The sequence below is a fragment of the Falco peregrinus genome, chromosome 7 (genome assembly GCF_023634155.1).
Source record: "Falco peregrinus isolate bFalPer1 chromosome 7, bFalPer1.pri, whole genome shotgun sequence".
Lineage (NCBI taxonomy): Eukaryota > Metazoa > Chordata > Aves > Falconiformes > Falconidae > Falco > Falco peregrinus.
Genome location: NC_073727.1, coordinates 54,315,758 through 54,387,846, shown reverse-complemented (window position 1 = coordinate 54,387,846; position 72,089 = coordinate 54,315,758). Strand labels below are relative to the sequence as shown.

General features: G+C 38.9%; 1 protein-coding gene across 2 annotated transcripts; it reads left to right on the top strand.

The window, feature by feature from the left end:
- Positions 1 to 23,660: 23,660 nt before the first annotated feature.
- THBS2 (thrombospondin 2) lies at positions 23,661 to 58,059 on the top strand. Of its 2 annotated transcripts, none has more exons than XM_055811095.1 (22): positions 23,661 to 23,717; positions 25,150 to 25,224; positions 26,063 to 26,619; positions 28,164 to 28,248; positions 32,673 to 32,866; positions 33,701 to 33,841; positions 34,085 to 34,181; positions 35,374 to 35,544; positions 36,392 to 36,568; positions 37,786 to 37,959; positions 38,409 to 38,536; positions 38,640 to 38,792; positions 39,835 to 40,053; positions 43,628 to 43,735; positions 45,506 to 45,665; positions 47,085 to 47,203; positions 47,788 to 48,022; positions 51,131 to 51,358; positions 51,827 to 52,098; positions 53,027 to 53,124; positions 55,371 to 55,510; positions 56,186 to 58,059. In XM_055811095.1, exons 2-22 carry the CDS (start codon positions 25,155 to 25,157, stop codon positions 56,191 to 56,193), a joined length of 3,534 nt encoding a protein of 1,177 aa, XP_055667070.1. In that variant the 5' UTR covers positions 23,661 to 23,717; positions 25,150 to 25,154; the 3' UTR covers positions 56,194 to 58,059. The 2 variants fall into 2 exon arrangements, with proteins under 2 accessions (XP_055667070.1, XP_055667069.1); XM_055811094.1 differs by lacking the exon at positions 23,661 to 23,717 and adding an exon at positions 23,841 to 23,955.
- The last annotated feature ends 14,030 nt before the right edge of the window (positions 58,060 to 72,089 follow it).

The window sequence follows — 72,089 nt, the reverse complement described above, 5'->3', positions numbered from 1 at the left end:
ATAAATTAATTAAACAGGAAAACAAATGGTAGTTCAGTGTTGGAGCCTGTGTTGTAATATTAATCCTAAACTACAGTGGAAATGAGTGAGATCTCATTTCTTATGAGTTTCCAAAAAGCCTTCCTAAGCTCTACCTCCTAGGTGGTAAGCAATTGGTGCTCCAAAGCTTAGCTGTGTCACTCCACATTCCCTTTAGAATTCATGATTCTTGAGCTTTCTGGCCACTGATAAGCTGCCTCTAGGGTTTCTATTTAATAAATACTGAGACCACAGGATGCAAAGTAATAACCTGGTATGGGTTCATTTTTCTGATTCAAATGAATCAAAAAACTTTCAGTCTGTTAACTTTATCCTTCCAAGTTTAACATTGAATCAACCATTGCCCATCTAAATTGTTCAAGTTTTATGCCAAAACAAATATCATTTGTCTCCCGCAGCTGGCACACTGTTGGCTTAAAAGCATAAAGCTGGCATGCAATCTATATCCCATGACCTGAGTGTTTGAGCTGAAATAGTGTGCCCAGGATTGATTTTTCATTGAATATATATGTCTCAGTGATCTGACAGTACACAGATCTGGAGTGACTTGAAAGCCACAGATACTTCTGATGGCTGCCTAGCTGCTTTTTTTTTTTTCTTCTTTGTTTCAGAAAACTGTCACTTTAGGTTTGAAAGATAAGCTGTAGTTTAATTTATGGAGTTGGATTAACTATATAGGAAGTTTCACATTGACTTCATGTGTTCACTGTCTCCTACACAAACCAACCCAGTGATTAGTGATAGCTCTGTGATTCTGCTTGAACTTGCAGGAACATCTGGCCTTTTACAGTTTTCTGATAGAAGGCAGTCATTTTTGCCTTGGTGTACGGTAACATAACGTGTTATTGTAATGACTTAATTACCCACAAAGCAAAGTGATGGGCTGACACAATAGCTATAAAACATTTGGAGACTGGGACACGTCTGGGGAAAGGATCAAACAAGAGTTTGTTTTCCTTTTCTTTCTTTTCTTGAAAATGCTCATCATAAATAAGACTCAGAAGACCTTAAGCATGAGAAATTTTAATCTGCTATTTCAATTACTAAGTATATAAAGAGGCTAGGGGATGAGATAATTATGTCACTGACTGAATATAGCAGATCTCTTTTTTCAATCTGTACGTAAAAAGACAAGGGATATGTCTAATGACATCATTGCTGTTAGCTTGCAGAATATGAGAATTAATTTCAGGTACATTTGCTTGCAGAATATGAGAATTAAATTTCAGGTGCTATAAATGTAATACACAGTACAGCATGAACACGCTTCACCTTGAGGCTTGATAAAGCAATAGTGAAAGTAAACAAAAAAACTTCAGTCAGATGCCTTTAATCTTCTTTTTGTTTTTACCAATTCTCTTTTTTAACGCTACTGTTTAAAAGCAGTGAAGAACCCATGATGTAGCTTATGTCTTTTAACTTGTAACAGTAGAATAGCACCATCAACTTTGGAAATTATTTGGCATCCAATGTTATAAACATTGCTTGCATTCCTAGCTGTACTAAAATGCATGGCAGTTTGGCAGTTCTTTTATTAACTTTAGTTGGGCCAGTTTCTGCCCTCTTTTTATTTATTTTATACATATAAGGAAACTTATGCACCAACACACTGAATAGTGTCACAAAGAAAAAGACACATAGAACAAGGGATTTTCTTAGAACTTTAACTTTTCCTTTAAGTAAATGGTAGTGACCTATGGCTGTGTGTGCTCCTGTACCTGCCCAAATGTATCTGTCTGTATATGTTTTTTGTATGTTTTGCCAATCTGCATTTTTTGTAGTCCTTGACCACAATAGCAATTGACACTGGGAGGCTGTAACTGACTCAGCAGGTGCACAGCTGATGGGACAACGATGGATGCATGAACGAATAGAGCTGGCAGGTCTCTGCCTACCTTGCTGTAGCAACAACTTGAGAGGTTGGAGGTGAGGAAATACCTATTTAAAAAGAATTTTCTCCAGTCAGACTCTGCTTTTTAGTTGTGGGAAGACATGAAATGTGTTTAGAAATTACACAGATATTTGTCCTTTCCCCTAGAAAATGTTAACCCTCAAGTAAACGGATCACAGTTAAAAATACACACTTCTAAGTGAACCACAGGGTTTTGACAGTAATTATGATTTTGCTGTTAAAGCTGCTTTAGCTAAGTGCTTGGGCACATGTTAAATTTCATGCACATGTGTAGCCTGTTGAAAACAATAAATTTAGTCAGGTTATTATTTATTGGCTTATGTGCTGTCCTGAAGTGGAATATAAGATGGGAGAAAAAAAAAAAAAAAGAAAAAAAAAGGAACCAAAAAAAAGGAAATCTAGTGTAATTAAACTAACAGAAATTCATCACTCAAAGTTACTGTAGTCTATCATGTCACTTAAATACAAACTTCATAGCCAAAAGCATGAAATATTGTTTGTCCTGGGGCATCTGTACTCCACGTATTGCTAGCATGCAGCTCTCGGGTGGAGCATGACATATTAAAGAGTGGTTTAGGAAGAGAGGAAAAAAAGGAAAAAGGTCCATTACAAAGCTGAAAAAGGATGGAGAGAGTTGTTCTCCAGAGCTCTGCTCTGAATAACAAAATTGTATATACACAAAGGCACACAGTACTGCACAGTACAGCAAAGTGAAAAACAGCTGGTGATCCTCCTTTCTGTAATTAAATACTACAAAATGAAAAGTACTACAGAAATTTATGAATAGATCTTCAGCAAGAAAGAAAGAATAAACTACTTTCTGGGTTCTCTGTTTGCTGCCATATCTTCTTCTCTGGAAGACAAGTGGACTGGAAAGGTGTGGGATCTCAGGCTTGTCTGTAGGGTATAGGGGGTGAAAAACCCATGGCATTCAAGCACCATAGGTATTCTGGAATAGTTACACCAAAAAAAAAAATGCCTTTAACCTGGATATAGATAGATTTTATAAGCAGCATAGAGCTATAGGAATAACAAAATTCATCAAGCTTTCACCTGGTTTTATAGGGAGCAGAAGTGTGTTATTGGTGATGGTAGCATGTTCCCATTTTACAGTTTATTTAAAAGCAGGGCTTGGAGACCTCTGCTGTGGATGATGCAGGCTCCGTCTGAATTGTCAATGCTTTGAGAGAGGAATGGGGAGTTCTCAGCCACCACTCTGAGATGCTTCTCTGTTTTGTACCTTTGCCTTTCTCGCCTGTCACTGTGCTTGGCTATAGATGGGGAGAGAGGCAGCTATGTGGCAGTGTGAAATTTTATCACAGCACTGCTCACCCCACTGGCCTTCACTTCCAGTGGTGTGTCCCTTCTGCAAACTCACAGTGAGGGGATGAGGAGGTTCCTGAATGCAGCTTACAGTAGAGTAAAAAAACCAACAAAACCAAACACAAAAATCAACTTGGATTTTAAAGCAATTCCGCTACTTAGATGTATGTGATTTAGGAAATCAGTTTGCCCTCTGGAGAGTCTCAGAGATTAGGTTTCTCTTCCAAACCCAGTGCTGACTGCAGGGCAGCTTGCAGAGAAGACACATTCCTTCTCTAGGAAAACTCAGTAGCTTTAATAGGCAGCCAGAGTTGGACAAAGCAAAAGCAGGTGCTCTGTGCTGGAGGAAAGAGGTGGGGGGAGATGATGATTTATGTTTAGAAAGGTTAAATGTTTTTTTTCCAGACTTAGGAATGTTCTTTTTTTATTATTTTTAGTAAAAGATTTCTGAGGGAAAAAATCCTGTGGTTTCAAGAGGATTTTTTCCCCAAGACATATTACAGTTGTGCAAGAAATCTTTATTTTGTCTCTGTAAAATTTAGTTCTCAAAACTGGAAATACTTGTTTTTAATTTCTTCACTTTACTCACTTTATGACACCATTCGTGTTCCCCCTATTTCTTGGTAGACACATGACAGAAGCCACAGGCACTGTACTGCTGACTTGGCCATTCTAGCAACATGTAGTGGCCCTGATCTATATGGGTATTTGATCTGTGTGGCTATTGCTGTGAAAAGCTGCATTTAATTACTTTTTTCCCCTCAAGCATAAGGACTTTATTTTTATTTTTTAAAAAACAATAACAAATCCCATAAGTGGACCTCAATTCATTTGTATTTATTTTATCTTTTACTATATATACATCCATACATACACAAAACCTCTCTCCCTCCCACTCCGCCTCATTTTCAGGCTAGGCTAACATATTAAAGAAAAATAATTTATAAAAAACTAAGCACTTTATAAAAACATTCACTTACCCTCTGCATAGCTGCCACTCAGTATAATCTAGCATAGTTGTGGGGGAGAGTCCTGCATCCCTTTTAAGTGTTTTTATTTATTCTATTGAGTTGTTTTATTTCTTGATCCATATAAAACCCAGACGTCCTCAGAAAGAGCTACTGCCCTCTGCTTCCCACTGAAACAGCTATTTTCTATTCCCTCATGAACTGCTGAAGAAGAGGAACAGCAGGAAGATAAGAATCTATCTCCTCTCTTCCCCAAAGTCTCAGGAACTGGATCTCTTAATTCAGCAAAGAAAAAAACAAACTAGGAAGTTACATACATCTGTAAAGAAACCAAAGTTGGCATATAATGACCATTTCTTTTGCTTGAAAGATTCTTGGTTCTAGAGACATTTCCTATTGTGACAGTAAAGACTTTGTCCATCTGTCTGTCATACCTAGAATGGGAGGACCTCTGCAAGTCCACCCTTCTACATCTATGTAGAAAAATGGATCCGTTTTGGGTTTTTTTTGTGTGTGTCCTTTTCCACTGAAATTTATAAAAATTGCTGCTACCATGTAATTACTGAAATACCAGGCTAGACTCTTCACCAAGTAGGTCAGATCTTCTGTAGCATAGTAATGTTGCTAGCACCATGCTGAGAAACTCTTCTTTGCTGAAAATTCCTAAAAAAAGATATGGTTATTTATTTCACTGTGTTACATTGAATGTTCTTTCTTTATTTTATCAGTGTTTGGTGCTTGTATCTTATTTGGATTATATGGTCAGACTGTACGGCAAATGGCCACTGAGGAGACTGGCTTCTGTTGAGAGTCAGGTCTCTGAAATAACATGATTTCAGCTATGTGCTTATCTGACTGAGCCAGTAAGAGACAGGCAGCCTTATTCCATTCAACAAAAATCCGTGTGGAAAGAATGGGGTTTATTACTTCCTTTCCAAGTCTACATAAATGAAGTCTTCACTTCCTTACATGGCATTTCTCATACTATGAGGTTATAGTACATACCAACTTGACTCAGGTAGAACATCACTGCCATACAAAAATGACATTGCTTTTCCAGAAGGTCAGAAAAATATGTTTCTTGAGTAATGCACAGCAAAAGAAATGTCTCTATAGCAGTTATTTTATTGATGGGTTTTTTCCACTTCTAGTGGCTTGCTTTTTCTCTCCTCTCTTCACTTTTCTTTCTCCAGCTCCTCAGCCTTTCCTTTTCCACTCATCTTTTTGGATTTCTGCTGTAGCTCATGACTTTAGGGAAACATCACAAGCTCTTTGTGCTAAATTAAATCTTCACAGAGTGCTCCATGGTTTTTGTGCTGCAAATATTGCAATTATATAAAGAGGAAGCTTCTATAATTCACCTTCCCTCTCAGTCACCATCATCACTACTGAGGAATCCCAGTCCCAGCCTTTCCGGCTGGTTGGGAAGGAAACTTCTAGGTCACAACCAGATGAATCACAGGACTGCAGCAACCAGAACAGCTTCTTCAGGAAAGCAAAAAGGAAATTTCTGTTACTAGTGAAGAACGACATATTTTGTCCTGTTTGTGAAAACAGTTCCTCTTTTGTCTCTGCACCTTCTGCTTATTTTGATCCTTCCTTCTCTCCTGCATATTCCTCTCCCTTTGCAATTTTCTGAAAATCGTTCTAAGTTTTCCACGTGTTTCTTTAATTCTTCCTCAAATAACAGTCCCAATCCATAATGTTTTCCTTTGTTACATTTGGAAAAGATAGGATTTGGGTGTAAATCACATGCAGGGCAATGTGGCAACTATAGATAGAAGAACCCAGAGCAACTGAAGGAAGAAAAATGGAGGAAAGTATTGCAATGATCTTTTCACTAGTGCATAGACAGGGGAGGTACTTAAGGGGCTGCTAGTTTCTTAATGTACTTCCCACAGCTCTGGGTATCCTTTAAAATTATTCCACGCACAAAACTTGAGCAGAGTAAACAGCCGGAAAGAAAGAGGTAACTGTATCCAGTATCAGAGAAAGCTACTGCACTTACACTAGGCCCTGCACCTACAGCATGCCGGTTCATATATCAGTAACAACTAGTTCCTGTTCGTGTCGTGTCTCAATATTCACCACCTAAGTGCATGTCAACATTATGGGTTCAATGTCATTTCAGTGCCTGATCCAAAAGGAGAGCAAAATGGGGTTTGGACATCTTAAACCTTCAGCCTTTTCAAAAGCCAGGAAACGTTTTAAATGACCAAACTACCCTTGAATCTGAACAGGGAACTGAAAAAAATTGCCTTCTGAAGACCATGCTTGTGGGCTAACTCTCGAAATATGCTCAGAGGGATGTGCTGAGCAAATATTTAGATCATTCTAAGTCAAATATGGAGATACAATAATGCCTTAATTGAAACTACATACTGCTTTGTAAGAAACAAGTCTGTGTTTTTTTTCCTGAAATGCAAATTAGGTCCATTCCTTAGTTGCAGTAAACCAACACAGCCTTGACATAGTCACAAGAGAAAAGCCAAATGAAATTATACTGCAGATCTGAAAGAGGAAGATTCACTTTCTCCTAGATGTCTGCAAATTCAGTGACTTGAACAAAAAATGCTTGCATGCATTTATTGTAATTTTACAACCAAATGTAGCACTTGAATGTGCAAATGCCCCGTTTGATGTGTAACTTAGTGTGGATAGTTTTAGCTGAGCTCATCCTGAGTGCAAATTGTGCTGTTTCTCTATACTCTTCAGGTCTTCTAGTAGATGGCAGTCACATATCTTGCATTTGCTGTAGCAGGGAACATTTCTTCTGTTGCCAGCTTCAGAGAACACAGGTATATTTTTCTTATGAACTACTTTCTTTTTTCTTGGAAAGGGTATCCAGGGTTTAGATATAATCAGTCACTCCTTAATTGATTTCAAATGTTGAGATTCCACATAACATGAATTGAACCACTGAACTGTACTTCACCCACTACTGATTTTCTATATAGTCCTGTATTTTGTCATCCCTAAGGCTGTGGGATGCAGTACTGATGTGATACTGCACTCCTGGCATAGCAGTGTGCACTGAAGTGAAACACATTGTGTGGGTCATGTAAAGCGGAAGCTTTTATTTCCTTTGGAGACGGTGACATCTGGAAACCCTGCCTCTCACATTACTGTGAGAAGGATCTTGCCTGGGTAGAGCTGAGAAGCTGCAAGTGTCATTTCTGCATATTGTCACTTTCCCAGCAGGGGAGTCCTCTCAAAGTCAAACAATTTACTTTACAGACTCTGACATGTTTAATAAGTCATAAAATAAATGCTATGTTGCAGATACGCAGGTCCAAAAATAACTTCTATTTTATGGCACGCACACCTCTCCCATTCCAGCCATTTAATTAGATCACCATCATGACATGAAGAACTGACAGAGGAAAAGGGATCAGCAGAAATCAGAAAAATATAACAGGTAAGGGAACAGGACAAGGAAATGCACAACCTCGGAGGACTCTGTGTTCCTCTGTTAACAACTGTACCAACTTCAGATGATTTCCTTTGCTAGATCTGACTGGTAAAGGAAATTTTCTTTTAACAATACAGGTGCAAAGCAACTTGGCAACTGCAAATACCAGTTCAGGGAGTGAGCAAAAGAACAGAGAGTCATTACAGTCATCACTCATGCAGAGAGAGAGGAGAAAGTGAAGGGAGATTTATTGCCATCATGTACAGTATCAATCACTGCATGTCAGTAAAGCTTGTTCTTTGTGCCAAATCCAAACAGCTAGTCAATGAAAAAAATCTGCTTGCGGTATGCACTTTCTGCTTCATCAGCTGAAGATGGCTGCACCACCAGTAACAGAACTCCTATATATGATGGAGAATGTTTCATATCTTTAATTCCTCTACCAGTCTATTTTTTTTCATACATGCATATTTTTTTTCTGCAAAGTTGTCAAGATTTTGTCCAAGATATCTGACACAAGCCAACCAACATTTGATCAGCTAAGATGACTCCTCATTCAACTTATTTTCCACCACTTTCCTGGACTGGGGAAATAGTTCTAATGGAATATGTAAAAGAGTAGTTTCACATTTCTCCAGAAGGCTTTTTACAAACCATGACAGAGAAATGAAATAGCTGATGGAGATATTTTTCACAGTCGGTGAACCACAATATATAAACATACAGTTATGATAAATATCGATACGATTTTTTCCCCAATTCAAATATGTATAACACCCAGGGGACTGCTGTATTCTTACCATTTGCAGACTTGTAACTTTCCATTGTTTGTAATTTTTCAATTAGATGGGTTTGAAAGAGCCATGGGAGTTCTTCAGTGACTGTGTGACTGGTTAGAACTCAGAAACAAATGATACACTTTCTTTAAAAGTCTTAGAATATCAAACTTCCTCCAAGAGACTTCTGAAAAACCTTGGTGCAGATGCAGGGTTAAATTTTTACAGTCTTAACTACATTTTAATGAAATTTCTCTGAACTTTTAAATACAGAGTTCAGGAGAACTTAAAAGCAACTACTCAGTGTAATACAAACTTTACCTTCTGAAAACAAGGAAATGCAATTAATCTACCTACCCTTTTTCTTTCTGCCTCTGGAGCACTCTTTTGCATTGTACACCTTCTCTGCCCCTGTTCCTCAGCCCCCGCTCTCTTCTTCTGCTGACATCCCCTATACATTCACTATGACCCAAGAAAGCATGTGAAAAGCATCTGGAAGTGTTATGCAGAGTTCATTCTACAGGATCTGTATGAGAGATCCCTTGTCCACACAATGTTGTGACTTGCTGTGCTTTTTTATACTTAGGTCTGTTGGTCAGGAAGCATGCCAGTATAATCCCAGTGACTACATCAGTGTTAATTTCCTTGGAAAGCATTCCTAAAAAACCCCTGGAATCTGTATACAGATTTTCAAGCACCTTGAAACAGTCTTTTGCCTGCAATATTGATGTATTGGGTTATAGCTGCACTATGAGATCTTTGTATCCTCCAAGCTTTCAGGTCTGTATGCACATATAATTCATGTCTCAACACAGCATCAGGATGAGTTCCATGCAAATTCTAGGCTGCAGGTCATAAGGTGACCTCCTGTATTTTCATTTTCTCATTTCCTGGAAAAGAAATCCAGTTTGCAGGCCAGAATTAGGCATAACACACTTCAGTCATCACCCACTCTGGATAACCCATGGCTCAAGATGCCGATGTACACACTTTCTGTGCAGTTATACATGCCCACGTGAAACTTCCCAGAGGACCTCCATTAGGCAGGAGGCAGGCATAGCACAGGTTCTCCAGAGGCCCCAAACATGAAATTTAATTTACTGTCACTGGGAGCAGCGTATCACTTTGAGCCTCCCAGGCACTAACTCAGTGCATGTGTGGACCTCCTTTGCTCCTCAACAGATGCTAAGCCTCAACATGCACGTGATGTGTCTTTCAGCTCATTTTCCTGGCTGGCTTTGAGCTTCTAACTTAAACATTGAGAAATTTTGTATGTGAACCTCTTCCCACTACCTGTTTGCCTAAAAGGCCATGGCTGTTATGTGTTTGAGACATATCCAGAAAGTATTAGTTCCTTTTTGGAAAGGTTGAGCCAAGGTTTGAGTCTTAGTTGTCCGTATAAAATGAAGGGTCATGTGGCTTTGTGTGCTCTTCCACGGGTACAAGAACGGGGCACTTTGGAACTGATTGCTTAAGTAACCTTGAACTTGGGATGCTAACCCTGCCTTGCAGCCCCAGGAGACCAACAATTTTCCAAACAGTCAAGCTTATATGTGAATTTTGGAGTACTTGGAATAGTCATCTTTGAAACAGTAAACTACTGTCAATCCCAACTATAATTCAGTCTTTATGCTGGCACTGTTCCGGTTTAATTCTGTGACATTTTTGGGTAAAGAATGATTAAAAACTGAGTATGGACATCAGAATTTGTTCCATGTACTATAATGCTGAGAGACTGCATGCTGCAATGTCAACTCCAGAAATGCATGTTTTCCTGGCAAGGGTTCCATTTGATGTATGGTTTAGCGACCTCTTCACACTCCCTTCCAAACGCAGCTGTAATGAGGAGTCACTTATGGCCATCCATTTAAGCTGAGAAGTTCTTTTCATGCCTGTCTCTAGGATACATTTAGCAGTTGTCATTTGAGATTCCTCAGGTCTCATGGGTGAAAGAATTAACTGAAAAATCTGACATGTTTGTGGTGCAAGTAGCATCAGGCATCTCCCCAATGGATTTTACTCTTAGCTGAGCATTATTACATGAATTGGATAGATGGAACTGACATGAAAATACGTCAGACATGCAGAATTTTCCTGAAAAATATAAAGGGATCTGATACATTTTGTGAGAAGTTTTTTTTAATTATTATTATACATGCCACTTCTCTGGGAGATCTGTTTCCTGCAAGACTCCTTTCTACTTTCAGAGGTTTATACAATAATCATCACATTTTATCGTCATGTTGCCTGCTTGAAACATTAACTGTATATTTACTGAGGCTTTTTCATGCTTTAAGCTTCAGAAAACTGTACTGATGTCATTTCAGTTTGTATCTGTCCATGAAGTATGTCCAAATTAATTTTTTAATCAGTATGGAATTAAAGGATTTTTTTCCTTTGTTCAACCATACTTAACGTCAATCCTTTGGACTAGTCAGATATTTAGAGAGAAATTTCTTTTTAGAATAATCACTCAACAGATCATAGTCTGACTAGGAAAAGTTCCTCGATCCTCCCCTTCCTAAGAACATTCCTACATGGTGAGGGTCAGCTTCTATTTCCTACTGACATAAATCTCTTCTGTTTGCCTGATATTTGGTAGTGTAGTTAATCTGATACTTGTGAATTTTCTGAAAGCATCCAGTAACAACTGCTATATACATGATAGGAATGTTACAGGCAGTGCAGATAACAACATCACTACACTAAGGCTATCTGATTCTCTTCTAACTAGCTTTTAAGTTTTTCCCATGTGAATACTCTAAACTAAAATTTTCAGGTTTTGAGGCGGTCTCAGAGTTCATTTTTTAGGAATATTCAGAAAAAAATACTTGGGAAGATTGTTTCTGAAGTTGTAACGAGCCCATCTTACAACTGATATTCCCAACTCATACATAAAAGTAATTTAGAGGAAGCTTTGTGTCCTCATTTTTTTAAATAAAATTTCAAAATTCAATTAAAAGAGGAAGTTGTATGAAATAGAAATGTCAAGAATGCAGTTTGGAAGTTACTTTGAAGAGCAGATCAGGGAGTCAGGAATTGTGGGAAGTAGTGTTGATCAGAAAGTAGCAGAAGGACAGCAGATCTGGGGACTAGACAAGAGAGGTGAAGGCATGAAGGACATCTTGTGACTGCTGTCACATATAGGGACAGATAAGGGGAGTGGATTAGGTAAGAAAAAGGCAGAGGAGTATAGTAGTAAGAGAAGAGGAAATGATGTCCAAGAGAGAAGGTGGCTTGGTAGAAAATACCTATAGATAGTTTTAGCACCCTCACTGAAGAACTGGACTTGTAAATGTCCCAGTCCATGCCTCTCAAGAGGTATGTGTGAAACCTGTAGGGAAGTGTAGGACCATCCTTGCCCAAAGCCTTAGCTAATGGCTCAGTTATTACTCAGCTGCTGCTTTTCCCACTATCTCTGCAATGTCTGGCAGAAGTCTGTACTGGTGGTTCAACCTGTGGATAAATGTGGCTTGACATGAAAGAATTTCTGGCTGTTTTCAATGGGTCATATCACTTTTTGAACCTCTAAATAGTAAGGTGGGTAAAAGAGCTGGAATCATTTGTTATTTTTGCCCTACCAGCCTGTCTGTTTCACGGGTTTGCCTTGCTGTTACAGATCTTGGAATATCAATGAGAAATTAACTTCCCTTCAGATTATGAGTCCAGCATTGCCTTAAACAACAAGATCTATACCTGAATTTAGCACATTCTACCTTCACGTGTTTCTGTGTAATGGGCTTAATATCCTCACTCATTTACTCTGTGATCTGGGGACTCATTCTTCTTTGTCTTCATTGTTACTTTTCAGTATATGCATTTTCTATATTTTTTTTTTTTGGCTACACATTGAATTGTGAGACCAGGTAACAACTTGCTAGTCAAAGAGCAAATTATGAACTCATACAGACTTTAAGCAGAAAAGGCCAAAGGGACCTTGGAATGATTAGATAGATGGTAATACTTAAGGAAAAAAAGAAAAAATTGTTCAGGCTTATTTAGAACGATGTGTGAAATCTGGCATCTCAGTCATTTACTGTCATCGTCGACCATAAAGACATGTTTTGTTCATTTTGGTCTTTGGTAACTACCTCTGAATCTTGTTCATTTTAGACTTGTTTTTGGGAAGGGAGGAGTCATCCTCTGGAAATGCCTGTGTCTCTGTGTTGACCACAGAAAGAATCATTCTAAGACTAGCTAAGACTTGTATAACAGTTTCTGAGATAAGTGAGAAAAAAAATATTTTTATAGTTAGGGCAGCTCTCAACCCATCACAATTGGAATTTTCCAAAATTTCACTTTCCTACTTGACATTTTTTCTTCCTTAGCAAGCATAATCCCATTAGTTTTAAAATTCTTCTTATGGACCCTCTCCTTTTCCTCGTGAAAATAAGAAAAAAACCCAAAGATTTAAAAAAATAAATTTAAATTTATTTACCTGTGAAAAGATGCTCTTCAACATCTTTGTAAGTTGTCATGAAGACAACACTGTTCCATGATCCTGCGCCATGACCTGCTTACCACTTTCACAATGCACAGGCGTACACCAAATCTGCTTTCTATCATGAAGGCAGATGACTAAATGCAGTTGTGAAATAGGTTGTCTATAAAACAAACCAGTAAAGATCAAAGAATATGTTGGGCTGGCTTTGTGTTATGAAAGCTCTTAAAACACATTTCCTTTTGGCTGTGTGTTCAACCTTACACAGAATTCTATGATGCAGAAGTCTGATGACGTTTTAATTATATCTGGGACTGAATTTCTAAGAAGATCAGCATTCTAACCAGGCCAAACCTCAGAAAAGAGCTTTCATTGTATTTTTTCCAACAATAATCTGAGATCATTTTCTTTTGTAGCACCACAGCCATTCTTCCATAGATCTGACTTTTGGAGGCCATATGTCTAAGGCAGTTGGAAGCTACTGATTTTCCTGGCAGAACTAATCGCTGCAGATTTATATGATAAGGTCAGACTGTGTCCTACCAGGAGCATAAGTCATTATTTTAATTTTAAAAGAAAGATAATAGACACTTTCTTAGCTGAGATAGTAGCAATGGTCAATGAACAACTTGTATACCTCTGGCTACACCACTGACACCTTTCAAGCTTGTTTGAACTACAGCCCCTGTGAGCTTAATTGTTACTGTTTCTCTGTGATGTGTTAAAGCTGTCAACCTGCTGATCATCTCACAGCAGTCTTTTAAGTGACACACAACAACAGAGACACACATAACCCAAATTTGCATTCTGTTCACATTGGGCTGATTCACACCTGGGAGGAGAAAGCAGGGTGAAAAGGCAAGCTTACACTTCAGCATCAAAAAACAGGTCTGTAAGGGCCACTTGGGCCATGCGGTGCAAATAACTTCATCCTCTGGTTATGTGCCACTCATCAGCTCCCTTCAGAAGGTGGTTTAAGAGAGTGGAAGCAGTATTTTCACTGGACGTATCCTACTCCATAGTCCTTGCATATCCCTGCAAGGAACCCCAGGTTGGCTAAAGAGATTGCACCATTTCCATTTACAGAGTGAAATCCACCCTTTCAGAGGTGGTGTCTAGCTTTACTCTACATTCCAAGAGGCTGAAACAGTAATGCTAAACAAAGGTCAGGCCGTTAGTTTTTTATTAATTACTAAAAACTTGACTTCCAATAAACAAAGAACCTCAACCTAATTTTGGCACACAAAATGTACACGCAACTCTTAATGCTCCAAATATTCCACTAATTTACACATACTGGAAATGTAGCAAGAGAGCACTTAGGAATTAATAAAAGTCACAAATCAGGACTTAACTGTGGTGTTAACTGTTAACTCTCTGTGGTGGTGCAAAAAATAATCAACTCTTTAAAATGTCTAATAAACTTTCACTGAATTTGAAAACCCAGACTATGTATGTTATATCGAAAAGGGCTCCTCATTACACATAAGAATGTGGCCTAAAGGGGACTCACAACTCAATAAGTTGTAACTTATTGAAAGTCATAGTTTCAGATTTTAGTCAAAGAGGTTGACATAGGGAGTATGTCTTACCACCTGCTTTCTGTCTGAAAAGAAAAGAATGTTTCTTCAAGAACAAATCTGAACAGGACTATAGACGATCTACTAACATCTTCTTATCACAGTAGTGTTATGCAAGCCATACAGAAAACTGAAATTTAAAACTAACTCTAATGGTCTTTAAAACAGCTACTCCAAAAAGCCATCTCATTTCTCACCTAGCAACCAAAATTCAGTGGCAGGAATATCACTTTGCCTCCCAAGATCTACAAACAAATTGAAAAATAACCCCACATAGAAACCTATTTTTAAAAAAATTATAGGATTACTTTCTTATAGACTTATTCTCTAGGAACTAGTCACTCTGAAGGTGTGTTGAGTTGATTAAAAAAGAGGCCCAATTACTAGTTGCTTTTGAATGTGACAGCCAATGGCATTTTAGTATGATTTTGGATGTCTGAAAGAATAAGGAAAAATATTTATAGCCAGCTTCATGTAAAAAGAACTTCAATCCTTCTGGGATGCACAGGGCAGTAGTTGGGCACCTCCCTCTGCCATCCCTTAGTACATCAAACTGGCACAGTAAAATCTGAGGCCCAAAGGAAGGATGAAGCTGGCAACAGCTAATCTAAAGAGAGCATTCGTATAATTTAACAAAAGTATTTATCAAAGTTACACTATTTACTTTTGAAGAAAAATATGGTTGAGTTTTTCTAGCTCAGTACTAAGAGAGCACTTACTAAGAAATTTAGTAGGAAAGCTAATATGAAAATATGTTCTTTTATTTTCTATATGGACAATTCTTACTCAAGCTCACAGCCTTACTTATACAGCAAGTTCCATTTCAACCAGAGACAAGAATACCTATGTGTACACAGAGCCATCGACACCTCCTCCTGGTAATGATTTAGATTTTCAGGGCATCTTCCACCTCAAAATATACAAGAAGCCTCAGGCATGACTAATCTGAAATAAATAGTTCCATGAGGGAAGTAAAAAAAATTACAGACATGGTAGAAAGGAGTAGATCTTGCTAAACACTAGGAAAATTTTTAACAAAAAATGGTTTTGTTTTTTGCTAGTTTTCTTTCAGATTATAACATACAAATTCAGCAATGGTTTTTTTTCAGTAGCTCAAGCAAATTTAATTTTCCTTGAGAGCAGGATCAAGAAAATAATGAAATGTTTTTCTGAGGAAAATTGAAACTCTTCTGCTGACGTGTATTAGAAGCATGTCAGCTGTTTTTCCTAGAATCTTTTCAACATAGATCCATCATAGATACAAGGCAATTGTAAATAGAGCATAGTAACTGTTGTAGTTGTAGTTATAGTTGTAAGTGAAAGATCTTCACCGAGTGTGGCTGAAGAGTAAATACAGAGAGACCCTACAAGGGGCTCCTCTCACTGAAGCTATGTTCAATGGTTGCATGTACCTGAAACAATATACTAAAACTGCTGCGGTTTTCAGGTTACACAAAAATTTAAAGTGGCCACCCTTGACAACAATTTTAATTCAATGAAATGTGGGAAAGTAGAAAGTAGTGACTCTAATAAAGATTTGTAAAGGGTCATGATATAATAATTAATTGAACAACACATCCACCACTATGTTAGGATTGTGAAAAAGCATGTAAACCTTGGACAGACATATATGGCCAATACCACGTAGAAGAGGAAGATATTTTTGTCACTCATTTGACTGGAAAGCCACCTCCATTTCTGGTATTCATATTTCAAAAATATACATTGATTTTGAACACAAGGAAAAAAATTAAAAAAAGAAAAGGAAAGAAAAGGAAAAGGAGAAAGGAATAAAGGGTATTGAAGAAGAATTATAACATCTGAGGTAGAACAAAAGCCTGGATTCCCCGACTCAGACATGCTCAAAATTTACATCACCAAATAATCTCTGTGCCAGGACTCTGAAGGAACTGGCACGGGAGGTTCCAAACCCAGTAGCAAGTAATTTGAGTGCATCTGCCTCATCTGGGATAGTGTCACAGGAAATGGGGAAAATTAGTACAAATATATTTCATAAAAGAGAGAGTAAATCATATCTCAGTAATGCACAAAAAATTTTAGAGTAAATACTGAAACAAAGAATAAGTGAATACAGGGAGAAAAACTGGATAAAAGCACAATGGATTTAACAAAGGAAGCTCATGGTACCTTTTATGCCAAGCTAGACCTTGTAGAGAAGGAAAATGCAAAATATATAATTCTGTAGTTGTTAACGAAACATTAAGCCCAGTGGCAAATGGAGAATTATTAGTTAAACTGCAGGAAATGAAGAGTGCTACAGGAGCTGGACTTCTGAATGAAGAGTCATCCAGGTTGGCAGATAAGTCGTGAGCAAGCTGCCTTGGACATGACATTTTCTGAAGGTTGCTATTGAGCTGGTTTCTGGATAGTTTCTGGATGAAGTTTGATAAATATGCAAGAGATTAGACCTGTAAGTGGATATCTAGACTTGAATCCAGATTTTCTGTAATTTTTTAGAGACTGTTAAATGTGACCTTCATTAAGGATTCGGGGGAACAGAATGAACAACAGTAAGCACAATTCAAATCAAGTGAAGAATTGCTTGTCTGCTTTTTTAGTTTTGAGAAAAATGTATTAAAGCCAAATGAAAAGACAAATTAAATGTGTTTTGCTGTATTTGAACAAGGAGTGTCTGATGACAGGATTAACATGTAATATACGATTAACAACACAAGTAGAAGCAAAGCTATACACTTTTACACTAGCTGGGTCTGAACTTCATTGTCTTTAATCTAGCATAACACAGGTAGCTTCCAGGGATACTGCAGTGAAGAACACATCTTTGAACAGTCACATACTTGTGCTTACAGAAATGCACTAATAGAACAAACACCATGCAAACTTCACCAACAGGTAGGCATCCACCAGCACTGACATGAACACAGGCTCATCCCCACCTCTGCAAAAACATTCACCAAAATGCAAAAATGCCACAACCACCAACTTTACTTCTCTTTTCTGTAACGTTGTGAACCATGCAAATTACCATGCAAATTTAAGATGCATTATGTGGTTAGCTGAGAGAAAAATGAGGCAATTTCCAGTCAGCAGAGCTTTTCTTGAAGTAGGACCAGCTTTACTCTTGTGTAGTTTCCTAGAAATGAATGTTCTCAAAACATAAAATAAATAGCTAAATAAATGCAAGACAGTAATAGATATTACTGTCCCTCTTCATCTGATGAGTATCAGTCTGTTCCTATGCCTCTTTTCCAGCTCAACACTGTGAGCATTCATGGAAAGGAAAATGAAGCAATGTTAAGAAAATAATATCACTAGGGAGAAATGTAGGTAATTGCCAAAAGGTAAGTAAACAAGTGAGAATATTAATATCAGTAAACCATGAACAGATTGAATTATATCACTATTGATTAGTTTATAATTTTTATTGTCATAGAACAATAGAAATTTTGTTTTGTAGAAAGGGGAACATATTGCAGTTTCCTTAGAGGTTTGAGCGAAACATAGAACTAACCTAACTAACTAACTAACTAACAAAAAAGCTAATAACTTGCAAGAACTGGCAAGTCTGCAACAATTCTGTGTGGAGATACATTGTTTTGTTTCTGGTGTATGGTGTAATATGTATTTTCCCCATTGCTCTAGTTTCCCCAGCATTTCATTATATGACTGAGTAGTCTATGGTTGTCATCAGAGCAAATTTCTCCCTGTTCACTTTTGAAGAGTACCAGCAACAGCCACAGTGGAAAAAGGAACAAAACAGCAAAACTGATTTTATTCACCTTTGAACTATTTCAGAGGGGTTTTTGAAATTATTTAATTCTATGCGTCTGATGGCTTTCAGAGCCATTTCAGAGCAAAATGGATGCTTGTAAGCACAAGTATTATAAAAGGCCCCGTTTTTAATACGTTTGCACAAGTATTTCTTTTGGAAGTGATGGTATGCTGACTGGGGAGATAAAATGCTACCATCTGATTCCTCTGACCATTCACAGCTAAGCAAGATGACTTGGATTTTAACTATTCATCAGCAATGCAAATAACAGCTATATGAGCACACCCAAGTAATTAACGTGCTAGGGGAAGCTGTGGTCTGTGTGTGGATGTTCTTATGAGGGGAAAAAGAGGCAAAACACATATTAGAGTGAAAAAATATAATAATATGGGAATTATTTTTTCAGCTTTAATCATCATAATCATTATCAGGCCACAGCTGAATGACGCTCTTTCTTCCAGTTAGAGACCCACAGCCAGCTGTAGTAGTTTCATGAATTGCTTTCTTTCATCTCTTCACTTCATCCTGTGGGACCCATGACTCCATCTGTGGGAGTTTTGAACATATGGAGCGATATCAAACCCCCAGACTGTTCTCTGTGGTTTCTAATTTTTTTTTAATCAATTTTCAGTTCTTTTGAGTACTTTTTTTACTTGCCCCGTTGGGGCCTTCATCCATTTGATTTCTCTTCCCAGTTGTGACTCTTGATCTCTTCAGACTCTGTGAATCCTGTGTTTCAGGGATGCACCGTACCTGGTGAGACCATACTTTGCCATCAGCCAGCCACCCTGCCATACCTACAGAAAAATGGAGGGCAATGGGGAGGGTGCAGATGCCCAGCCCCTTGCTGGGAGGAGGGAGAAAGTGTGGCAGAGGCAGCACCTTTGGCCATAGGACTGCACGTCTACCCGGGAGAGGGGTTCCTGTCCTGTGTTTGAACCTAAAGTTCTTTCGGGATGGGCCCCCAAGCAGTCAGTGCATGCAGCCATGGGAATAACCCACATTTCATGACACAGTTGTGTGGGTGAGGCAAGGACCCAGCATGATTCTGGTGAAACACAAGTAGGAGCCTCATTGCAAAAAAAAAAAAAAAAAAAAAAAAGCCTGAGACCATTCAAACATTTGCTATAACTTCTAAAGCCCTCACTAAGCATTTGATATTTTATTTCACCTAAATAAGTGACAAGAAGCTAGGCCCAAGCCTTCAAAGGTAATGTGGTGCTAGCTCCTTCTGAAATGAATGGCATCTGGTCCCCTGAACAATTTTTATAATCCAGCTGGACCACTGAAGTTATCATTTCAGTTGTATTCACTTGTTCTTGAGCTAAAACTACTATCAACTTCAGTGTGTTTTACTTCTAAATAAGGATTGAATCCAAACCATCTAGAAGTTTTGAGATTTGGGCTGTCTTTGAACATACATAAATACAACAGAACAAATTCCATTTGATGCACAGAAAGCACAGTATTGCAAATAAAATAAAAAATTCTAATATCACAGCCTGGATAATGATAGTCTTAGCTGTTTAAAAAGTACTGTCGTGATGTAGTCTTTTCCTGTTTTAAGTGAAAACATCAATACCTTTGTGACAGAATGTGAAACTATGTAACCAAGTTGCAATAAAAGCAGGTCTTCGGGTAATAAATCTGTTCTGAATCTAGTAAAGGGTTTTTTTTTGGAACCCAGAGCAACAACGTGGGATTTACTGAGCATTTTCAGTGCTCATTTGCACTTGGTAGGGGAATGTTCCTTTTTGGAGGCTGAAAATATTTGGCAGCCCGAACGTGTTCAGCAGCTCACATGTGGGGAAAGAATACAAAATTTCTTTAAAATGGTTAAGGACACATTTAACTGTTCATAGATGGATATTTGTTTTGTCACATGTACTGCAAGGACAGGGAAAAAACAGTTTCCAGATTAAAGTTTCCGACCATGAGTTAGAAGCCTAGGGCTCCACTTGTGGCTCTTTCCATAAGTTATTGTGTGACACCAGTTAAATCATGTAGCAACCAATTTAGCAAAACACTTAAACATGTGCTTAGCTTTAAATTAAAGTCCTCCAGCTGACATCACTGAACAAGCTGTTGTGTATAAGCACTTTGTAAAGACAAAGTTTGTAAAAGGGTGGTACCAAGATTTCCCTGTTTGACAAAGTTATTGTAAAAGTATATCAGCCAGTACTTGCACAGCCCATGGCCATCTCTTCTGACAGAATGTGTCAGCATTTGTCTCTGGATACATTTTATACCTCGAAATTATTTAAGAAAGCTTGGAAATAAAACATTTTTCCCTCTGAATCAATGAATGGAAAAGTACCTGATTATGATGCCCACTTTTTCTGACTACTTATGCACCAGAAATTAAAGCATACATAAATCTTTGTCAAAAATAACTTTCTCCCTCATCATAGATGAATTCATTATGCTTTGTGTAATCTATTACAGTATTCAAAATCTGCATTTAGCTGGAGTACTTAGAACAGGTTGTCTGAGGAATGACCCAGGTGTCTCCCTATCACTCCAAGCTCCTTCAAAAATCTGAATGGCTGGGTCACATGCTAATCTGAAGTCACCTGTTTCAGTTTCGGGACACCGATATAGTGAATTATGAAAATCAAACCTCATCACAGGACAAAAATACAGAAAAATTCTTCATGCCTGCAGCATTTCAGAGAGAATGTTTATCAGCATCAGGTGAACATCCAGAACTGCAGGATAAGACCTGAAGGATTCCTTCATCATATTAATGCAATTAGATCCATTTCAATTAGCAGGGATGCTTTTGTGAGAAAAGCAAAAGAAGTCAATCAGGGTTTCACCTAGCAAAACTCATGGAATTTCTCTTCTGGCATCATGGCACAGTAGCTTCCATTTTATCAGAAAAACAAGCTAAAAAAAAATTCTAGTGTCTATAGCTTATTCTACTTCTTCAGTGTGATTTTTTCTAATGTAGGAGAGTTCAGGTCTTGCCCCAAGTTAAGCTAAGTCAAAATGTCAGTGACGAACTCCTAGCCAAAACCATAGATTATTTGGTGGATATCCATCAAATCACAGTTCTTTCTGAGATACTGCCGCACCACAATCCTGCCATTCCCCAGTGATTTTCAGTAACGTATGTTTCCTTGCACTGTGCTCACATAATTTAAAATGGAAGTCCCCTACGGCTGGTGCAGAAGGGAAAAAAAAACAAAACCTCAAACAGTATACTGAAAAAGGCAAAGGGAGGTGCGTAAAGAAATGAGAAGGATCTCTGGTCATGCCTGATGGGCCAGTCTGAAGCAGAATGCAATGAAAGGTGAAACACTACAGAAAACCATTAGTATGAGAACTACTGTTACCTTACTAGTATTCCTAAATGTTAGTAAATCTGACTTTGTTATCTCTCCAATTGCCATTTCTCACTTTCACCTTCTACTCAAAAAGCAGGTAGACTGAGAAATGTGAACGTAATTCTAGTGTTTGCATGTGTACTTTGGCTAGCTGGGGAAAGCAGAGGGTGCATTCGTTCCTGTTGAGCCTTTCTGTCAGGAATCTTGGAAAGAAGAGGATGTTTACCTCTTCCAAGGTGGCCAGGGGAAAGTGAGCAGTGAGCATTTTCACAGTTGTGGAAAGAACAGAACCAAATCTGTCTTCACAAGGGTCATCACCCTATATATAAATCACTCATGTCGAAACAATATGTTATCAATCCTTCATTCCTGCAACACCCACAGAGATGGAAAGAAGAGGGTTTTTTTTTTTATGAGGTAGCTGGTTAAAAGCAATCATGATATTTTTTTTCTCTTTATTTTGCACTGTCCTTTTACTGACTTAAAAATTTCCACTGTAAAAAGTGTTTGCATATGAATGTACAAATAGTAAACTGCACTATCTCAAAGATACCTTCTAGGTCTCTTAAATACATTGCTGCCCTCTCTTTTCCAACTGTTAGCCCAGAGCAGCTTTCTGACAATAATTGCACCAGTGCTGTTCAAAGCCTTGTGGAAAACACACCATATGTCTACATACATAGCTATAAAGACTAGGTCTTAATACAGTGGGGGGAATGAGTAAACTCAGTAGAATTTGAGGTTTTGTGAACTTCATTAGCTATTTTTTTAAATTCTTGAGGTTTCACAAAACTGAAAACCAAATGTCTTAAGATGACAAAAAAGCCCTCTCTCTCCTAGCTTGGCTCTGTTCCCTGGACCCTGTGAGAAAGGGGAAGGCTCCTTGGCTTCTGCTACCCTGCAAGGCCAAGGCCAGCCAAGTTGGAAGGAGCGTCCATGGCAAAAGGAAAGACAGTGATGCTTGCGTTGGCGTGTTCTGCTCTAGTGACAGATTGAGTCTTTTGAAGTCTTCTGAGTTCTGCAACATCAACACCTTTTCTACTGGAATTTCAGAATGTGATGAGCAAAGTTGATGGCTTCCTATGCTGTTCTTTTTCCTTTTTCTTTTTTTTTAAACATTTGTGGTGTTTATCCACCCATACATTTGACAGGGCTCCATTTCTTGGATTGTGCAGGCAACTCAGCCAAATCCATGGTTCTTTGCATCAGCTGCAGGATCCTTCCACAGATATCCTGAAACCCCAGTTCAGGCCTCAGTGTCAGGGATCCTGGTCTTGTTTGACTTCTGAAACATTTCCACGTGTCAGGGCAGGTTCTGTGCACCCACTGCAGTGATCCATTCTCCTGTTCCACATGAAGCATGGCACCAGCAGGGCACGCTGGGTGCTCCTCAGCGTGGTGACCTGCTAGTCCAAGGGTTGGGGCTGTAGTCTTTGCTTGTGGAGATACTTTCCAGTTCTCTTAACGAGATTAGGAGCAGCTTAAGTGTGAGATTTGTGGCATATCTTTCCTTAGAGGGAGGCAAGACTCCCTCCATGAGGAGGAGCAGGCCTAGGCAAGCCCAGTATCACTTCCAGGAGATCAAAGGGGATGGTGCTTCCAATGGAGAAGAGAGGAAGAGAGGGACCGAGGTGCTGGACGCACTTGAGAAGCTGCTGACTGCCCTCCAGTAAGCACTTTACAAACGGGGCGGGGGGGACACCGGGGCAAGTCTCGCCTCTGGGGTGCCATGTAATTTAAAGTTAAGGATAGAAATGAGAAGATTCAGCCCCGGGGCAGCAGTAGCTCCTTTTGCCGCAGCGGCGGCAGGAGCACCGCGCTCCCAGCCGCCTGGTTTCGCGACGCCGCAGGCCGGGCCCGAAGGGCCGGGCCCCGCTTCCCGCCCGCGGGCACCAGGCTCGGGCGGCCCCGGCGGCGGGTCCCGGCCGCGCTCGCCTCCCCGCTGCCGGGGCCTGGCGCCGCCTCCCGGGGGCTCCGCCACGCTGGGGCACCCGCTCTCGTCCCCCCCGCGGAACCCGGGGCACGACGGCGCGCTCGGCCGCCTCTGCCCGCCCCTCCGTGCCGCTCCGCTCCCCGCGGGGAGGCCCCCGCCGCCCGGCCCGCCTCTCGCACCGCCCGCGGAGGGCGGCCGGGCGGCTGCGGGGCGGTGCGGGGGAGGGCCCGGGCCCGGGATGGCCCCGCAGGTAGGCGAGCGCGGGCCGCCCGGTGGGGAGGGGGCGGCGGGGAGGTTATGTCACCGCGGCGGAGGGGCGAGCCGGGGGCGCGCCCCGGCGCCGCTGATTGACAGCGGGGCCCGGCCCGCAGCCCATAAAGGCGGCGGCGCGGGGCGCGGGGCCGCGGAGGGACTGGCGACAGCGGTAGGGCACCGCGCTCCATTCCCACCGGCCTCGCCCCAGCGCGCCGTCGGCTCCCCCATGCCAGGTGAGGCGCGGGGGGGGGGGGGGGAAGGCCCCTCCCGGGGGCGGCCGTGGCTCGGGGGAGGTGGCGGGGGCCGCTGCGGCCGGAGGTCGCCGTGGGCAGCCGGGTGGGAGCCTCCTGCAGCCGTCCCCCGCGGGTCCTCGGGGTAACAGGCGAGGGGACCTGCCGGGGGCGGGGGGGCTCGGCGGGGCCGGTGTGCGGCACCCGCCCGCTGCGCCGTGCGCTGCCCGCAGCCGTGCCCGCCGTGTCGGCGGGGCTGAGCCGGAGCCGGGCAGGGTCCCGCCGGGCGGGCGCGGGCTGTGTGAGGTGACAGGGGCTTCCAGGCGTTTGGCGGTCCCTGGCTGTAGCGGTGGTACCTCGGGGTGACGGGCAGTAGGTTCCCTACAGGGAAAAGAAAGTTTAGCCAGGAAAAGTTGGCATCCTTAGGAGAGCGTGTGGAGTTAGCGGCGCTGAAGAGGTACGGCAGCGTGCAGATGGATGGATGGATGGATGGATGGATGGATGGATGACTGCAGGTCCCAGGGAGCGCCATCTGCTCCATCCGTTGAGAGCGCAAGCACGGATGGAGGAGCGCTTACACAGCCTGTAACTGCATAGTGCTTCGGGGCAAAGCCGGCACCGCGTTAAAAGTCACTTCATTATCCAGCTGTGGTTGGTACAGAGGGTTGTAAGAGTAGGTAAGTGGTATATATATTTACAGGAGAGGCAGAGAGGTGTTTGTGTGATGGCAGTGGAAAAGGTACTGAAGAGTACAGCTGGTGCTCAGAACCAAAATCTAGCCAGATCCCATCACCCTGCGAGGAGTTTCAGCCAGACCTTGTGCTCCAAAGCAAAGATGCAGCTGCTAATGAGCTGTATTGTGTGTAGTGTCATGAGGTCCCTATGCCAGCTAGCGAAATAGTGGGGAGAAAATCATAGCGTGTATTTTCTGTAAGTCTTTCCTTATTTATTACTAAAGACACTTGCATAAAAAAGGAGCTTTATCCTCCAGAATTGCTCTTCACTAGATTTCACATTTTATTTCTGACATCAAGAATGACCCCAGAATAAGTATTACAAGAATCAGACAAGATATAAATTCTGATTTTGTATGTATAGTTGCTTATAATGAGAGTTCTGCCTGTGGCATTTTGCGAGGTACTTGTAGTTGTAAATATTAGGGAAATAATATTTATCTACTTTTTGGTTTATTCATAGGAGTTATGCTGCAGAGGAGTGGGCTGTTGTGGCTTGCTGTTTTGATAACCCTGTGGGTTTCCTCAAATGCTCAGGGTAAGTTCTGACACCTCTTAACTATATATATATCGTAACTCCTAAAAGCTGGTATAAAACACTGGCTTACCTGAGCTACAATGGGCAAAATAAGCATATATGATTTTTTAGAATTGCCTGGAATAGTAGTTGCTGGGGGTATTTTTGGTAGATACATCTTACTACTGCTAAATGAAGTTTCCCCAAAAATATCCCAAAATTGCTTTCTTTAAAAATTATTGATCATAATGTATATAATCTCAGAAATAATTGCTATTATACTTTCCTCTGCAGTGGAATTGTATGGTGAAAGTAATACAAACAGAATCATTGAGTGGGGTGAACATTTAAAAAAAAGGCAGAGGTAAAGAGAGACTTCTATAAATCAAATATAAGTAGAATGTAAATTGGCATAGTGCCAGACTCTCATTTACATCTGACTTCTTGGCTTGAATCTTTAAAAAGCAAATCTATTGCTTCCTGTTGTCATGTGACCACATGCTTTCTCATAATTTTATTTTTATTAGCTGATAGTCAAAATATAGAAATTGGCTCAACTTCCTTATCTATTTATATATATATATATAAAATACCTAATGAATACATTGTTACGTGAATCCATGTGTAGGTATACACGTGGCACACAGCATGTATATATATAAGTAAATGAAAATGACAAGTGGAAAATATGATTCACTTGCATGCTCATAGGAACAGTTCTGTTTGTGGAAGTAGGAAAGAACTGGGTTTTCTCTGCTGATCCTTACATCTGTCATATAATTGCTGTTACTTAGTATGCAGAGTTGTTTCTTATAAGACTTTTTATAGACACATTGTCACACATTGTTAACTTTTTCAGATGGTGACAAGGAAGAGGAGACTACCTTTGATTTACTTCAGATCAGTAACATAAACCGAAAGACAGTTGGAGCAAAATTATTTCGAGGTCCAGACCCCACTATCCCAGCATATCGTTTCATTCGGTTTGACCATATACCTCCATGTAAACCAGAGAAATTAAAAAAGATTGTCAGACTCATACGGCAGAATGAGGGCTTTATCCTTTCAGCCACCCTGAGACAGGACAGGCAATCTAGAGGCACTATCCTTGCTTTAGAGGGTCCTGGCATCAGTGAGAGGCAGTTTGAGATCATTTCCAATGGCCGGGCCAACACCCTGGACCTCATCTATTGGGTGGATGGCTTCCAGAACGTGATTTCCCTGGAAGATGTGGACCTTGCCGATTCACAGTGGAAGAACCTCACTGTGCAAATAACAGGGGAGAACTACAATCTCTATGTTGGCTGTGACCTCATTGACAGCTTCATCCTGGAGGAGCCTTTCTATGAGCAACTGAAAGCAGAGAACAGCAGAATGTATGTGGCGAAAGGGTCCATTCGGGAGAATCATTTCAGGGTAGGTAACCTGGAGAAGCTTGGGTCTCTGGTGAGGTAAGAAAGTAACTGCAAGTAGTTTAAGAAGATGCAATAGGTGCAGTTTTGTTCTCCTGATGTCTCCTGGATTTGGTGGGGTCACAAGTGTTCCTAAGCAGAATTTCTCCAGAGTGTGTTTTTATTCATTGCTGGATCTACATTGAGTGAATTTGGGGTTCCTGAAAGCAAAGGACTTGTAAAGCAAAGTCTAGGTCCAGGAAAAGTGCACAAAACCAGTTTATGGTCTTTCCTATGTAAGCATCTATTTCCTTTTCCACACGTAAGACTTCTAAACATGTTGCGTTTTTGTGGTGATTTGTAGAATTCTGTGGAAATTTCTTGAAGAACTATTTTTTCATTGAATATCTATTCAAGTCATATTGAGACTGTCAATGGTTTTAAATTTTATTTGAAAGTGGAAGGAAAAAAATAATTTTTAATGGAGCTGAAGCATGTGGTGTTGGTCCATCCCCTAACAAAATATCTTAGTTTGCAATTCTAAATAAACTTTTGTTTCTATTAAAAAACAAACAAACAAAAAAACCCAAAAAAGAGATTAGAACAATATGTTTAGATCATTTAGTCCTGTAAATGAGATCTTTTTTGTTTTTGTGGAAAACATTGATTATTTTTTTTTCTCTTTTGTTTTAAAATGGAGCAATTACAGACTTTCTGGTTTTCTTGTGAAGTGAAAATAACCTCCTGCCTCATACAGGGATGTGATCTGTCCCAAATGCTTTAAAGGTGGCTCTTTTTCCAGTCAGGGCTGAAGTCAAACTGGAACTCATGGCTTCAAAAATTTCAGGAGGCCCTTTCTTTCTCATCCTGTTGTGCCATCTAGTTGTCAGCCAGGGTGTGACATGCTGGAGTGTGGTTCCACGGGGTGGCCAGTTTTGGAAGGGAAGCCAGAAGTTCTTGCCCACAGCCTCTCCATTCCTCCCTCCATGACTGAGTTTCTCCATCAGTTGTGCTGGTTCTGGAGCTGTGCTGTTAAGCGGGTCACTGAAGTAATCTGGTTTTAAAGTAATTTTCTTCTTCTTCTTTTATTTTTTTTTTTTTAATGGAACAGAGAACAGTCAGGTTTTATAGTGTTGTCTCAGGGTAGTGTCAGCACAAGTGAGGCAGCCAAGTATGGTGCATGGGAATGACTGGCTGAGGATGCTGGTGCAATGGGGCAGGAACTTCAAAAGCTGGCTTTGACCTCATGACAAATATCTTGTAGAACTACAATCTAAAATGTGCACTATGGAAATGAGCTCAAATCTCCATAGCTGTTTAATAACTTCTATTATGACTTATTTCAGAACATACCTAATTTTGTTGCTTATAGTATTGAAATAGTATATAACAAAACTATAAACACATTTTTTTCATTGTGTGTCAGGTTTAATGACTTGTAGATTGTTTTTTACATATTTACTATGGCTGAATCCAGTCAATAGCATGAGATTGGGACAGATCAGTTATTAGTTACTCCCAAAGTGATCTTACTGGTTTTTTTTAATTATTTTTTTATTAATATTGCAGGGTCTTTTGCAAAATATTCAGTTAATCTTTGATACTTCAATAGAGGATGTTCTGCGTAGAAAAGGATGCCAGAGAAGCCAGTCAAGTAAGGCTTTTTTACCTCATTAATATTATTCAGTTGACTCTGAAAATGAGAACTGTCAATGGTGACATGTTGTCCTAAACCCATGCAACAGATCCCTTTGAAATGAAAAAGAGAATGAGTTGATTTTTGCTGGTAATAAGAACATATTTTTTAGCTATCTTGAGATACCATTTCTACACTCTAGCCTACCATTGTAGTTGTTATTGCTTAGGTTTATAACTCTGAGCCTCTGTTTTTAAGTTGGGAGAAAACCTGCCAAGCAAGAAATTAATAGAAATAGAAGGGAAAATGCATATGTATGAAAATAGCTACATTATTCCACGAGATGTCCATGATTCTTTGAACACAAGACTGGTAATGTTGCTTCTGAATTCTGCTCTCGACTCTCAATGGGTCCATGAACAAGTCTGCAAGTCTTGAAGATACTGAATTCCTTTGCAATAAGTTTGTTGACTGAAAAAGACTTTGGGTTTGAATCCCAAAGCATTGTTAATCAAAACAATTTAAGGAAAATAAGAAAAAAAAAACAGAGAGGTATGGAAAGCATGTATGTGACAAGCTGACATGTTCTTGTTAGTCCAGTTCATGCTGACTTCACCAGGAGGGGAGCCCTCTGTGTGTGGGAGTATATTGGATTCATCATGAAAGAATTATGAAAATTTGTCAAGTATGCACTAAGGTTTTGTACTTGAGCTCACAGGGGTGCTGGCTATTTTACTTTCCCGTGTTTGTAACTGGCAAGAGCTCAGTCAAGAATCAGAGACAACTAAGTCCATCAGAGGAATGTGGGTGCACAAGGCAGTCAGCACTTCATGGTTTAATTGAAACTTCTGCCCTCTGAAATGCCATTATTTCTGTCACTTCAGTAAAACACATGATGGAGCAAATTAGTTGAGCAGGCTGTACTCAACTTTTTTCCTTGTTTATGCAAAACCCAGAAAATAAGCAGTAGCAGGTCTTAAAGGCAGCCAGAGTATTGAGATATTTTAATGAAAGGTCTCTATAAGACATATAAATGTGTGTGTATATACATATGTATATATCTATACAAGGGTGTGTGTATATATGTATATGCACAGAAAAAAATAACTGTCCTCATTAGTCTGTTTTTAAATCTTGATAAAAGATATTGGTTGGTGATTTCATACATGCTAAAGGTGTGCCCCTGGTGCAGGACGTCAGACACAAGTGTGACAGTGTTAGAAACAAGTCAGGTGGGCTAGAATGGAAGTGGCCTTAGATGGCACAGGCAAGAAGGCGTGCGCTCATTTGTTAGTTGTCATTTCTCCCAGCCAAGCTGTTTTCGGTAGTCAAACTACTGAGAAAGTACTCGAAACTACTAATTACTGTTTTTCAACTTTGTTACTGGAAGAAAATTCTTGAGGAGCCAATCTGCTCTGGGAAAATAGGACACGTATTTAGGTCTAATTGTAACCTGAATAAAAGATAAGGATGGTTTCAGGAAGGCTGCAGTTCAGCTATCCTGCTTCATTTACCAATGGAAACAAAATTCCCAGAAGCTGAGGTAGAACCTTGAGGGCACGTTCAGCAGTCACAGGCAGAACAGTCTCAGTCAAGCGGATGCGATCCCTAGGTATAGACAGACTGAACCAGCAAAACCAACAAAAGACAGTGTCTGCAAGTCTTTTCCATTGTTATTGGCTGATTACCACAAAGGGCAACGGTGTGACTAAATGTTTTGAAATATTACCAAGTAGAAATGAGATGTTACTGTACTTCTACTATGAAGAGGAAGCCAATGGGAGCCTAAAGGGATAACTGAGTTCTGCGAGCTGAGACTTACCTTAGGAGAAATTCTTATCATCTATTGCAACAGCTGAAGAGTATGTTTTCTTAATGCATTTTTTATCACATCTGTCAACTGTTAAATTTTCAGGTCTGATAAATTATACAGATATGGGTTGGTTTTTTTGTTTTATCCTTCCTGCAAAGTATTTAGCAAATAGTTCAGTTTATGGCATTTTTACTTTTACTTTGCAACACCAAGAACACTAAAAGATGGAAATTACTCGTGCAACAACAGAAGAGGGCTAATAGAACACTATGGCTTGAGTTCATTGAAATTACTTGAAAGACTTGTTACGTGTATGGCTGATTTTCTGGCATTGCCTATCCAGCTTAATTATTACAGTTGAAAAGCCACAGGCAATATGTTACTGACCACAAGGTATATATTTTCCCATTTTGATGGCCTACTCATTGAGCTGAGGTACAGGCACTAAGATGCCGTATTTACATGTGAGCGTCCCATAACATGTTACCACTGAGGTGCCCTCAGCTCTGAGGACACAAAAGGCCTGCTTCTTTTTTAGAGACAGGGCTGTGTTTTCCTACTGCATCCTTAATCCTGGTATAAGAACGTGAAGTGTTGTGAAATGGTAGCTAGGGATTGCTGTTGGGTTGAGGGTAGGAAAGTATCTCTGTAGTGTGTTGGCTGCAAATACTTTAGAGAGGACTTACACACAGCGTTGGGTAGGAGAGATGACAAAAACACACCTAAATAGGCACATCTATAAAATCTCTTCAGAGAGATCAACAGAATGACATTTACATATGTGAAAGGATGCACATTCTGCTCTTCTGGTTTCTCATTTTAAAGATAATCATGTGGTCCTTAGGAAATTAGCAGGAAGCCAACGGCAGAGAACTGATTTCCCAGTGATCCCCAGGCATCTTCTTTCAGTCAGTGCCAAGTACCAGTAGGAAGTGTGGATTTAGTTCTTCTAACATAGTTTTGGTTTATGTTTCCTGCTGAGATTGCAGCTTTATTAATGTCCTCAGAATGTTCCGGTCAAGACATACTCCATGTTGGCTTGAAAAATATGAAATTAATGACCTGTGAAGTGCTATGAGGAAATCTGAGAAACCTAGTGTTTCAATGTGGTAGGAAAATTGCATTCTTTCCAGGGAATCAAAAAGCAGCTGAAGTAAACAGTTATGACACAGAGAGTTCTGATCTGCTATGTGGTATATCGGTTTTCTCCCGTCCTGTAAGTGAAGCTGGACAATTACTTCAACTCTGGAATACTGCAGACAGTTTTTTGTAGACCTTGGCTAGCGGCAGATACTTCATAGCTAATGTAGAAGCACATCAAGCCAATCATTTTTAAGTATGGTTGAGAAGTAATCACTTAATGTCATCTTATGTGTTGGTTCTTTGTTCGTTTATTTTTAGCCTTCTAAATGAATGAATAATATTTTTCTCCCATCTTCATTGCTTGTACATTTAAATATAACACTCTACATTGTATAGTCAAGTATCAAATCAAGCCTTCAGAATTTTTGAAGGATTGCTACCTTCTGTGACTTGTCAACACTTAATGGTATTGGTATATTTTGGAGCATATGTTTTATGGCGCATGTTCTGGTGCTGATTTCTTCTTTTTAAATTCCTATATCCTTTGCTTCTTTTTTCTGTTTGGTAACCTTGAGTTATTACAACATTATAAATCTGGTAAGCAAGTCTTTATTGAGAGAGTACAGCATGGATTTCTGTATAGCTGATACCAAATTTCAGTGTACTGTAGAGTCCTTAGAGAAAGCTTCCATAAGATACTTACCTGATGGAGATTTAAATGCTTAAGAGAACAAAGACTGTTTTATTTAGTTACCCATGTTGTTTTTTTATTAATTACTGTTGATGCTTTCTCTTCTATTATTTTTCAAGAATTTGCTATAGACAGTGAGGTCTTTTAAACTGATATTAGAACATGTCCAGTTCTCCTTGTATAATTCATGCAAAGATCTGCTTTAATTACGATCTACCTGATGTAGGAGTGTTTGCCATGACAAATCAAATATTCAGCCTGATACTAGCTTGAGCTCCATTTCACTTGGAATTAAATTGTCATTATAACAGCTCCTCTTAGTTTAACACAAGGTAGTGCAACATAGAGCAGCTCAGAGTCTGGTATAAATTGCATAATGGTCCAAATTTGATCCAAGTAACCATGGAATTTATGGGCAGAACAAGGACAATGACTTTCTGCGAGGAAACTTTCTCCTGCCTTTTTCTCTGCATCACAGAAATGTCATAGGTCATAAAAATTCTGAAACCTTTCATGGCTCTGAGTGGATAAAATTGGTTTGCTTTTTTGATACTGTGTCTTTTTGTTATGCCTTCTTCATAAATTAATGTGTTGTGGTGCCAACAATGTTTTAAAGTGAGGGCCGTGTGAGGCACAGCTTGGCTCTTAATTTTGAGAAGGGAAAGACTATAATTGGAACCAGCTGACATATAACCCCTCTCTTTTATTCATGGGTATAATCTATCATGAAGCTGTGCCAAAATAGATGTGTTTAAACCCTACCCATGCGTGCCAACCTGTGATTTCAGCAGGAATCTGTAATCTGTGGAAGAATTTTGTATATGCTACTTTTCTCTTTCCCTCTCTTGCTACCAGCTGAAGTGAACACCATCAATGAGAGCACTGAAATCCTTCACCTGAGCCCTGCTGTCACAACGGAGTATGTGGGTGAGAAACCAGAGAAGGCCGAGTTCTGTGACCGCTCCTGTGAGGAGCTGGGAACGATGTTCACAGAGCTTACTGGCCTTCGCATCGTGGTGAACAACTTAGCTGATAACCTTCAAAAAGTGGTAGGTACCTGTAAGTCTGAAGAAGTGAAAGAGGTCTGCTGTGCAGCGTTCTTTCCTGGTTTTTTGTTTGTTTGTTTGTTTTTGTTTGTTTGTTTGGTTTTTGGTTTTTTTTACAACAGAGGCAATTGATAGAGTTTTCTGCATTACACGTGTATACCTGTTGGTATAGCTACATAACATAGAGATGACCTACATTTTCAAAGTGACTAGGTAGATAGTTTTTGTGTTTAACACTTTAATGAAGGCTTGGTTTTCCCAGACTAGGTGTAAAAGAGCACAAAAAATGGTGTAAAAAAACCACATGCACTCATACACAGGAGAAATCAATCCTCTTGAAGGTTACTGCAGGTTTGGGAATTGAAAGCTAATGAACCCAACCTCGCCTGTGTACTGTTAAAGTGTTGTTACCATGCTTATACCATTTATGAATACATCACAGGTTACCTAAACTGTAAGTAAATAAATGGGATTTTCATAGCTGAAGTATGATGGTGACGTTTTACTGGTCTGCCCCTCTTATTCTGAATCAGTTAATTATTTCTGAAGGAAGTTTATTACTACGTGATATGTCACAGGACTCAAATCTTCCCATCTAAAGATGAGCTGTACTAGAGGAAAGCAAAACCACTAAGAACAGATTTCCCTTAGTATTGCATGACTCTTTGTACTATTTTCTGAAGAACTGCTGTACCTGAGATAGTCTTCTTTATGTACATTAATATGTAAAAATACACTATTTTAATGGAATCATTAAATCCAATAGTGTCTCAGTTTTGTTTATTTAAAACAGTTTTCTTACGAAGTATACATTTTGTTTTCATTTCCTTCATCTAGTCTGAAGAGAACCAAATTATGTGGGAATTGATTGGGCCTAACAAAACACTGAAGAACCAGTCAGTTTGCTGGCAGGATGGCCGTGTCTTTGCAGATAATGAAAGCTGGATTGTAGATAGCTGCACCAAGTGCACCTGCCAGGTAAGGTTTTGGAAACATTCTTCTTCTCTGCAGGAATGGATTAATCCAGCCCAGCTATTGAGGTCAGGTCACATTTACACAGAGCTTGGTCTAGAATTACTGATATTTTTAAAAAGTAGTGTCCATGTCCATGGAAGTTAGAATAAATGAAAGAATTTCCACACGTGAAACTTCCCCAGATGCTCACCTTGATTTGCCTCTGTATATGAGCATAAGTCAGTAAGTTGATTTCTTTGCCTGTAGGATTCTAAAATTGTGTGCCATCAAATCACCTGCCCAGCAGTCTCCTGTGCTGATCCATCTTTTGTTGAAGGTGAATGCTGTCCAGTCTGCTCTCATAGTGAGTATTTAGCCAAAGAGAAAGATACTCTTTGGCAATATTTAAAATCATTACTAGTGTGTTGAAAACGTCAAAACAAGTAAGAGGTCAAGGCAGGTAAGATCAAATACAAAACTTATATGTATACAAAGATCATATGAAGTCACTTGGCTGCTTTAAGTTACCTACGCGAGGAGTTGGTTTCTTTTCAGTGCTTCTATTGATTGTTGAAGTAAGCTGATAACTTGCCTAGCTAAGTATAGACATTAAAAGTTATAAGCATGCTCTTCCCCTGTTGTGTTTTCCAAGCCTGGGCATTCTGATTTTTGTTGGTTTGCAGTAGTACTGTGCACTATTTTCTCTTTTCCATACTGCCCGGTTAAAACAGACTAATATAGGTTAGGATGTCTTCCTGTCTCCTTGCAGAATATGTTTAAGTTCCAGATCAAAAGTTTCACGTAGTTTCATGCAACATTTATTATGAGTTCACATTATTTTTCCTCTCTTACGTCATTCTTATCGTCTATTTTATTTTTTCCCTCTGTCATATATCCTTTTTTGGTGTAATGCTTTACTTACGAACCTTAATTTGTTCCACATTTAAGACAACATTTCAGGCTGTGAATTAGACTTTGGAGTGACAGTAGTTTTAATAATTTCACTGATTAGATTACTTCAGTGTGGGTTCAATACATTTCGCTATGTACTAGACAGATCTGTTACAGAAAAAAAATGATTGCTTAGATTTTCTAAATGAAAATGCATTGGAATATATTTAGAGGTTATTTTGCTTATTCAGAGCATAGGGCATATTGTTATGATGTGCTCTTGATCATGTTCACTGTTATGTTGTGTTCAGAGGTGGGGCCACATCTCATCGTACTGACATATATTCTGAAGTCAAAGGCGGTTGGGATTTGAGTTTGTGGCTTAGTTCATTCTGGAGATAAGATGTTCTTCCTCCAAAGGTCAGTGCTTCATGCAAACACACTGCGCACTTCATGAAGATTCAGGATTCTTTTCTGGGCTAACCTCTCATTACATTAAACTCTAATTCCCTAACATCAGTGGCAGCTTGGGAAAGCAAAATTAGAAAAAGAGACATCTAAAGGACCAAGTATACGTTCTAAAGAAAAAGAAAAGTGAAAATTTTCTGAATGGGATAATAGTGCTTAGTATTAAAAGTGACTCTTTCTTACCTTTTGCTCTGCAGCTGATGACAGTGAGGAAGGCTGGTCACCATGGTCAGACTGGACCAAGTGCTCAGTTACCTGTGGCTCTGGGACTCAGATGCGAGGAAGGTCATGTGATGTCACCAGGAGTGCTTGTACAGGCCCACACATCCAGACAAGGATGTGCAGCTTTAAGAAATGCGACCATCGCAGTAAGTAATAAAATTTCTCCCTCTTTAAAGCTCCTTCAGACATCTCTAATCAAAAACAAGCTTACTCTGGATTTCCTATGAATGCTTACACTTATATTGGTGCAGTATGCATTTGAACACTCATATACGCATCGTTAAAGTAGCTGTCATTAGATTCTTTGTCATCTTCCCCCTTTCAAATATTTCTCCCTTTTTTAACAATTTACTAGTTATGTGTATTTTGGCTTCGTCTCTGTTAAACAAAAAAAGATAATGGGTGATCTTTAGCATTATGAACTGAAGTCTCTTGTTTGAAGTCAATTCAACAACACTCAATTCATAATCGTGATACATGGGGCCACATTTTGATCTGTCATTTATTCATGGTTATTGGCCCATTCCATTAGCTTAGTAGTCTTTAAGAATACAGTAATCATAGAAGGCTTGCAAAATATCAAACTGCTTTTATTTAAGGCACTTAGGAAGATCATAATCTGCAGAACTGTAGGTAATAGTATTGCAGGTAACTTATATCCATGCTACTGTAGTACCTAAGGCTATTGCTGAAGCTGCTAGATGTCCACATGTGCATTTTAAACAAGCATTTGTTTCTTTGGAACAAGTTCAGATATTTAAGTGAAATATCTGTCATCCGTGTTAGTCATATGTTGGTCACTGAAAATCTTAAGAAAGCTGTACTTGAATGCCTGAGCTGACATGCTGGCCTTTGTAAGTGGCAGTGGTGGGAAAGAGATGGGACATTCATCAGGCATAGTGAGAGGCTTATTAGAAGGTTAACTTCACAAGTGAGTTTGTATTACTGCTGCAAGTGGGCTGTTTCCTTGAGTTTTGCTCTTTTTTCTGACAGTACGTCAAGATGGTGGCTGGAGTCACTGGTCTCCCTGGTCTTCCTGCTCAGTTACCTGTGGAGTAGGAAATATCACCCGCATCCGCCTCTGCAATTCCCCTATCCCCCAGATGGGTGGGAAAAACTGTGTGGGAAATGGGCGTGAAACAGAGAAATGTGAGAAGGTTCCATGTCCAGGTATGTCTGTGGCCTTGAATCCAAGGTGATGCAACAATATTAGAGCTGAGTTTCTTCTCTTTAAATACAAAATTCTCTTTAAATCTCTCTAAAATACAGCGAATTTCTATGTTGGAAAATACAATTTGTAGCTTAGGGGTGAAATGACACACAAGGGTGCTTTTAAAATGAAGACAACAGTGCAGTCGGAGGTTTTGTAAACCTCCCAAGTTATGTTTTGGTTTTAAACATGAAGAGTTTGAGAAGTTTTCATTTTATAGCCTAATGATTTATTTCTGCATATCGAAAATATAAACACTTTCTGTCTAAAAGGAAGCTGATGGTGTAAATGGTAGGAATAGACATACAGTCCCCTGACAGCCATGTTGCATACACATTTTACAGTTACTAAGCACATTTAATTGTTATAATTCTTTCTTCCTCATCTACACTTTTAAACCTTTTTAGAAACCATTCATTCCACTCACTTCCCTTTCACATAATTTTTCCTTACTTTTTTCCCTTTGTATATATTTCTTCATTCCCTCCTCTGTTCAGCTTTTTTTTCCCCCACTTACAGGATATGAACCTGAAACTGATGTCAGGCTTCTAACACAGTAGTACTTAAATAGCTATACACACTTAAAATGTTTTTTTATCTACCCATGCATGTAAAATTAGTGAAAAGGTTATGTATTTAAGGATATACACCATCGCCCTTATGGGTTCTTTTGCAGTACCAAGAACAAACACAGAGTTTGGTTCAAAGATGTTTGTATTTCAAGAAAATTTGGGATTGTTGAGAACAGGATCGGTAGAATTGTACTAATATAAAACATTCAGAAGAATCACTGAAATAAGTTATTTATACTGTGTCAAGCAATACCATTGAAAATACACTGGTGAATGGATTACAAAACAAGAATAATAGCTGCAATCTTACTGAGCATACTGTTGTCATAAAAAAAGCCATTGAGCTCATGTTTGACTCTGCAGAAGTTTGTTTCCTGTGGTCACACTCTGGTTTTTGCAGAAAATGAAAGCTTCGCATGGAGCTTTGAAGGCACCATACTTGTTGCTATCTCAGTGTCAGGCTTTGCCAGCATCTTTCTTCCTATGTGCATAGTGAGAAACTGTCTCCAGTCAGGGATCTGAAGAAAGCGTTGTTGTCATTGACACGGGACGTTGTCCCCAGTGTATCACCTGTGATGCTTTTCTCTTCTTTTCTGCATACCCAGTGAATGGCCAGTGGGGTCCTTGGTCTCCATGGTCTGCCTGCACTGTTACCTGTGGAGGAGGAATTCGTGAGAGGTCTCGCCTCTGTAACAGTCCAGAGCCACAGTATGGAGGAAAGCCATGTGTGGGAGATACCAAGCAACATGATATGTGCAATAAGAAGGATTGCCCAATTGGTTGGTGTTTAGTCATTCTTTATTATTCAGTCTGACTAATTTTTGTTGCTGTTATTTCTTTAATGGATAATTATAAATTGACACTACAGAAATCTACTAATTATATCTTTGTTTCAGGAAAGCACATTTAACTGTTTTGGTTGCTGTTTAGATCAGTGGGATTTTATATATATTCTTAATACTGACTTCTCCTGAACAAGGATCTGTTTCTTAAACAGGGCTTCAGTATGCTGTAATGTATTCAACCGGATGTAGCAATCTGTACTATTTTTACATTAAATCAATAGTATATGAAATGCATTTAATAACCCTAATTCTCAGGGGTTTTATAGGAGTCTGTTGCATCACATGTGATTTAAGATAATGAACAGAGAATACCTATTTCTTAAATTGTTTGACATGCCTTTTGTGCTCCTAACTTACTTTACACTTGTATGTGTCTTTGCCAGATGGGTGCTTGTCAAATCCTTGCTTTCCTGGAGCAGAATGCAACAGTTACCCTGATGGGTCTTGGTCATGTGGGCCATGCCCAGCAGGTTACCTTGGCAATGGTACTGTCTGTGAGGATCTTGATGAGGTATTGACTTTGTTTCCACTAACACCAGGAAATCACTGTGAAATTTTCATTATCTAGGAGTTACACAGCTATCTGATTGCTTTCTTCTTTCTTTTTCCTGCAGTGTATAGCTGTGTCAGATGTTTGCTTTAAGGTGAATCAGGTCCATCGCTGTGTGAACACAAATCCAGGTTTCCACTGCTTGCCGTGTCCTCCACGCTATAAAGGAAGCCAGCCCTATGGGGTAGGGCTGGAAGTTGCCAAGACAGAGAAGCAAGTAAGTGATGCCAAAGAGAATTTGGTGGCTTTGAAACTGAGTAATTCTCACCTGAAAATATCAGTGAATGAAAGCATGTGATAAACTTGTGTACCAAACAAAGATAATCTGAAATAGATAACCGCTGTTCCAAGGTATTTTTTGTTTGAGTAACAAAATACTGAATTTGGGTTTGGTTTTTTTTAAGGGTTTTGTTTTCTCTAGGCATCTGCACAGTTGCACCAAATGAATGTAAAATGCCAGGAGCAAGCATTCCCCTGCTTTGCACTCCTTTCTCTCAGGTATACATACCTACTCTGGGGATCGGAAACTGAAGAATCAGGATCATTCTCCCCATAAATATAATGCTGTTTATGTGAGTGTCATCAGACTTATATGTCTGGGTTTCTCACTCCCTAAACTCCATCGGGCCAACACCTATCAGTGGTGAAGGGCAGAAGGAAGTGGAAATGATATTGAAGAAGTAAATGGTAAAATGGCTGTCATGGGATGCCTTCTCTTTGTTGCTGTTGAAACTGTGGTTAGTTCAACATGTGAAGTCTAAATGTAAAACATCTGTGTAAGATTCTCAGATACTGTCAATGAAAATAAGCAAGGCGATAAGAAAGAAGTAACAAAAACTTACTTGACGGGAATGTGAGAATTCATTAGGATCTCTGATTTAGGAAAATAAGATAGTCATTGCATACTGACAGGTCAAATATTAAAGGAAAGAGGTAAGTGTGGTCTACTTTCTGTTGCAGTTAATTTCTGGGGATTAATGACATCTGGAAGAAAGCAGATAGAGTTCTCAAAATATTAATCACTTTAATTGCTTTTTGAATAATGTCCAATTTTTCCTGTGGTTTGTTTTAATTAGTTTCACTGTATGCATTGTCTGGAGTTGTGAACTGACAGAGCAGTATGGCTTACTAACCACACTTAAAACAAAGTTCCTGTTTTTAGGCATCTAAGTAACTGGCCTGGTCTTGACAAAGTTGAGGTGTACACAGCTGGCTGCAAGCATCACCAGGTTTCAGTGAGTATGCTCTGTCTGTTACAGGTCTGTGAACCTGAGAATCCTTGCAAGGACAAGACACACAGCTGCCATAAGTCTGCAGAGTGCATCTATCTGGGCCATTTCAGTGATCCTATGTATAAATGTGAATGTAGGACAGGTTATGCTGGCGATGGACGCATATGTGGTGAAGATTCTGATTTGGATGGCTGGCCTAATAATAACTTGGTCTGTGCTGCTAATGCAACATACCATTGTGTAAAGGTAAGTAAAAAAGGTTGATAAAAATGCCATACCATAAGCAAATTTTCTTTCTTTTTTTCCTAAATAGATGTGAATAACACTTCTCAGCATCAAGCAGGTGGTTGCTTTCAGTAAGCTTTGACTGTTAGACCATGCTAACTTTCTAGGAGATGTTGTGAAATGTGTATTCACTGAATAGTAGATTCAGTAAGGTTTTCTCAAGGTGAAATCCAGTCTTCTGTTCTCCCTGTTCGGAATACACAGAAGGTTGGGATCCTTGTGAGTAGAGTTAACACACCAAGCAGGAGCTACCTAAAGCATGGGTGTGGAGCACACACTGAGAACTAAACAGGAATCTCTGGGTGCAGGCGAGTATGAAATCCTACCTGCAGGGCTTGTAAGAAGACACTGACAGCCACATAAGGTCTACAGATCTAAATCCTTTATTGAACTACCTGCTCCTTTGAAAGGGTTCAGCAGGTCACACTCTGTGAAAACTGGATTCAGAGCCCGAGATAATTTTTGGCAGTAAGAGCCTAACAGAGGAATGAATACGAGTAATTAAGACAGAGGAGTTCTTATTGCAAAAGCTCAGTGGGAGAGGATGGGAGATTCAGCCTCTTACCTTTTATTGATGCGGAGTCCCAGTTCTCATCTTCCCAAGGGGAATGACCTTCCTGCCACTCTTGGCTCTAGACCTGGGAGGGGACTCCACGCTTGCTGCTGCAGCTGTGCCACTGTAGTGAAAAACAAAATGAAACACCAAGGACGAAATAAGCTTCAGGGAGCTGAAAAATGGTGGTCTGTAGATTTAGCAGTGGGTGCCCACCATGTTCCCTGGGACTTGCTTCTGTGTTCATCTGAAACACACTGTAAGTCCTCCTTGGCTCCATGGCCTGAGGTTCCTCCCAGCAGAAATTGCTGAAAAATGGTGAACCTGCTTGGATGTCTCATCCTGATGCGGTTACACTGCTCTGCAAAACCAGGCTGAAAGTTGTTCCACATTCACCTGTTCAGCAATGACCCAAATAGCCGAGGGGTGAAGACACCCCCAACAGGTAATTCTTTGGATCCCAGTTCTGAGTGGTGGCCTCACTGATGGTTGAATAACAGGCACAATAGAGGGGCATACACTGTTTGCAGAAGCAAATTAAGCAACTGGGATGAGGTGAGCTTTATCTGAGCAGAAGGCATAAGCAAGTGTCTACTCGTGGGACCACTGGCAACACTGAATTACCTACATGTATTCACTAGGGCAGGTGCTCAAGTATTTTGCTGAATCAGTCATGACTACAAGGGCAATGCTTTCTGTCCTGAGGTTTCTATAGATTATTTTTTTTCCCCAAGACGCAAAAGATTTCAGTTTCTCCTTCTCCTTGTTAAAGTGATCTACCTCTAAACTCTCATGAAGTTCTAGCACAATAACTTCTGCTTAGAAATTAGGAAAGAAATGCAAAAATAATTGAGTTCTAGACCACTACAGTGGTTAACCCCCACCACCACCCAAATACAGATAAAGAGGCTAGGAAAGTTTAAATCAGGCTGTTTGAGAGAATCAGAAGTCACTCAGGTGTAATCCACTTGAATTTTGAATCTAGGCTTTACCAGCAGAAGTATTGCAGACATTGATGGAAATTTGAGCTTCCCATATTGGTCTTCCTCGCTGTAGCTGATGTCTGTTCATAATAGGTCCATCAGATTTAGTAATTGATTTTCATATATTCCTTTTTGGTTCCTGTCATCAGAATCTGCAGCACGTAGACTCAAGATGTAGCGCAAATTATCGATTTTCATTAAAAACCCAACATGCTCAACCCATTCAGAAAAAACTGTTTCCAAAGGTTGATTAATGGTTTCTATAATATGTGTTGATCTAATAAACACAAGTACTTCAATTAAGGGGACCCCCACCCGTCCAAAGAAAACCAAGTATTTTCTGGTCCTTACATTCATTACGAAATATCCTAGTTGAGTAATTTGATCTAAAAAAAGCAAACCAAAGCTTTTTACCTTGAGCTGATAATGGTTGAAAATTAACTTACTGTCTAAGCAGTTGTATTGATGTAGTGCCATCAATAAAGCAAGTAGTTGTAAATAATAATAAAAATACAATCTTAGCAATATTTTTAATGTAAATTTCTTTTTCATTCACATGAAAATAGCATTTTTTTTCCCCTAAGAATTATCATACCAACACACAATGTTGTCAGTAGAAGAACCAAAGAAGCCTAGGTTTGTGCCTCAAGGTTGAGTTTCCAGGTGGAAGGTGCAATGTCTAATAAGTCCTCTTTCTAATACCTGGAAGTCTTTTATTAGAATGCACTGGTAGGAACTCTCTCCTCCACCCTGTTACCTCTTTATGCAAAGTTTATAGGAACTTGCTACCTGAGAGGTTTCCATCTTACTACTTGATTTATATGAAACTGGACTGAAATCTACAGAGAATACAGATAGACAGAAAAACATATAGTTGTGAACAAAGTAATTGAGCAAGCTTCAACTGATTTCTATTGTTGTTACTAAAATATATATTTTTTTGTATCACTGGTAACCAGTGTAGAGTTGCACAGTCAAGTCTGTTCACAGGTATTTGGTAAAAAAGTGCCATAAAAAATTGGAGTTGCATTGAAGTTTTGATAATTACCATAAACTTCCCAGTTCTCTTTTTCTTAAATTATCTATTCTATTAGAACCACTGAGATTGAAAATAGGGCTAGGAATCTTACTATAATACTCATTTCCTTGGGGTATGTATTACAAAAAAGATATTTCTGTCTCTCTTGGCAGATTCAGTTTTGGTCCGAGGTAGACAGAGAATGTAAGGAAAAAATGAGAATAATAGAGTGGGGTTTTTATAGTTGCATTTATTCTTAGCCAGTGGTAGAATTGAAATCCATTTGTAGCTGATTATAGTATTTTTGAAAGGAATACATGTTAAAAGTTTGGCAAGCTATTTCACCACTTATTTTTTCAGCATAACCTAAGACTTGCTTATTTTAAATACCCGTTCTTTAAAAAGCTATGATACAAAATAGATATTTCCAAATAATAAATTGAGAGCATGGGAGTGCAAAGGTGCTGTTTTGCAGAACAGCGTAAGGGCACATTTTTCAAAACCCTTTCTTAGTGTTCCACTTCATTGCTGTGTACTACTTCATTCTAGTAACTCTGCATGAACAGCTATTTCTGAAGACGATCCTCTCGCTTGTATCTTTATTTTTCTGGTAACCAAACATGGTCATTTTATATGTAATCTTCAAACATAGTTTGTGGGTTGTCTATAAAAAGTTGATGTAAGAGTGTGTGTGTGTGGTGTGTTTGTTCTCTGCTAGATAGTTTAATCTAAAATTTACTGGAAACATCCCTTTAACAGAAGGAAAGCTGGGAAATAGAATGATTTGCAGATGCATTTCACTTTATAGTGTGAAAGAAGCAGATGAACTACTATCTTTGGAAGAAAATAGGCACGTAAAAAAGTATTTGTGATTGATTGTTCTTGCTTTATAGTCTCTGGTGTACCATATCTACTATTCTGCCCAGGCAAGTAATTCTGATGTAATATAAAAGTAATGTGTTGATTATTTCTTTTGGCCAGGATAATTGCCCCCTTCTGCCTAACTCTGGCCAAGAAGACTTTGATAAAGATGGCAAAGGAGATGCCTGTGATGAGGATGATGACAATGATGGTGTTGAAGATGACAAAGTAAGATGCATTTCTGTGTCGTCAGTACATTTGACCTAAACATCTGGTTTTAAGGAAAGCCATTACAAGAGATGAGAGCTTTATTGTTCAGAGCTTCAGCTGAATTATTCTGCACTGCCTTCCCTGAATGATATCTGGTGCAGACTAAAGCTGTATTGGGTCGAAGGAGAGTAACACTGTGCAGAGCAAAGCAGCTTGGGGAACCTGGGGCTGCATTATATTCTCCATATGAGTTCTGGGTTCAGCTGTGTGCCTGAAAACAGTTTAATGGAAAGTGGTGGTGGATTTTTTTTTTGTTTTGCAATGGGAGAATGATAGGTTAATTGTATTTAAAAAGCTGGTAAATAAAATATCTAAGTTATGCTGGAAACAAGTTATGCTTGAATAATGATAACTATAAACACACCCAGCATCAAGGGGAAGTGACGGGAGGGTAACACCTAGCCTGGTTCATACTTCCCTCCTTTAAATCTGCCTGCAAGACTGAAATTCAATTACCTGCAGAATCTAAAAGATCGGTAGTTAGTTCAAACCTGTTCTCTATGTACATTCAGCAAAAGTGGCAAGGGTACCTCTAGAGTGGGCTTCACTCTGCCTTTTCTGAACATGTTTAGGAAGAGTGAATTCATTTTAGGAATTTACTATTCGTCTTTGTTCCCTTCAGAGGTTAAACCAGGGTTAGAACTGTGTGCATGGAGCCTCTATTTGGAATATTTTAAAAAACCCAAGGAATTATTTGAGAAAATAGTACAATTTAGTTCATATATTGGAAGAATTGTAGCTAGAAGTTGTTTTATGAGCTGTATAAAATTGACTTGCCTCTATATCTTGTCCGTGAGTATATAAAATATATTTCTGAGGAGTTTAAAATGTTGTGCTAAAAAAAATATGTCCCAGTAAATGTTTTTTGCTTTAGCAGAGGAAAGTATTTTAAAGATTTTTTCCATATGACCTCCCTTCAGATTCCATGATGCTGAGGTAGTCCTTACTCCCACTGCTTTGGTTTGATTTTGTTCTTTCCTTTCCACACTGAGTACTTCCTTGTGCCTGTGCAAAAGTCCATGTGTAATTTGGGGATGTATGAAACCTAAGAATCCTTGTTCTGGCAGACTTTCAAATTAGGGACTAAACTGAAATGAAATTTTCAAAATTCCACTAAAAGGAATGGTCTCAGAGGAAAAATATTTTGGGTCAATAAGAGTATTTAATTTTAATTTTGCTTTTTGAAACTTTTATATTTTGTTATCACATGCAATGTAACAACCCACAAAAAAGTCTGTTCTTGTTTAGACTGAAAAATCAAAACACGTGGTTTAAAAGTAAGAATGTTGATACTAGTTTGTTCAAAAAAAGTCAGTGTAACAATTCTATTTTTTTTCCAAAAAATATAAAATGCAGCTGAATTTGGCCTGATGTTGCAACACATTCTGATTTTTTTTAAAAAAATACATGTGCCAGTGGTACACTTTTGTTGCAATATCTGAGTACACATCTGATTTAAAATGCCTGTTGCTCTTCTAGTGAGATATGGAACACATTTCACATACCTTGTACAAAAGCACAAAATTAGACAGTGAGCCAGGCTGTCCAGATGCCATCCCATTACTGCCAAGACCTTCAGTGTAGGTAAAGCTTGCTCATTGACAAAATATAAGATTGATATTTTGATTTTTGGTCTCTGTCAAAGGTGAACAGGCAGACTTACCACTTCACAGTATGATCTATTGAGTTGTGATTTATATTCTGAAATCTTCTATTTCTTCCTACTAGGACAATTGCCCTCTTCTGTTCAACCCTCGTCAGTTTGATTATGACAAGGATGAAGTTGGTGACCGCTGTGATAATTGCCCCTACGTACACAACCCTGCCCAGATTGACACAGATAATAATGGGGAGGGTGACTCATGTGCTGTGGATATTGATGGAGATGGTATGCTTTCAGTTTTGAGATTTAACTGCTGTTCCACAAGTACACTTCACTTTATGTCCAGTTAGATGGGTTACCTGCATTTTTGTACATGGAATAAAATTGGGTCTAGCTGCTCAAAAATACAGGAGAAGAAAGAGAAGACTGGAGTTCATCTGCCCTGTGTAGTATAGTTGACCATAAAGTCCCTAAATGACTACAATGGATATTATTGAAGAATAAATCACAGCAAGCCTTTTTATCAGTGTAACCTTTAAAAAATTTCTTTCCTTTGTCTGTGTTCCAAAGTGATCAGGGTCTAAGTTGACTTTGTTTTTTCTTTTTAGGGAGGGAAAAGAACATCAGAACATCTGTGCAGTTAAGACAGTATCTGTAGGAAATTAATTTGCTTTTCTATGAATGCAATGTGAAGCCCACAGTAATCCAAATACACGTTTTCATGTGTCTTAAAATATTATTAAAGATGTTTATTTCATCTACTAGTAAATGCCTGTATGACACAGATTTGATCAGAATTAAGGATGGGGAAAAACACTTAAATGTCTTTTCTGAAAGCATATCCCTGCAGTATTTCAAAACTGTGAGAATCCAGAAGTACTAGAAATTGAAGAAGTCTAGTTTTGGGTAACATTTTGAACTGTTGGATGCTTATCTGACTTGAACTTCTGAACATCCTGAAGTCCTCTCATCCTGCTGATCATCATGTTCTTAGTATTACTCATAGTAGTTCTGCATTTGAAGAAAAATGTAATCGTATGTTATTGGCTGAAAGATTATGCAGATATCTAGGGGCCCTATAGTGTAGGAAAGGGTCCTTGTGTCCTTTCCAGACAGATATGCCAACATTCTTGATTTTGTTTCTTTTCAACATATTATAATTCTGAAGGAGATTGTTGTTTATGTAATAAATTTTCCTGAGGAGAACAGTGTCTTGTGAAAATTTGGCAGGCTGTAAAAAAAATGATGTTCTGGTAAAATTAAATTATTTATTGCTGAGGCAGCTGAATATTAATACCATTTTTCCTATAGAAAACTCTTCAGAAATTCCAACATAATATAGCTGTGCATTCTATGCGATTTCTTAGAGTGTGGGGAAAAAAATCCAAACAAAATTATCTCAAAACACCCCACCCCTTTATCGGTTACTCTGTGAAAAAGAGCTAAATTCTTAAGGCATAATCAGCCCTTACTATAGCAAAATTCCTTAGGAAAATACATATGGAAGACTTTAAGTGGAATTGATACCATGATTTTTCTTTCTACTATTATTCTTTTCACTATTTCATGTTGTAGCAATCGGAAAGCCTATGAACCCCTTAAAAGCCTTACTGGTGAATCCTACAGTCTATGGCTGGCTGTGCTGGATGCTGTATCATTCTGATTTCTGCAATCTTTTGGTGTGTTTTTTTTTTTCCTTCACAGACATTTTTAATGAAAGAGATAATTGTCCTTACGTCTATAACACAGACCAGAGTGACACAGATGGTGATGGCGTTGGTGATCAGTGTGATAATTGTCCATTGATGCATAATCCAGACCAGGTAAATGTTAGTTTCCTTAATGGCAACATCAGAACAAGGGCAGAGACAAGAACATGGGAATTGCTATCAGTTCCTCTTTACTGTAGAGCTGAAAAGCTAGATGTGTGTTACTCATTTTCACATCTCGGGCATTGGATCTATCAGATGACAGGAAAGTAAAGTGACTTCAAGGCTTTGTTAAACTCTTTTCTTCCCCCGTGGCAAGTGAGTACAGCCTCAGGGCTGCATTGATATGCCTGAGCTTGTGGGCCCATGTGCAGGGAAGCAGCATCAAGTATACAGAAACAATCAGAAAATGTGCTGCCCAGATTGACACTTCCCTGTGATCTCTAGAACGAGAGCAATGAAGGTTGTGGCCAAAGACCTGCCCTGGAAATGTCTTGGGGACCAGATCTTATGCACTGATAGCAGAAAAAATAGCCATACTAGTTTGAAGTTTTGTTCCTGCTTGAAGCATCATTGTCATCATGCTATCACTTGTCTCCAGAGAAGTCCTTGAAGCGCTGAGAAGTAAAGTACCAGGCTATCTGTACTTTTGTGTCTAGTAACAATAATAAATATGCTTTTTAAATTTTTTTGGGTAGACTGATGCAGATAATGACCTTGTTGGTGACCAGTGTGACAACAATGAGGACATAGATGAAGATGGCCACCAGAACAACCAGGATAACTGCCCTTACATCCCTAATGCTAACCAGGCGGACCACGATAAAGATGGTAAAGGAGATGCCTGTGATCCTGATGATGACAATGATGGTGTCCCAGATGACAGGGATAATTGTCGCCTCAGATACAACCCTGAGCAGGAGGACTCTGATGGTAAGAACAATGTCATGTGAATTTAATTTATCTCTTAGTATCCAATTCTGATCTTGGAGTATTAATATCTGATGAAGAGAAAGACCAGATCAAACTGAGCTGGTTTTGACAGTTGAGGCACCATGGACTTCAATGGAACTGAACTAGCTAGTTTGGTCCAGGGTTAGAGCATTAGGAAGCCCCTTTGATAGGGGCTCAAACACACACATACTTATTTGTAGATCAACTTTAACACATTTTAAAAGGAAAAACCAGATTTTTTTTACACTTCTGATTTTCACTTTGAATTTAAACATTAAAAATCTGAATATTTCAGATACCTTGAATTTCATATGTCTTAAAAAAATGAAAAATTGAGCTTTCGAAACAAGTTCTCTTTTGAAAACTAAAATGTAAAAAAAGGGTAGTTTATTGCTCTGCTATTCAGGTTTTTAAAGTCTAAAATTTTTGTTAATTTTAAACTATTTTTGTAAAAATTATTTCAGACCACTTTTTCTCAAATTTGCTATATAGGTAGCATTAGATACGTCTTGATGTCACAGTTTTAAAAATGGATACATAATTGCTCTTTTCTCCAGTTCTGTGGTAAAATGTTGCTTGTCATTCTCAAACAGTCCTTCTCTATGCTTGTAAGTATTTCAATAATGAATTAGTGATAGTTTCACAACTGCAACTGCACTTTAAAAGACATTTACAACCCTTTGAAAACCACCATAATATCTCTATAAGTAATGGCTCTTGCAGTAAATTCAGAACAGAAGTTGTTCACCTGTGTTATGCAACTTGCTGGAGTCATTCCATAGTTAGGCTGGTGAAATTCAAAGCAGAATTTTGCACCTGAACAATGTATTTTTATGTAAATTTAGAAACATAAAGTCTTGAGCCCTGACTGATTTCCTGGTAAGACAGCGGCTGACACTAGGAAGTTTCTGGTTGCTAGTCAATAGTAGTTCTTAAATTCTTAACTCTTCCATCCAATTATATATTTGGAGTATCTTTGTACTTGCCAGTCTCTGGAATAGCCCCTTAATTTCAGAATTATTCCAGAATAAGGCAAACTGGGATAGTTTGTTATAGTCGTTTGTCACCTGGATCTTTCAGGGGACACTCAATTTATGTACAGAGTAAGGATTCACAAAAGCATAAATTTAAACAGTTTAACCAGCTCATCACTGTCATTAGTGACAGGTCCAACAGAAATCTTGGAAAAGCCATAAATAAAGCCAAAAGATGCTCCCATGCTCTTGAAGACGAGAGCTATAGCATATAAGGATGAGGCCCTGGAGAGAGCTGTTGGATGTGGCTGGGTAAACAAACGCTTTGTAACTTTCCTTGACAGGGAATCAATGTTGTCAGCACCAGCTCAGTACCAAATGAACTGCCAGCAGGACTTTCAGTGAATAATTAGCTTCTCCTGTGACTCAAGAATTAGCTCTTTGATATTGGCAAAGGGAATAAAATTGGAAATTCATTCTCTTTTCTCCAATAAATACTAAGACAAACAGGTGCAGGAACACACAGCTGGTCAGGATTTGGATTTTTCTGTGGCTGATTGCCAGGGTTGAAAATGGGACTATTTTACCACATATCTGAACTGCAGAAGGTCTTTCAGATATTAGATGCTTCAGCTTTCTCTAACTTTTTTTTTTTTTTTTGGCTGCTGCCTAAAGCTTATTCTGCTTTTTCTCTGAAAGCTTCATACTTGGATAATGCTACACTGGTTACGCATAGTAATGTAGCTTTCCATTTGCCTGTGAAGCATCTAGTAGTAGGTCAGTATTGAATGAGGTGGATCAATGCTATTTCCCGTGGTGTTAATTCCTATGTTGTTAGAGCAGTCACAAACACTTGGGGGGGGGGGGGGGGGGAAAGCAGATGCTCATACATAAAAAAAAAAAAAGCAGATGCTCATACATAAGGATAGAAACAAATAAGTTGGCAGTTCTGATTTTACATTGGTTCCCACTGTAACATCCAGTAGTTTCTGTTGTAAAAGTTGGAGCCATTTGCAAATATGTTTCTATACTTGTCTAGCCACATTTTTCTACTTTATTTTCAAGTGTTTGTGCTGCTGTGTGCCACTGAATAACAGTGGCATTGGCAATGAGATATCTTTTCTAGATGCCTCCTTTCACCACCAGCTATTCAAGACAAGTCACATCTCCTGGTTTCCACCAATATTATGGGTAACAAAAAAGGAAATAATTTTTGACTTTTTAAAAAGTGTTGGGTATAGTAAAAGTGTTGAGCAGAAGCACAACTGTAGCTGACATGTATGGATATATTTTTAGGTTCTCTAAAAAACTTTTTGCAATCATATAACAGGACCTAATATTTCCATTCCTCCAAGACTAGTCCTGTTGGATACAGTGCTGCTTTCTTTTTTCATATGTTTTTCTGAAGCTTTACATTTTATATAAGACAAATTGTTCTACCCACAAGTGAAAGTCTGACTATGTATATTTATATATGTGTATATATACGAGTGACATATATGTATATTTTACTGCAATACTGTCCCTACATTCTTTTGATGCAGAGGTGAGACACTGCAATCTGAAACACCTTAGATGCATTGCTGCTGAAGTAGTCTTGAGACAGAGATAAGTCTGGAAAAAGGGTTTAATATCTTCAATAGTATAGAAGCATTTAGTAATGTGCAGGAAGATTAAGGTTTTAATGCTATTGTTGGAACTCATTTGCACTGCACATATTAAAATGTGGTGTTGCATCCACATCTGGGACAAATCAAACTGAAGATGTAATACAAGCATTAGTGAATTACATTGACATAGCGGACTTCCAACTTTTCCCACCCTGATTCCACAGCAACGTATAGACCGGGTCCAGATTGATTACTGTCATAAACAACTGATAGGACGGTTTTATTAACAACAGTTTTGGCCTTGATCTAAGTTCTTCCAGTCATTACCAGCAACATTTCAAATGCAATTTCAGACAATGAAGCTTTCTTTGGAGTCGTTTGGAGTGTTCTTTTAAGAATAACGTACTCATATGTATCATGAATTTCTTCCATCAGTGGGAGAGCCATTAGGAAGGCTGGATAAATTGCTAATGATTGCATTTGTTTATTCACATTGCTTATAGGTGATGGCAGAGGTGATATTTGCAAAGATGACTTTGACAATGACAATGTCCCGGATATTTATGATGTATGCCCTGAAAACAATGCCATCAGTGAAACTGATTTCAGAAAGTTCCAGATGGTCCCACTGGACCCCAAAGGAACAGCTCAGATTGATCCCAACTGGGTTATTCGCCACCAAGGCAAGGAGCTCGTGCAGACTGCCAACTCTGATCCTGGAATAGCTGTAGGTGAGTATTAGATGACAGCTATCATCTTTGGAAAAGTAACCAGTGATCTGGTGATAAGGAAGGGAAAAAAACCCCAAACAACTAGATAAACGCCTTTTTGGTATTGCAAGCTTTGGACTGACACATGGGGACAGTATATATGCCTAAATTAAAAACAGCTCAATGCTGTTTGCTTTTGACCATTCATCTCATCACCAACTGTAACACCCATAAAATACCCACTTGAAGAATTTGGTGTAAGTATAGTGCCTGCTGTCTTCAACGCCCCCTGTAAACAACTTATTTCTCTCCACAAGGCTCCATGTGATAGGTAGGCTAGTGTAATTACCTCCTGTCCTACAGGTAAGAAAACTGAAAAATACAGTTTATGACTCCTGGCAAAACTCAGGATAGAGCTGGGACTCGTAGGTGTGGGTGGCCAGACCCAGCATTGTAACTCAGTGGTTTATTTCTTTCATCCTCTCCCAGGCTACGATGAGTTCAGCTCCGTTGACTTTAGTGGGACGTTCTATGTTAACACAGACCGCGATGATGACTATGCTGGCTTTGTGTTTGGCTACCAGTCCAGCAGTCGATTTTATGTTCTGATGTGGAAGCAGGTCACTCAGACCTACTGGGAGGACAAGCCCACCAGGGCTTATGGCTATTCTGGTGTGTCACTCAAAGTAGTGAATTCAACAACTGGTACTGGTGAACACTTGAGGAATGCTCTCTGGCATACAGGAAACACCCCTGGGCAGGTGAGCTATTTAAAACTTCTGGCCAATGATGCATGACTAATATTTTAAAAAGGGAGGTGTTTCAAAAAGAATTTCCTTTCACAGCTCAATTTTTTTGCAGACGTTTACCAGCTTTTCTTCTATATTACTAGTGTCCATAATAATATTTGCATTTGTGTTTCAAAGAAAACATTACATGTATAAAAAACTATGAATGGAAAAAGTTACATGTATAAAAGGGAAGATGTGGTGTGGTCCAAATAAAAAGGAGTGAGAGGTCTCAGTTATCCACAAATCCTTTGTGACCTCTGTATTGGCACTTGCTGCTTTGGCATTCCAGCTTGTTTGAATTATACGTGGTTTAGAATTCAGTAACCAGTAACAGCCAAAGAGAAAAGAAATGAAAACAGAAAAACTGCTGCTGTTCCAAGTAGGGCCCAGCTGTGGAAGAAACTTGTACCTTTTGGAAATTGTTAGTGGGGCATGCATGTGGATTGGAATTTAGCTCTTTGCAGGAAAAGGACTTTGAGCACAAGAGATTAAGGAGCAGGCCACAGACAGTAACATCTGTGCAAGCTGCAGTCCTGCTCCTTTGGTGGAGTTACTTGTACAGATAGGAACAGTAACACCAATTCTGGCAGGGTGGGTGTGTATGTGCAAACAGAGGCAGGACCTCCCAAGGGAAGTCAGGCTCAGTGCTGTAATGGTCTTCAGTGACTCCAGCTATGAAACTGCGTGTGAGTAACTGATCAATAATTTGAGACAGAAATTTTCATTACTGTCACCCTGTAAAATAGGTCTGCTGATCATACCATCAAACATTAAACACTGTTTTCAGTTTCATGCTCTGCAGCAAGTAAGCTTTAGCTGCATGTACAGTTACTACAATGGACAAAAAGTTACTGGAGCACAGTCTGTTCCTAATAAGGCATTTGTATTCCTACTATAGGTGCGTACTTTGTGGCATGATCCCAAGAACATTGGCTGGAAAGATTATACTGCTTACCGGTGGCATTTGATTCATAGGCCTAAAACAGGATTAATAAAGTAAGAAATGTTTCTGCACCTCTGTATTTTCTAGTAGCAAAACTTCTGTCTCTGTTGATTTAAGAGCTATGTTCTCAGTTTCTTTGTTAGTCCTAATAATGATAATACGTGTGACAGTTTGTTCCAATGTTTTGGGGACATTCTGTTATCTTTAGAATAAGTTGTTTTCCTTGTCAGATGTATTTAATTTAAACTGGATAGTTCAATATTTACATCAGCTAAATTTTCTTAAATTAAAAAAAAGAAATAATCTTTCTCAATAGCCCTTCAGGCTAAAGGGACCAAAAATTCCTGAGCATAGCTCAAAGCAAGATTAGAATGTGAGATTCCTCCCCAGCTGCTAGAATTTGAATGAATGAAATTAATTAGAAACATCAGAATTGCCACAGGGAAGTAAGCCAATGGCCTGTCTACTTCAGCATCCTGTGTATGCCATAGTGGCTTATAGGAGAAGTAGCCATGAGCACATCTGTAATGCACACAAGAAGGAACTATGGCATATGACTTTCCTTACAGCCCAGCTGTTTATCTGATGTTCCAAAGAATGAGCATTAACCGTCCATGTCAATTTTATCTTCCACTGACTACTGTAACTGTAAAAGATGTTTTTCATGGGGCAGAGTCTGACCTTACCTCTTAAGGCCCTATTTGTGCTTATGAGTAGGGGGGATTCATTTGGCTGTGAAAGACAAGGGGTAGACACATTTGGATAGACTGAGTTACTAAATTATCCATTTCTTGGAAAGAAAAGTTTCTTTATGCATCAAAGTATTTCAGTGCAAAGCATTGACTGATACACGTTATAAGGAAACTTGAGTTTTTCATTCATGTTGCTGTTACCTGTATTGCAGAATCTACTTAGTTTCAGACAAAGCATGTTTCAACTGATATCCCATTGATCCACGGCATGAAATTCCTTATTAATTAGGGTGGGTTTATAGCAAATAAATACATGAAATCAATTATTTCACTAACAGAGTCATGAAACCTTTTTATTTGTACAGAAATAACAATTTAGTATTAACGTGACTAGAGCTGCATAATTTTTTTTGGTGGGATGAATAATTTATCAAACACTTCCCATATGTTTTGTTTCTTGAAATTTTGAGAATTATGTTAAATGGGGTTACATGAACATGAAAACTTGTCATTATTTTTGCTGTTCTTTTTACCGTCCATTAAGTACTATTTTCAGGGAGCAGTTTCATACTTGTCTTTTGGCACCTTTCAGAAAATAAACCACTTCAAGGTCAAGCAAGTACTGGAGATGCATTTCTGCTGAAGTAGAAATTGGTCCCTAACCCTTGAGTTGTAGGAAGTTCACATCCTCATGTGAAGCCATCCTGCTTTGCATAACTAATGTATTGTCAATTGAAGCAAGACCATAATCCCTTCCTCCAGAGAATTCTCTGATTAACAGACTAGAATAGTTTCTCATTTGGTCCAAAAGCTATTTTAAGAGACTGAAATCCTAAGAACCTTGACTATCTCAAGGTCTCCCATGAGAAGTGGAGAATCCAAGTTCAAGGAACTGCAGTCTATCTGATAGAGAAGAAAAATTAAGAGGTGCCTGTAGAGGTCTTTTGGCTCCAGGGTTGATGCCTGAAACACTACCAAAAAATCCCAACAAAACCAATCAAAGAAAAAAAAGTATCCCAAGTTCTTCTCCTTTTCCAATTTATTATTAGTCTAGCTGTTTGTGTCCAAATCCTTCCAGCTTTCATTAAGCTCTTAAAATGCCTGAAATTGAGATTCAGCTTGTCTCAAATTAATGTTTTGTTTGACTCTGAAGGGATGGTTCTTACAATTTTTTATGTTGGCCCTTGCACCTCAAGATAGATAAATCAGCTGTTCACACAGCTGTAGCGATGACTTTGCTAAGTGATGTGGTGAGGTATTGTGCTAACCTCTGAGTTCACAGGGACAGGGGCTTATCAATGAATGCTAGTACATGACATAGTTCATTCCAGGAGACATGACTGTTCTAAATAAAGAATTGGGAAATCTTTTGCAGATGGTGTGCATAAAATTACTTATGGAACAGCTCCACTGCTTCTGATTAATGTGTTATGGCTACCAGCCAGGTGGGCGTGAGATAGAGATAAGTGATCCTTACAGTGAAGCTGGGTTTTCTGGTGCCTTGTTAAAATTAATTCTGTTTCAGTTCTTGGGAACCGTTACCAACTCATAGCACTGAACACTGTGTTATCCTCCTTGTCTAATTTAAATTATGTTCTTCTTTACAGAGTTTTAGTGTATGAAGGGAAACAAGTCATGGTGGATTCTGGACCAATCTACGATACAACCTTTGCTGGTGGACGATTAGGTCTTTTTGTCTTTTCTCAAGAGATGGTCTATTTCTCTGACCTCAAATATGAATGCAGAGGTTAGTTGCAGAAAATGTCTGGAAAGTGCTAAACCCTTTGCACGAAATATGGAAAAGAAAGTAATCCTCTAGTTACTAAAAGCAATCTGTGATATCATAGCATGGTGTAGACCTTGATTTGTTGAAATACCATGAATGCCCTTTGCCCCTATAGTAATCTCAATTTGAATAATAAACCCCAGATGTTTAATACTACCCACATGGAAAAAATGAGATAGAAATCTGAGTGACATACACGCTTGGAATTCTCTCTGTATATCCACTTTCCTTTGTAAGCTATTTCAGTGTGTCCTGCGGGCAGAGAGCTGCTTCCGGATCACTCCTCTTTCAAGAGACATGAAGGAGAAAGCAGATATTTTTAATAAGCATGTCTGTCTTTAGCGCCTTGTCCAAAATGTTTTGAAATACAGAAAATGCTTTCCCAGATTTTATTATATATGACTTTTTATATACGCTTAGATATATAGGTGCACATACATGTATGTGTGGGTCTCTGCCTATATAGGCAGATACCTATTTTTATGTAAATGTCCTCACATTTGTAGGAAAATGCAGAACAGGAAACATTGTGCTGCATCCCTATGCTGTACCATGATGGAGCTCTGTTCTTGTGTGATTGGCTTCCTAACCAAATAAACCAATCACAGTTAATATCTTTTTTCTGATTTCTTTCAGATGCTTGAGCAATGGTTGCTGCATTACCAGCAAAGTACTGTAAATGCTATGCAACCTAGACACCTCAGTACATCCTGGTACTCCCAGTTTCTATTTTTGTGTACCTCTTGTCTTCTGTCCTCGCGCTCCACTCACCAGGTACCTCCCTGCTGCCAGGAGTGCCTCAGCCATCCCTCCACCCAAGTGCCTTCTCACAGCCAGGACTAAGGAAACCTGAACGTGAGCGTCTGACCCACCACTGAAGCAAAAGCAGATTGATACATTAGAACACTTTTGTAGAGTGAAAACGTAGCAAAACATGTTTGTTTGTTTATTTGACTTTTTTTAAGAATGACGTTTACATATAAAAATGTAATTACTTAATGTATTTATATATATATGGAGAAAAAGAGGGGGGTGATGATTATCAGTCAGTGTCTTTAAGTGAGGAAACATGTGTTTGAATAACTTTTTAGGTGTATGGTTGACACTTCCTTGCTCTGGTCCGGACTGGACTTTAGTAACAAAAAACCTTCGGGTCTAGTTTTAGGAAAGTAATGGAGTACCACACCAACAGTGTCTATAATAACAATGCAAATGCCTTTGGATAATAAAGTAAAGATCAATTATGAACATTTATTGATCTACAAAGATGTTCTTTGGCTGATGAGGATGCTCTTAATAACACCCCTTAAAATTACAGTTGGTAGAAATGTCAAACTTGCAACATAAAGCGTTGTCTAGTAGAGGCTTAATTCAGGCCAGACAGAACTGAACCAGAAACTTCCATGTGAGAGGGAAGAGTGATTAATTTAAACATCCAAAGCTATCACTATTGTCAAAAAGTTATTTCCAGTTCTGTTTCCATCATATTTTGCATTCCCTTGTAATAAAGAATACACCATGACCATGTGGAGCACAAGAACCTGAACCACTTTCCCACCTCTGCTGCAAAAAGCACTTTGACATCTTGAATCCTGATGTGGGTTTTTGAAAAGGTGGCAAGGCCACTATTACTTAATTTGGTAACATATGAATTTAAGGTTCCATTTATAAATATTTTGTTAGTATTTATTATGATTATCACACCAAGCTACCTTCTCTGATAATTTATTTTAAAGCATGTCGTATAATGCATCAGTAATACATTCAAAAATAGTGATATTTTAAAGCTATTTTTAAAAGCATATTGCAGTATGTAGATATTGTCAAAGCATGGTATACACGTAAGTATAGTTTCATGGGTTATATTCATGTATGCTTTAAAGTTAAATGAATAATAATAAGGAATTTATAAATGGAACCTTAATATATATCCAGTTACCATAATTTTAATATTTTGTAGTTACCTATGTCTGCTGTGTATAGAACTTCTTAAATAATGCTGAAGGGATACCAGTGTTTATTCTAAACAGATACAACAGTTACTCAGATATACAGTAGTATAAACATGTTTAACATTTTTTGTTTTGTTTTAAGTTGTATGAGCTTTGTTCACAAAAAGAACACATGCTAATGTAATTTTATTCATAGATGGGTTAACTAATGGAATAATACCGTACCTCTGCCGCTTTATAGGGCACAGTGAGCTAAATATTGAATCAACTTTCTCTCCCTTGAAATAGATTTTATTGCTATACTCATTAGAAAGGAATCCACAGTTGCGGGCTTTATTGCACATTTTATAGTGTTCATATTATCAAATCTTTTTTTTGTTTTTATTTCAATTTTGGTTTGTTGCTGGTTTTTGTTCGATTGTTGGGGTTTTTTTCTTTTCTTTTCAATCCTGTTTATGAGGTTTCTAAATGTTTCAGTTTCCTACTTTTGGTGTTTCAAGTTGTATCCCCAAGTCCCAAGCAGAAGGGAGGGTGACTTCATTAAATGTAATGATTGTATTGGCTGTGTAGGGTTTTTTGTTTTGTCAGAAAGAGACATCAGTTCGGGGATGTAGATGTTAATATTTGGACTGTATCATAATTTTCCTATTCTATGTAAATTATTTATGATGTTTTTTAAATTTCTTTTTCTTTTTTTTTTTCCTTGCAAGTGTGTGTGAGAGAGTAAGATCAATGAAATTTAATTTTGTTTTGCCAAAGATTGTAAATAATTATTTATTTGTTTACATGGACGGAACTTTATCATTTAACGTCCTGATTCATTTAGTCAGATCCTCATTTTTATATATATATATATATATATATATATATAAAGAAATCAATGATAGGAAATAAACTGTAAAAAGGTTTTATAAACAAAATTCTCTTTACCTTTTTTATAGTTTAAATGTTCCTTTAAAGAAAATACTCCATTCCCCAAAGCCCTCAGTTAAATGAGCCTCTTGCCTCTTGAACTTAGAAACCAGTTCAAGCAAACTAGCAAATCTGTTGCTTGGTTACAAATCACTGACTATCTTCTAAGGTTGTACACGGCAGGTTTCCTAGTCTTACTGACAAGACATCATTCCCCATGAAGACTTTATGGGGCAAACTATCCCAAGTTTTATTTATGGCATTGCAGCCGAGAAATTTTGGTCCCACTTCTCTGTGTTGTGTCTTGGCCAATGTGTTTGAACAAACATACAACCCTGTTCTGTGTCTGCTGCTGCTGAGAGTCCCACCTGAGTCCCTGGGATTTGTTGGTGTGAGTGAGGATTGCCTTCCTGCTGGAGAATTTCAGGAACCGGTGAATCATCAGTAACCAAACAATAAAATGCAAGGAAAACTTCTTAGAATGAGAGATCTTTGCCATGAATATGAACTGCTCCTGGGAGGGGAATTTGAATTAGGAAAAATAAGAATTCTCAGCATGCCAAAATGCCAATTTTGATGTGTGAACTCAAGTCATATTCTCTTATAAATATCCTGACTATTAACTTCCTTTGTCCTTACAAATATCCCAGCTGTTTGGTTTCCTTGGCTTTTTGTTCCAGTGCAAGTACTGGGAGCATTCCACAAGAAAGCTATGTAGTCTTCCGCGTAATCTTTTGAACAGTCCTTTAAACTAGTACAACTGTTTGGTCTCATAGAGAGGTGGCTTTCTTCTGTTTATGCTACAAGGACATCAGTGACTGACATTGTTCAGGTGATAGAGTAATCAAAACCTTGTTACCCACATTATCAAGAGTCCTATTTAAGTCTCTGGCATGCATCTGCAAGGGTTTTGAGCATGAATGCTTAGTGACGATTTGAGGGGAAAAAAAAATAAATCTGTTTGTGGCAACCAAACAATACCCCGCAAAACAGATCCAGGGAAATAAAACATCTGGAAACTTGTGAAACCGTAACAACAGCACTTCAGTACTAGTAAATACTGAGTAAAACAGTGTGAAGGACTAAAAATGCAAATACTGTGCTGTGAATGATCAGGTTCACACAGAGCAGTGACATCCTCTGATCCCTCTCCATTGTTCTAACTACAGGCTTTTGAAGACATTCGGAAATATTTGGGTAATTTGGGAAAAAAATGTATTTAACAATTTTGCAGCTTCTACATTTCTGGTTCCCGAGCGATACGGGTACAGAATAAGGCAGCCTGAAATCCCTGCAGAGAGGCTGTTTCTTACAAGGGGAACCAGGGTAGAGCAGGCGCCAATTCTGCCACTGAGTCCTGTGTGATACTAGGCAGATTTTTTTTTGTTTCCCTGAGCATCAGGTTCCCATCTACTAAAAGATAAATTTCCTCCCCTTTAAAATCTTTTTGATAAGTTTTATGTCTCTTACGGTTTCTGGGCCAGCCGAAACCCCAGGAAATACTGAAATCCTGAAACCTCCCTGAAATTAAATACTGATGAGAGACTTCGTGAACACTTTTAAAACATGGGGTTTTCAGATAAACTTTGGATAAGCCTCTGAATTCTGAAAAGTTAAGCTGAAATCACAGCATGTAACGATTTGTCCTTTATAAGAGTAACACATTTAACATGGTTTCTTCCAGAAAGGAAGGGGAAGAATCCAGCCAATGATTATACCTGTGATTTGACACATCAGGCAGCCCAAATATTAATACTGACATCTGTGTCTACTCCTAGCTAGCTACACAATGGGGGCAAAAGCTGAACAGACTATCAGTCAGTGGGCCAAATCCTCATCTTGGTCAGCTCAGTGGGAGTTTTGCTACGGAGTTGAGTGATATCTGGATGAGATTCAGGGTTCGGCTTGTGCTGCAGACGTTCATAGAAGAAGATCTCTAACGCTCATATGGGAACATCTGCTCTCTAAAGCCATTTGAAAAATAAATAACTATGTAATAACTTGGCACAGTGTTGTTCCCAATGTGTATAAGACCACCCCTGTAGATCAGGAAGGAGAACTTTGAAGGAAAAAGAAGCCTGGAACTGATTACACCAAAGGTTCTTCTAATCCATTATCCCACTTCTTGAAAGCTACCAGTATCAAAAGCATCAGAGGAAGGTGTAAAATCTTTATCATTAAAAATCATACATTAGCGTGCCTAGAAGAGAAATATCATTCCTAGCCCCAGGCAGCTAATGGCTGGTTTCTCCCTTAGTGCCTGCGTGCCTTATTTTGCAATAACTGCTAATATTCTTGTTATTCATATAAATGTCTAGGGTTTTTAATTACACTTCTCAACCTATTGAGAGTTCTGGATGTTAATTGTACATGGTATATGGTATAAATTTCCTTTTACTAATTTCAAGTCTGTTACTGTTTAATTTCATTGACAGGTTTATTTCTCACAGACTTATGAAAGGAGGGGATAGTATATATCATCATAAAGCTGCATGTTAGAACAAAAATATTCTGCTTTGCTTTTACTACTTGTGTGTGTGTGTGTAATGGGTTCATGCAGCACATCAAAGGTAGAAGAATTTCCTCTGCTTGCTGAAAAGATCAGCTGTCATGTTGCAGTTCTGTTTGGGTCAGGATGCTACCCATGGTTATGGCCTTTTCCAAGTCTCTCTGTCCAGCTCGTGCATAGACATGTCATATATGTCAAACTAAAAGGTCTATATATTTTGCAAAAGATGTGTCATTCTGTGCTTGTCTTGTTTTTCGTGCTTTCCCTCGCCATTTGCTACTGGCCACAGTTGGAATCAGGCAAATGAGTTAGATCTTGTATCCTGTCCATGATCATTATCATTACCCCTTCATCTTGATATTTATAGAGCTAGATGAGAACATGTTTGGTGGTGTTCCTTTAGGAGCATGTGAATTTCTTTTCAGACACCTGCTGACATTTCTGGACTCTTCTCAGCACTGCTAATGCACCAGTCTCTGGATGCTGGAGGCATGCATTGAAATCACACTTCAAATCTTAGCAACAGCTGTATAAGATAACTTGTAATTTAGAAATTGGTTTTAGTCATTGAGATTACATAGTAATTCAGTAACTTTTAGGAGATACAGTCTTGACTCTCCCTTTGTGAGCTCATTTCCTCTCTTTAATAAAATCATGCTGACACAAAAGAAAACCGGAGAGGGCGGAAACCTGCAGGCACTGTCAGCTGCTGCAATGGATAATTTTTTACCAACTCCTTTTTATAGATGGCAAGAAAACGGAACCCAGAGTTTACAGTTTCATGAGACAGGTTTCTCTCAGTCTTCTGATGCTCATTCAATCCAGTTTTCTTCCAGGAGTTGCTGCTGCTGCCTTCTTGAAAGTAGCAACAACATCCACAGAAATTTTAGGGATGGATCTGCCCATCATAAAGATAAAAGGATTCAAGATATGACAGAACCAATATTTTGGCTTGCTTTAACAGATATTCAGGAGCAACAGTTACCAATTGTTAAGACATTCTTTGCTGGTGAGACTCAAGTACTTTTAATACTGAGAGAGAGTTAGAGTGTGGAGCCCAAGCAAATTATTCTGTCCTGATTTCTGAAGATTCAGCTGTGGCTCTGCTCTAGGATTTTTGCAGTCAGAAGTAAAGGACCACCCAGCTGGCTGTGGATGTAATCTGGTGGGTTTAACTATATGCAATAGCTCAGTCTTGATGCTGAAGGTGTGGGGACAATGTCTAGAGCTGAAACCAGTGACATATGGAAGATCAGTAGCTTTCTCAAGTGACATTCAGCTACAAAGATATCGGCAGCCACTGCTTTAGAGAACAGCACTTCTTTATTTAAAGAGAGAAGTTCCAATGTTTATAAAGGAGATCAGAAGCAAGGAGAAAGCCAGTACATTGCTAAATGCTCAGGTTAAGATCTGCACAATTTTCAGAGAAATGGAGCATCCATGAGCAGTAGAATGGCAAGAGACTGCGTTCCTGTTTTTTTCCTTAGTGGGAATTCTTTTTAATTCAGTGCAGAAAAAGAGACAGAAATCAAGAAGTCACTCTGCATTCAGTCTTTTCATTAATATATTGATAAAAAGCTTCCATTCTTTGAGAAGGAAGCACCCTCTATTGTACACAAAGGGAACTAAGAGGACTAATATTTATGTAGCCCCAAATCCTTCCATAGCATTTAATTCCTTGCTTTCATTTGAACACTTTATAGTTCCGTTGGTTTATTCAACAATAAAAAAATGGCCAAAGATAATTAATCACTCCCTCGGACTACCTTACACAATGTCGCCTTTGAAGCCTAGAGCTTGAAATAGACCTTAAATGAGTACTATTCATTAAATGGAAAGAAATTAATCCATTCATGGTTATAGATAGGGAGGTTGCCCAGCCCTGAGTAGGAACTGTATCTGGACAATCAAGAAACCTATTGTCCTTCATGCCCAGCATAGCCTTCCCTGTGGTGTAAGAAGATAATATCCTCCCCCTCTTAAACAGGAGGGAGAGGAAAGCTGTGGCTGAACAGAAATGAAGCAGAGGGCTTCTGAGAACTAGGCCGATGTCTTTATCACAAGACCATGCATTTCAAAACAAACAGGCACAAATCATTGTGACAGCAATATGAAAACATCCTCTCCTGTTATTTCCTGTTCAGGCTTTCCTTGAACAATGAATTAACCTCCCTTTAAAAGAAATGAAGACAGGCAATCACAAAATAACCTTATTTGAATGCTTCCATATTCCCTTCTTTACATCTGAAATTTCTCATTATTCATCCAGCCATGGGGCACTGTGCTGGAGAGGCAGATCAGAAGAATGTTTTTCTGGTAACTTTTCTGACAGGTTGTGACTTACACACTGGAAAGCCCAGACTTTCAAACATACCTTCAGTTTTGAGTACAGAAAAAATGTTTCAGAACTAGCGGGTACTTTAACAAATGACCCAGGTATTTAATATGTTATCTCAATTTATTAATAAGAAGAATAATATTTCTGGACTATTTTCAAAAGGGAGGGGGAACAATATACTAAATTACATTTGAAAATGAGTGCATAATATCCACTTTTCTGCAATAATTGAAGGGTCTTCCATGTAAAATCTTTTCAGCTCCTAAGGGGTTTTTGTTCTGTTTCCATCTTTGGTAATTTTTCTGTGAATAAAAATGAGAAGCTGATATTTGTTATTAGCAATCATTCAGAACTGCCTGGAAGACCTGATGCCTGGTTAAGTTTTTACTGGAATCATGTGTCTCAGGAAGGAAAGCTTTAGCCAGATCCATTTCTCCCTTCTGCAGAGAGGAACTGTTCTCCTCCATGGGCATTGACTGCCTTCTGATGAGAGAAGTAGTACAGCTGAGCTACTGAAAGCGGGAGCTGGCACCTGTGGCATGACTCCACTTGTCCCATTGTGACAGCCAAAGAAATAGCCAAGGTAAGGAATCCTGCATGCAGCTATCCCGTGCGTAGTCCCCCGCAGAGGAGAGGGGGGGAATGTGCTAAGCCCACAGAGAGTTACTTCAAACGCTGAGGTCTGCACATCAGCTCTGTGGCTGCTGTGTTGCCTGTACTAAAAATACTTTCCCTTATCCCCATGCCAATACATCTGTGTACAGTCTAGTTCCAGATTTAACACCTGAACGCTGCGCTTAAGATTTGTTTTATGGTTTGTGGTTTTTTAAATGATGCATATAGACTAAAACTAAACAGTTTTACTTGCTTATTTCTGGAATATTCATGCCGGTGTTGTTTGTTTCTTCTATGCACTGGGGTTTCATAATGCTCCTATATGTCCCAGAGGATGAAATAATGTTTTGAATGAGTTCTTAAAAATACTCCAGTGCAAAGCATTGTGGTGGTGTAGCACTGTGAAGGATCATTGCTTGTGCCTCTTCATCCCTACCCAGGATGAGTTCATAATGTGGTGGCTGCTCTTTCTCAAAAAGTGTGCATCGTTTAGCTCCATAATCATGTCTATGCTTTCTTCCCTGTATTGTTTCTCCCAACAAAGCGTGAAATACTGTTATTTAACAATGCAATTGGTAAATCACAAGCTATTTCACATCAGCTGTTACTTCATATCAGCTATTTAGGTGATGCCCAATTCCCAAAACAGAGCGGAGCGACTGTATTTTTTGCAGTACTTTCAGAAATAAAAGATTACTTGGAAAACTACTGCATTCATTTCCATAGCTTGAAAAGACATTAATGCTCTGTTTGCATGTATGACCTTCATATAAACAGGAAGTTTACTTTTCTGTCCAGTTTTGATTAAATATTAATATGATTTTTATAATGTTGGCACTTCCAGATGGATATTGAAAAGATTTTATCAATGTACATATTTGTGCCCTTTCTTGCCATATTCTAGAAAGTTTTTAAAACTGAAAAGTGGCTTGGAAAACCTTTGGGCTGTGACGTCTAAATAATTCAAGATGTAGAGCTCATATTTCTCAAGAAGAAAGATTAATTTTTACAAGAGACTGTAAACATTTCACTGTTAAGTGATAAGTCAGTTAAGAAATGGCAAGTGTCTTTACCTCTTCTGTTGCTCAGTCATTGCTCTGCATAGACATGTCCGTGTGGGATAAGCTGATGTTGTCAACTTACCTTATTAGGACTACCAGTTTTTCATACACCTGTTCATAATTTTGAGGGACGTACATCATCTTTCAGCAAAGAGCCCAACACTTCTTACGTTGCAAGTTCTTTGAATTAGAAATGTAAAATAGAACTGAAGCCATGGAAAGATTTATTAATTCAAAAGGAAACAATCTCAGACCATTTTAATTTCCTGCTATATCCATATTTTTGTATCTCATCAGCTGAGGCTTTGACGTGTTTATGCTCTGCACAGTGATGTCCTTATCACATGTGAAGTTGTTACATTTCTCCTGGGGATAACCTATAGGAAAGGCAGAAAATCTTCCCTTTTTTACCTGCCACAGCTCTCAGAGGTGCACAGCAATGCCAGGGTGGTGGGAGGCAGTCACCCAGCATCACAGACCAGCAGGTGCTGAGAAGGAAACCACAGAAAGATGAAGACAAAAAGACTGATAGGAGGAGTCTGTACAGATATTTTCCAGGTCCCATAACAGCAAACAGCAGCTACTGATGGGGTCTTTAAGGTGTTTCTGAATTTTCTTCAGATTAAATATTAATTTCCTGAAGTGTATTAAGCCAAGTGGGTATTTTTTAAAAACTTGTCTAATAAGAAACTGTGAATGCCAAATGTGTTTGTTACCTGATCTATCTAAGGTTTGCTTTTTTTCTTTCTTTCATCAATGATACTTCACTTTGATATTGGTGAAACTTCAGGGAGTACACTGTAAAAAAAAAATAAATCCTCCTTGTTTTTGTACTGAATAAAACACATTATCCTGATTTTGGCTGGAGTGAAGTTAGGTTTTTTTGTAATAGCTAGTATGGGGCTGCGTTTTGGATTTATGCTGGAAACAGTATTGATAATTCAGGGATGTTTTTATTATTGCTGAGCAGGGCTTACACAGAACCGAGGACTTTTCTGCTTCTCACCCCACCCCACCAGCGAGTGGGCTGGGGGGGCACAAGAAGTTGGGGGGACACAGCCAGGACAGCTGACCCCAACAGACCCAAGGGATATCCCGTACCAAATGATGTCATACTCATCCTGTGAAGCTGGGGGAAGAAGAAGGAAGGAGGGGACATTTGGAGTGATGGTACTTGTCTTCCTAAGTCACCATTATGTGTGATGGAGCCCGGCTTTCCTGGAGGTGGCTGAACACCTGCCTGCCGGTGGGAAGGGGTGAATGAATTCTTTGTTTTGCTTTGCTTTGCTCGCATGTGCAGCTTTTGCTTTACCTATTCAACTGTCTTTATCCCAAGCCAGGAGTTTTCTCATTTTTTTTCTTCTGTTTCTTTCCCCCATCCCACCAGGGTGGGGAGTGAGCAAATGACTGTAGAGGGGTTTAGTTGCTATCTGGGGTTAAACCATGTCGCTAATTTTGTATACTATGAAGAGACTTGTTTAATCATCAAAGAGAGTTTTTTGACTTTTTCAGAAAGCAGTAGGGAGCCTTACGAGTGCCGGAGGTGCTGCTGTGGGAGGAAGGGAAAAAATCAGCCCTTGTGATGAGACAGAGATATTGTGGGGTGAGGAGGGCATCTGAATTTGTGTGGTCACAAAATGTTGGGAAACTCTATTAATAAAGTCTGTTAATACAGGCTTTCTGTTGATTGCTGTATCAAGGATATTAATTTCACTCACCCTGGGTCAGTCACAAAGCATTTGTGCCTATATCTAGTTTTAAGTACACTTGCATATAGACAAACCTTAATATAGACATACATAAAGCACTCATATGCACAGGGGTTTGCATACAAATCACAATGAAAACGTAATCTCTTGCACAATTCCTGTTAACAAAAGCATAGCTGCTGATTCAAAATAGTGATAGGCAAAAATAGCCGTATTAAACTTATTTTTTCAGTGCTAAATGGAGACATATTGTGATGATTTGTGCTGCAAAGGGGCCTCTGCTTTCTTAAAAGTACCTATGCCAATATCACTTTACTGAAGCTATTGGAAAGCCAGCAGAAATCTCTCAGATGGAGACATGTAACATACCAGATGTGGCTTAGAGGACTGAGCGTGGGGAAAGCAGCAGCAATAAAATTGCACAAAATTTTATAGGGACTGACAAACCACACAAAAGGGTGGGCAGGGGAAAAAAATATTGTCTTCAAAGTCATAATCAGTACTTGCAGAAATGTAGGATCTGGTCTGCAGAGATCATCAGCCAGTGTCTGAACCACCTAAGATGCCTGGCAGAATCCCCTGGGGAACTGCTGTGCTGTGTGTATCAGAAGCCAGCTGCTAGTTTTCCTTCATTGCTGTGTATTTATTATTGAATAGATTATAAAAACAGAGAGCCAAATTCTTGCTTCACTTGTGCAAAGGCAGGCTGAAGAACTAGACATATACATAAAATACAGAAGAAGTGTTTCTCAGAGTGAACTTACAGAGGTGACTTTTTCAATGACATACTCTTTGTTTGGGAGATTTTTCTGTTTTCTTAATCCTTTCAGAAAAGAATGAAGGCCACTGATCCATGTCCATTCCTAAGAATACCGAGCCTTTTTAAAGATGGAAACAGAAATTATTTGAGATTGTTAATGGTAAGGTGAGGGCAACAGTTAAATCATATTTCCCAGTGGAATACTGGTCATAAAGGATTGGCCATTTGGTCTGTGTATCAAAATGCCCCATTTGCAGCTATAGCTTTAAGAAATGCTCTGTTTCCAGATGTGTGAGACAAATGATATTCTGGTAAATAAATGGAAAAAAAGACCCAAACCAGAAATGGGATTTAACCATCTGAGAAGTATATATCTATACCTGGCCTAAGTCTTTATACTTCCTTTTCAGTTAGTGAAGAAAAACAGGCTTTCCTAGTTTTTATTTTAATGTAGGTGTATAAAATAGGACAAATAAATCTGCTCAAATCCAAGTCAAAAGAGGTATGCACTTACAAAACTATTCTTCAGAATGCAGAAGGAAAACCTCTCTCCTGTTGTGCTCCACTCATAAGTGACTATAACACTATAGATGTCCTGTATTTTTCTGGTATGGTCTTGTAGTTGGAACATTTCTCTTATGCACTCTTAGTGGGGTATAAAAAAAATCATTCCAGAAAGGTTTTTCAAGGTGCAATTAATTTGATCCAGGTAAATAAAGCAAGTTTTTGTTTCTGACTATGCTGATTCAGAAGGATTCATTAAATGTGTTCCCTGTACTGACTTCATCCAAACTGACCTTTGCTTTACACACACCCCTCTATTGAGGCATTTGAATAGAATGACTCATTAATGACATTTCTGAGCTTAAGCAAAAAGACTGACCAGACTAAAGGACCCAAATGGCTGTAATTCTCGATCCTAGGAGCTGCATTTGCTTGACATTGCTAATTCTAGAGATAGGAGCAATATTGGAATAGATATGTCTTCTCATAAAAATTTAGCAACACGGCTGTGATAATATAGGCCATTGCTGGGATATAAGAAACTTCATCACTAAATCAAAAATCAGTTCTGAGCAACTGCTTCAGCTGGCTCTGTTTAGAGCAGTGGTGGGTGAGCTAGACGATTTCCAGAGGTCCCTTCCCACCTTAACCACTCTGTGACTTTATAAAAGATGGTGGAAAATTAAAGGAACTCTTACACAGCCTGCTAGAAACACAGGATTCTGGTGCTGCATCATTAATGACAGAGATTCAACAGCAAATTAGTCTGAGCAAGAACATTTGTAAGTAGGCTGTGATCTCAGTGAGCTTTAATCTCACTTTAAGAAAAAGGGATAGTAGTAAGATTGAGACTGTATGATTATCTTATATTTAACCTGTGTTTAGTACCACATGCAGAACACCAAATTACATAGATCCTGAGGGAAGACAGGGTCCTCACTACTCCATTAGACAGACGTAGGAAGGTGGTGTAGTCCTGCTTAGGCCAGCAGATATCTAGAGTTGGCACAGGATTTAACCATTACCAGAACCGCCTGGCTGATCCCAAGATACCTACTCTCTATCAGAAAATCAGGCAATTGCAGAGCATCATGATGATGCTTCTTCTCAAGGGCTTCCACCTCTTTGTTCTTCTGACTAAAAACAAATTGCCTTGATTGTAGTGTAATTAACAAAAACAGAAAATAGAAAAAATATCTCCCGTCCAAAGAAGTAAACCATTAATTACACAGAACATGGTTTGTACCTACCAGACCAATTTACAGTGAAAAATTAACTAGAAACTGAAGTAGGCTTTTATAATCCTGTTTTTTCAAAGAAATGAAGCTGGCATAATCATGCTGTCCATCTGTCTATCATCTGCTAGTAAATCACTAAACAGAACTTTTAAGCTCGTTGGCCTGTTCTAATTCACTTGACAGCACAGAATTTGACAGACATTTCAAAGATTAAGTGTATGTGATTTGTGTGCAGATAGGCTTGATTAAGATTTCTCTTCCATGTGGATTCTCTTTTTACTAGTAAGTCACAAAAAGACCGAATTTTTTTTCACATAATTAGTGGATCTCTAATCTCTTTCTTTTTGATGTCTAATAAGGGTAAAGCTCATGAAACAACAAGCAGTGAAAAACTGGCAAAAAGACACAAATGCTTTGGAAGCCAGTCCATAGTTCCAGTGCCCATGGAGTTACTTGTGTCACTGACAATACTGGGAGAGACCTCATATAAGTGAAGTCAAAACAAACCAACAAAATCAAGTCATCGTCGTCATTTCTTTGTTCTGTATTAGTATGGAAACTCTAGCCAAGCTTCAGGGATTAATAGCTAGGCACTGCACAAGCACAGTTCAAGATGCAGTTTGTTGTCCTGGAAAATCTGTGAAATGGTCAAGATAGACTAAAGATACACGTGTATAAGCATGTGTGGAAGTCATGAGTGGAGGGAAGGGCAGATGGAGAATGCTATAATAGACAGGTAAGGGGTTTTCCCGAAATTTCCACAGACGTTCAGTGAGGAACTGAGAACAAACCACAATTTTTCCATATGTCACTTTTTGTTCTTTCTCACTAGCATTGAACATAAAGTCTTAGACAGGATTTGAGAAGGCAAAAAGAATGAGTTTAGTTTGCCCACTAGTATGTAAGATCTTTTAGATTAATTACCTTCTTTTATGTTGGACACAAACTTTGCTGTCTATAGTAATATGTAATAGAAGGAAGTATGCATCCAGGGAAAAAGGTAAGAAAATATTTAGAGAAAAAAATCATGCCATTCAAGGATCTGTTATTCTTTATATTTCAATAGAAACTAGTTTGAAAGTCAAACAGTCTGGTAGTTCCTCGACAGACTTTTATAAGGACTTTCATCCCATTTTTTCTCTTTATAGCCTCTTAGACAACCATGGTATTTTATCTTCCTTCTTGATATCCTGAAGAAAACTTGCCCCTCCCTCCAACCAACCAATCAACCAACCAAAATTTACATAATTGCATAATTATCAACTGCATTCTCAGAACTTTCAGATTAATGGATCAACTCAACATCAGTCCATTGGTTGACAAAACATTTTAATCCAGAACTAAGGGAACTATACTGGGTAACTCTGTGTCTGTATCTATTCTAATATTCAAATCCATTTAACCTTAGAGAATTTCATTGGATAAGAGGCTTTATTATCCCAGATTAGCACTTATTCTGCCTGAATGGCCTAACTGAATTTCTGCCTTTCTCACTGGTACATGAATTCCTAAAGCATGCAATGACTCTTCCCTTCATTTGTCTCATTCTATATAAAGGAAGTAAGCACAAAGAAGCTGAGCATATTTCCTAGTTTCTCTTTTTATATACTTCTGTTAGTATTCCCTTGACTGGTCTTTTACTGTAATTATAGTTGGGACTGAAATAATGCCCTGGATCTGAAGACACCACTGTTCAAGGACTGCTCAGACATAACACCCACATTTTGTGACTCCTAATATATTGTCTGAGATTTTTCCTACTATAAGGAAAGGTGATTCAGAGATATGGTTTATGAAACTTAGCCACTGACAGGAAAATGAACTACGTTTGTTTTGCAAAATAGTTTTTAATACTGGAGAAGACATAAGCATGGTAGAGAGTTTTGAAGATGAGATCTCAGATGCTGAGGAACACACACAAAGCACTGAAGTCAAGCAGGGAAAGGACTGTCCTGGTGGCAGTGTGCTACGTGATTCACGCCAAACCACATGGAGAAAAAGTAGCTCCGAGCAAGACAGAGGGTGAGGGGAACTAGACCGAACAGGCTCATATAAGTGAGGACAAAAATCTTGCAAACTGTGAGAAAATCAAAGGAAAAGTGGCTTAAACTGATATTTAGAATAGTAAAATAAAAATTGAAGATGAAACAACAATATTTTTAATACAATTTTTGCATGTGTGAAGACCTCTCTAAGGTGTGGACCTCAGCTCTTTTTATACTATATCAAATCATTGCCACAGAATAGGAAAGATCCATGGTCCTGATCCATGACTTCCTCTCAAGGCAGAGCAACCTCTACCTAACCTACTCCTGACAGATGATGTTCTTGGTTTGTTATTCAGAATAGAAATCTCAGCAAAAACTGCCCTAGATATTCTGCTTAACTACACTTACAGACAGAGGAATTTCTCTAATTCATAAAGTCTGTCTTGCTGCTCTTTGAGCTTATTACTTCTTGTCTTATCCACAGTGAACACAGAAAACACTTCACTGCCAAACTCTGTGGCAACTTTTTACATATTTGAAGACCTAATTATTTTCTAAATCCCTTCCTCCCAGGCAAGCCAATATCAATCTTTTCTCATAAGTAACACATTAAAGGGCCAAAAATAGTCTTCTTGTTTTCCACTGGACTGTTTTCAAGTGTCCTGTGTTTTTTACATCATGGGACTCAAATCTGATTATGAGCAGAGCAGGATTGCATCCTGTCTTGCAAAACCATTCTCCAGTGTATAAACATCCATCGTGACATTTTTATTTTTAAAAAGCTTAGTTTGTGATCACCTCTGATGTAGAGCTGCTTTTCTATAGAGTGCTTCTCAAATTTTCTGCCACCTGTTTTCTGTTTGGACAGTTGGTTTCTTTTCCACTTGTCTGTATCAGGTTGTCCCTGTTGGAGGTGTACTGGAGGAACAGTCAGCTCATTTGAGAGCAGGAATG

Coding starts and splice junctions, on each gene's coding strand:
- THBS2 (XM_055811094.1), top strand. Junction 37,960..38,408: donor TAAGAAGGATTGCCCAATTG/GTTGGTGTTTAG, acceptor TGTCTTTGCCAG/ATGGGTGCTTGTCAAATCCT. Junction 38,793..39,834: donor TTGCCAAGACAGAGAAGCAA/GTAAGTGATGCC, acceptor TGTCTGTTACAG/GTCTGTGAACCTGAGAATCC.